A 72,089-nucleotide genomic window follows, 5' to 3' on the forward strand; every position below is an offset into this window, starting at 1 on the left:
TATCAATGTATCATACACTACTGCTAGATCGTGCGATTACTTTGTTCTTCTACAAAATATAGCAAATTCGTTGGAAAAGTAGAATAGTGATCCTTTTAATATGTTGAGAGTTTTTAAGATCAATATGCTAGCTAGATGTTGTTGTCCATTGGAAGTCCCTCTATCAAGCCAGAAAACAAGCAGTCATTCCCACGTTGGAGCCACTCATTGATTATTATTTTTGTGCCGTTCATAATTTGATTTTATTTGTGTCTCCGTAAAATAATTATGGATATTAGGGGAAAAAATATTTGACTAAATTAGTATTTCGACGTAGGGTGTGTGATGCACTCGTTAGTGCACCATGTTCCAGTTCAATCTTAGCCATTTGTTGATGTATATTGGATGATTGAGATTGTTTGATTTCATGACCACTGCGGGGGCGGCAACAAACAACAGCGTCACTACCGAAAATCACATAAGTTGGTGGATCAAGCCACCACCAAGCAGAAGGACTGTCAAAAGCCACGGTGGAGACATCATCTCTACCGGAGATGTTGGTGGAGAATGTATATAGACTCCCAATTGAGAAAATTTAGAGAATCAATATTTTTATTAAAATTTGGTCCGCACTTAATCAGTAAAAGATAAGTGAGTAATTCCATACTTTAGATGAAATCTTACACTATTAAAAATATTAATGATAACTAATTAATAGTTACAAATTACAAAATTTGCTGATTCCTAATACTCCTTCTCTCAATTTTTTAAATTATTTTGTGTGTAATCTTTTAAGGTATTCATGGTCTTCTTTCCCAAATTTTATTTTAGTATTGTTTAAAGAGTCTACGATGAAAAATCACATTTAAATAATTGAAAGAAAAAACAGAAAAAATCCAGTAATAAGTCAGACTTCGAGCTTCGAACATGGAGTTGGCATGGTGTGGACGCTCCCGATTTCGGCTTATGAAGAATGACCACAACCACCAATAGAAACACCAACATCGACAAGAATTGATGATCCATAAAAGGTATATATGATTTGATTTGACTTTCTCATTATCAACTCACAACTCATCACTGGATTATTAGAGTTGTCCTTTACTTCTGGAGCCCAACTACCAACAACCTACACCTCCAATGTGGAATAATGGTTGGTCTTACACTATTCAATGTTGCAGCTATCACTGGACTCTCACCTTCTGGGATCGATATCACTTCAGATATGAAACCATCGAAAAAGTACCAATTAAATTAGGATAGCTCAGCCTATGGAGAATTCATAAAGAACAATATGGGGTAAGGTGATGACCCCATCGCTGAAGAAGAACAAATAACGTTTCTTTGCTTTTGGTTGAATACAATAATTTTCTACTCACGTTGCTTAACTATGCAAAAGCTTTACCAACCCTTGGTCACTCTTATTCATGAAAGTGAATCCGGTTACTACCTATCGAAGCTTCTTCTAGAAAACTTATACGATGAATTAGGCCAGATAGTCAAGAGTCTTTGCAATCGAATGCCTTTAAGTGCAAGAGGCCCATTATGGCTTTTTCAATTATGGTTGATTGCTGTTTTTGAGAAATTCATGAGCATCGATGGAGCCCCACTTGCAACTAAGCAACGTATCGAAGGAATTAGGCTTGCAGCATTAAAACCTGCATTTTCAGGCCCAAAGATAGGTGATTCATGAAACCCTAACCCTTCTCTCTCTCTTTCTTTGTGTGTGCGCACGCGCGCGTGCATGCATGTGTGTCTTCCTCTTTCTTCGATGAACCAGCAATGGCAATTTCTGTCCCTTTCGTGGCACCCTGTGTTTCGTCACATCGCAAGCACTTCGTGACAGTCTCAGAGCTTCCCCTTCTCGGCGTCTGCAGAAGGACTTTGTGAAGTTAGTGGTGGAGGTGTTTTATGGCAACGAATCTCCCATCGCCGATCTTACGCTAGGGGTCGAATCCATTCGTGGAGGACTCAAACTCCTCGTAGGTGAATACCAGAGGGAAAAGGTTGCAATTATTGCGCATATGTTCCTTGTGCTCGTCGCGCCGCTTCTATTTCCTGTGCTCACCGCACTGCCTTCCGCGTCGCCATGCCGCCTTTATGCCCCACTATTCTTCTCTTTTCTATTCTGATTTTGACATATGTTTATGAGATTGTTTTTGGTATTACTGTTGTTGTTGGTAGAATTTCGTATGATGTTATGAGATTGTTATTGTTGTTGAATTTGATTTATGCAATACTGTTGTTGACTTGTTGTTGGTGGCAAAGTTGCGGTAGTGGGATGAGAGGTGGGGGTGGGGTTGGGTTAGGATTCAAGAAAAGGCTTGGAATACTAAATTTTGAATAAGGGGATTTCAAGAACAAAATGTTATTAAAATTTTAATTTTAGAGCAGTGCTAGGGAGCCAATGACCTAAGCGTACAATGTGTAACTCTAATAATCATATCTCTAATACTTTTTAAACTTTCATTGTACACATTGTACGCTTAGGTCATTGGCTCCCTATACTTTCTCTTAATTTTAATCTCCCAAAATTTTAGTACTATCTGTTCCTATTTTTTAAAAATATTGAAGGAATTAAAAGTTTGTGTCCCAGATTAAAATTTTAGTTTTAGTCTTGACCACCAAACATAATATTAAGTCCTAATCTTCCAGTCTCAGTTATCAAACGCTACTTTAACGGCAATGGTTAAAAGGGTTGATGGAAGGACAAACACAATTAATTCTAAATCTTTTAAGCATTATTTGATTAAAAAAAATTATTTGGAGACAAAATTGATGAACGACTAATTTTTTAGACACTAATTTGACTATTAACTCTAATTTTTAAATTGGTTCTTGAAAGATTAAATTTGAAACACAAAATATAAGTCAAGTTGGTCCTTTCGTTAGTTAGATGATGACGTGTCAGGTAAGTGATACATGGCGTGCCATATATTATTTGATATGTTGTAAATTATTTAGAATCAAATTAATCCTTGAAAATACACAATTAAGTCATTTTCATCCCTAAAATTTTAAAAATTAATCAAATTAGTCCTTATATTAATTTTTCTTATTTTTTTCATAATATTAAATTTTTAATATTTTTAATACTAATAATTTTAATATTACTTTTTTAGACCTTAATAAAAAAATTCTATTTACATAAAATAATAGAAATAATTAAATTATTATAAAATTATTTTATCATTTGTATTTTAAAATTTTACATTTTCAAATTTTAGCTTTTTTAGTGAAATTTTTTTATTTGGATAATTTTATCAAACTATTATTAATTATATATTTAAAAATTTAATTTTTGGACCTCACTAAATAAATATAGTAGTTATTTTAAAATTTAAATCGTTTAGTTTTTTTAATTATTAATTTTGTTATTGTTTAATTTATGTGGTAGAACTCAATAATTAAAAAATTGATTTATGAAATCACTCTTTGAATCTTAATATCTTAATGTAATTTTTTAATATTATTACTACTTAGTTATTGTCATTTCTCTGTGTCTTTTCAATTGTCCATTTTTTTTTAAAGTTAATTTGTTAAAAAGAATTTTGAACTAAAACAAATATAAAAAGATGAAATAAAAAACTACTAATAGATTGAACTAAATTTTGGTTGAGATCCAAAAAATTAAAATTTTAAAATAATTACTATATTTATTTAGTGAGATCCAAAAGATTAAAATTTTAGTATATAATTAATAATAATTTGATAAAATTATTTATATTAAAAATTTCACTACAAAAAAAATTATAATTTTAAAATATAAAATCTAAAAATATAAATGAGAAAATCACTTTGTAATAATTTGATTATTTTTTATTTTTCTAAAAAAAATTTATTTATTAAGGTGTAAAAAATAAGAGTAAAACTAATAGAATTAAAAAATATTAAAATTTAATAAAAAATATTTATATAAGGACTAGTTTGATCATTTTTTAAAATTTTAGGGATTAAAATGATCTACACATATTTTCAGAGGCTAATTTGACTCTAAAATAAATTTATGATATGCCAAATAATACATGGTATGCCATGACACGACAACCAATTATCTTATAATACGTGACATTAATTTATCACGTCATCATACCACGTAACATAATACGTCATCATCTAACTAATAAAAGAATTAATTTGACTAATATTTTATCTTTTAAAAATTAATATAATTAATTTAATTCTTTAAAAATTAATTTATAGAATGAGTGATCTTTTAGCAACGAATTTAATTGTTAATTCAGTAAAATAATAAAAAGATAACCTTAGGAAAGCCTTTACCCTTAACAAAACAATTGAGTCACGCCAAATTAATCTAATTCTTAATATATAGGGTAAACCATCAAAATGCATTCGAATAATTTGTTGTTAATAAAATATATTTGAATTTTGTTATCAATAAAAATAGTCTCAAATAACGCTCAAATAAAAAATATATCCAAATAATTTTATCAATAAAAAATGTACCCAAATTTTATTATCAACAAAAATACCCTCAAATAATTTAAAAACGCGACAAGAATATTCAAAAGAATATTATTTTTTTGTAGGTGTCAAATAACTTTTGTATTTGAAAAATCGTTTATGCATTTAATCTAAAATTTTATAAGAATGTTTAGATAAATATTTAAAGAAAATATGCATAAAGAATGGGATAAAAATTTGATCCTTATATTTTATTTTATTTTTTAAAAGTATTATTGGTTGTTGACAAAAAATTACAAAAAAATATATACTTAACGAAAAATCACTAAATTTTAAGGTTAAAAATATCTCATTTTTTTAATTATGATTGCAAAAAATAGCATCAAAATTCAATCTCGGGTAAACCACCAAAAATGCACCCGAATAATTTTTTTGCTGACAAAAATGCATTTGAATTTATCGACAAAAATACCCTCAAATAATTTAAAAATGCGACAAAAATACCCAACATTAAATATGTATTCTCAAAAAATGCTTTAGAGAATGAATTTTAATGCAATTTTTTACAAGCATGATTAGAAAAATGAGATATTTTTATCCTTAAAATTTGATGATTTTTCACTAAATATATATTTTTTTTGTAATTTTTAGTCAACAACAAATAATACTTTTAAAAAGTAAAATAAAAATATAGAGATCAAAATTTTATCCCATTTTTTGTGTGTACTTTTTAAACAATTATCTAAATATTCCTATAAAATTTTGGATCAAATACATAAGCGGTTTATCAAATACAAAAGTCGTTTGTCACTTACAAAAAAAATATTTTTGAAATATTTTTATCGCGTTTTTAAATTATTTGAAAGTATTTTTGCCAATAATAAAATTCGGGTATATTTTTATCAACGTTAAAATTATTTAAATATATTTTTTGTAATTTATCCTTTTTAATAACAAAAAAAATAAATAATTGAACGTTCGGGTTTGATATATCACCTTGATAATCCCAAATTGAAATATTGGTTGGGCTAATAAATTAAACAACTCTTTTGACCCATATTAACCCAATAGTTGGATTCAAAATGGGCTAATTTTCTATAAAATTTTGGATCAAATACATATAAGGAGTTTATCAAATACAAAAGTCGTTTGTTATTTATAAAAAAGTAATATTTTTTGAATATTTTTATCGCGTTTTTATATTGTTTAAGAATTTTTTTGTCAATAATAAAATTTAAATACATTTTCATCAACAAAATTATTTAAGTACATTTTTAGTAGTTTATCCTTCTTGATAACGAGAAAAATAAATAATTAAATGTTCGAATTTAATATATTACCTTGATAATCCCAAATAGAAATATTGGTTGGGCTAATAAATTAAACCATTCTTTTGACCTATATTAACCTAATAGATTTAAAATGGGCTAAGTTGATAGCTTAAATACAATTTTTTTTTTAATTAATAATGACTAAAAAATTGAATTACCGAAAAAAAATGACTAAAAAAATAGCTAACTTAAGTTAATCGAGTAGTTAACTCATTTATTCGCTTAAACAAGTGTCTAGAATTTAAATTTTACCTTGTGCATATAACAGTCCATTGATCAGTAGCAGACCCTTAAAACTCAGATCCGCGACGAATTAGTTCTTAATCTGCATAACTAGAAGATACCGTGGGCAATAATAGCGACTAAAAAATTACCAAAAAAATGACTTAAAAGTAAAAAATGGCCAGATAAAAAACGAGAATAAAAAGGGGCCACGCTTTGCCAGTTTCTTACTCATCTACGTATGAAAATTGAAAAATATTCAGTATTTCATTATTTACGACCACTAGCATGATAGACCAACCAGAATCCGGCAACAACGGTAAAGTCAGACTCTAGCAATGGAAACCCAGGTAGCGGCCAATTTCCAAAGCTTGGATGTGTTTAATAGGTAATTTTCTTTAAATATTTTCCAAATTTATGAATCTTGCTATGTGGGTAAACAATGTTCCTATGCAAAATCAATTGCAGCTAGATTCTATACAACTTAACTAAATTTATCCACACTAATATTTTTTTTTTTGTACAATCATGATACAGGCAATCAGGCATAAAGCAACCTACCTCTAAACACAGATAACAGACAACCAAACTTGGTTCCTCTTTTGGACTCATCGGGTATTACCTTGTACATTATATACTCGTTAAGCAAGCAAAAATATTGGGGGTCCCCGTGTTTACGAAGTACCATGTTTCTCACCTATTTAATTTTCATAAACGTGAATATGCTTTTATCAACCAAGCTCAAATATTAATGGTTGCATCCCACAGCCTTAGAAGCCCATTACGGCCACCACTGCATATCCTTTTCCTCTCCAGATCTGAAGCAATACATCTTACCTGGATGTCACAGTAAGGCCAAAATCAACCCATGTAAACAACGACGAATAAAGAGTGTTGAACATGAATAACATAATACTCTTTAACCACATATATTGCCCTGCTAAATGGCAAAAATATGCACCCTAAAGTATAGCTGAGGCAAATCAAAATAACAGCAATCAATGAGCCATAGTTCTAAAGTAAACATCACCACAAAACAATTTCACAAAGAAAAGAACATCAATATATTTTTTCCTACTTCAGTGCTAGTAACTATCTAAGGAATGCACTTCCTTAGGTAGTTTCCCCCAAAGCAATTATTTGTCTCAAAAGATCAATAAAATTGGCACTGGATTGTAGTTACATGTTAAAAAAGTTTGCGAGCACATCATAATGTTCACTGATCACATTATACCAGAGCCGGACCATATCAAGTGAAAAATCCAAAAGAGAACATACCATAGCAACTGTTTTTTGAGGTGTTCTGTAAACCTGCCAGCCAGCCATTTTGGACCCAGTACCAGAAAAACCACCAAGTCTCTCTTGAGGCCGATGGAAAAGTGACATCGAATTGTCCGCTGCTCCAATGCCTAACCAGTGCTCCCCAGCATTGATAGATAATATGGCAGCATTGTGAATTGTAACATTTTTTGCACACCTTATACCCCCTGTACAGTCAATGAGTAAAAAATTATCAGATGATCTCTATTCTCTACCTTCTAATTTTGTACAGAATAAATACACAGGCACAACACTAGTTCATTCTGTTGTATTATTGCTTCTTAAAATTGCATGTTACAATTTGTTGCAAGATTAAGACACCATTTTGGTGGAGTATAAATAGCATGATAGTATTTTACAGTGAGACACTTTGAAGTTTTAAACTTTAAACAGTCTGCATATTTCACAAATCAAACAAGCTAAACATCAACGAGGAAAATTTCATGGATAAAGAGATTGCCATACCCTCATCATTTTCCCAAAACCGTAGCAGGCCGTCAGTTGACCCTGGAATTGAATTTAACATTTAGCAAGCAATGGAAATAAAAGCACACAGCCAGTGTCTTAATGAAACCCACACACACACACACAGAGCATTGCCAAATTCGGAGATGATGCACCTGTTATAATTCCTCTGTCTAAAGCAGAATATTCGACACATAATATTGGCCCGGCATGGCATGCTAAGACAGCATCGCATATTCCTCGGGAAACAGACCACAATCTTGCTGTCCAATCATCACTACCAGTAATTACAGTATCACCAACCATTCTTATGGACCTGCATTTACCATACTCAATTATATATTTTATTTACTATCGATACAATAGACATAGATAAAGGGTCCCCTCTTGGTGTCCAATTTCTACAATAAATTTTACCCCAAGAAGGGGAAAAAAATATCATCCACTTCTTAAAAATAACCGACAGTAACCACTAATCCAACTATTTCTTCTTACTTCATATCTTTATCATCATGAAAAACTCATCAAACTCACTCCTCACAATAAAGTTTTCTTGTTTCATGCTTCCCATTGTATAAATACCAAAAAATTTAAAAAGATAACTCATGCTTGTTAAACCGCAAGTACGAATAACATAGTAGAGTAGAAATACATGTTCTCTTAACCTTATCCATTGTGTATGTCCTGAAAGTTTATGCATCTGTCTACTAGCACGAATGTCCCATATGCTCGCAACCCTGTAATGCCAGAAACAATCAATGCATGACAAATAGCTGAATTGCACACAGAAAAATCAACATAGAATTTGCATGTGCCCGCGCACACACACACATCTACATTCTTTTAACTTACACATCTCTTCCAGCAGCAGCCAAGAGTCCCACATTGTCATCATATTCCATGCATAAAACAGCACTAGAGCAACGACCAACAGTTGCAACACATCTATCAGTTCTAACATCCCACATCTTCACAGTACCATCATACGATGAAGTTAGGACACGTTCACCGGAGAGCATGCGCACACAGCTGACCTACAAGGTTTGCATTATATTAAGTTTCAACTTTCCAACCTTTATATTTTTCATCACTTATTTACCTACATCTGTTTACTGTAGATCAGCCAGAAATATTTTAGAGTAATACCGGTCCATCATGGCCTTTAAGCTCTTCCAGAAGTTGAGTTGTTTGCTTATCCCACACCAAAACAGACTGATCATCAGATCCTGACACCACTTTCCCCCTATCTGAATTTATGGCACGGATAGTTCTACATTTGAATCCAGAAGCAAGGTTGCCCATAAATGTATATCCAGAGATGTTAAGAACAAAAGATATATATATATATATATATATATATAGGGGAGAGAGAGACAGAGAACCTCGTATGCCCTTTTAGAGTTGCCCTGAGTTCAGAACCACGCAGACTAGGATCCCAGATCTTAACCTGCATGTTTGGAGAAAAGTTATATTCATAACACATTAATTAATTCCTAACATCTTAAGGCAAAAAATGCAACCTGAGCTGCATAATGCCATCCATAGACATTGAAACTTACTGAGCAGTCTGTGCTTCCGCTAATAAAGAAACCAGCATCTTCACGGTCACCCACCAAATCCCACACCTCTCTCTTTGTAACACAATGGAGAGCAGTAATGGCACCATTATGACCCCTAAGTATGCGGACATTTGTTTGAAGCTTTTTCTGCCCACCAGTTGATAGATCATGTTTCCGAGGAGTGCCATTCTCTTGTGCAGCTAAATTTGTAACAATAGAACAAAGTGATACCCTTAGTTTACTCAAGAATCAATACATAGTTGCACTAGCAGATAATGTATTAATTAATACCTGAATTGCCCCCATCAGACGTCCATTTACGACTAAAGCTGGATCTAGATGAAGTATTTCGGGTGAACATACTTTGCACCCAGCTTCTACCAACACCAGTTCCCTCGGCAGGTTGCTGGCCATCATCTTTGGAATCTTTTGAATGTGGGGATGGTAATGCAAGGGATGACATAGACTGTGCCTTAAATGATGTGACTCCCCAATATCCATTGCGTAGTTGCTGGATATGAGACAAGAACCCTCTGATTTTTATCTGCATCAATAACATGGAAAACAATTCAGCAATAATCCATCACATGACATGAGCCAAAATTTTCAGTAGTATTATTTCAAGAGAAATAGATAAAGTAAAGTCAACATTCAAAAGAAAGAGAAACACTGACGTATACCATGAAAGCATAACACAATGGACAACATTACTAGTATGCAAAAAACGATAAGATACAAAACCAATGGTACTAAGAGAAACATTGATGCAGAATCTGTACTTCTTTAGGGTATGGCATTTCAAGTTTACATGGTCAACATTTTGTGATCTTGATTATTAGTTGCATTTATTGTTATTTCAGGTGCCTTAGTTATATAGTTTATTAAGTTTTATGAATGGTGAATTCTATGATGCCTATGGTATGGTGCCTAACTTTTGCCTAATTTACTTGATATGGTAAGTTTTGAATATTTAATAATTTTTTATTTTATACTTTTAAAATTAAATATTGATTTTTAACCTTTTTAAGAAGTTAGGCAAACATTTGTAGGCACCATAGCAATCACCTTTATGAATACTATTGTATTACGTATGCACTTTTGGTTATTAATCCCACATTAGATCATTATGTTTTGAGACCAAGTCTCTAATTGAAGATCAAGGATTCAAATACGCTGAGCATCTAGGTACTGAAAGCTATAGTGCCATAGTTTAATAATTTTGTTCTGTTCTACTTGTGTTGGTTCTTCATCAATTTCTGCAGGACATAAACTACAGTTTATTGTCTTTCCTCATTTTTCTTTCCTTCCAATACTTCTTTGACTCTATATTATATAAGCTGGTAGGCTTCTTTTATTGGTTAGAAAAAGTCCTTTTTCTTTTCTCTCTCTCTCTCCCTTGGGATTAGAAAAAGAATTTTTATTAGAGCAGTAAAGAAGAGTACAAAAGAGGACAACACATCCTCACAAAGATACAAAATAACAACCATATCGTATAAGGATAAACCATGCAACAAAGCAACATATAATACTCACTTGAAAAGCAATTTATGCATTGCTAAAAAGAAATTAACTTACAAATTGCTTGGATCCAATGCTGTTCCTCTCTGCAATTGTTTCAATCATGTACCAAGCATCATTATCAGGAAGTCCCAGCCCAGCCTTCATTACGGCAAAGAAGGCTCAGTATACAAAAGTATAACATGATACAATTTGACTTCAACAGAACTACAGAAGTTAACAGAAGAATTTAAGCACATGAAATAGCCTAGACAATACCATGTGTGATGCCAACACCACAAGCTGTGCTGTCACAAGAGATGCATAGTTTGCTGATCTGGCAAAGAAAAAATTGAAGCTTTATAAACATCTATGGAAAAAAATAGAAGTATCGGTGCATTTAAGTCCAAATTCAATTAAATCTACAATGCTTGGATGGTTGGTTAAGAGGTCAGAAAGAATACACATACATTCACAAATAGTTAGGTTGAAGGTCATAGAACAATAGGATTTATTTTAGTAGTGTTTGTTTGTGCTTGTGAAAACAAGCTGAAGTAGAAAATAATCAGTGTTTTTTTATTATAAAAAAAAACTATAAGCATACAAGGAGCTGCTTCTCCCAAAATAGAGAGAGAGAGAGAGAGAGAGAGTAATCCCTGTACAAAACCACATTCTACATTCTTCTAAAAGAACTAGGAATAGCAGTAACTTCCATCTACTAGCTAGGATGAGAGAGAGAGAGTAATCCCCGTACAAAACAACATTCTACATTCTTTTAAAAGAACTAGGAATAGCAGTAACTACCATCTACTAGCTAGGATGACGGCTGTACTAGCTATAACTAACTTATCAGTGAAAGATCCTAACTCCTAACTACCCTTAGGGTAGCTTCCCCCACAAGCTACCATTCTCTTGTATATAAACAGAGAAGTCACCCAATTGAGGATCTCAGATTCATGATACACAATTCAGACATTTCTCTTCTCGCTTTCTCTCTCTACTTCTCTGTTTCAGTTTTCTATTATCAATGTTGTTTGTTTGTGATTTTCAAAGCAAGCCAAAGTAGAAAATAACAAGTCTTTCTCGAGTTATTTTAACTAGTGTATCAATAGACACTAATTCACTCTTTTATTTATTAAATGTATGTAAAAATAGTGAAAATAGAATTAGTTGAGATGGTGAGTTTATAATTTAACCAAAAAGTCTTGGGCTCAAGTCTTTGATATAACAAAAAAATATACTTTTTATAAATTATATATAACGAATGGTGTTTAAAGAAAAAAAAGTTGGACACCAACCGTTCTCATATTCTCATTATATATAGTATAGATATAGAAGTATAGATATAGAAGTACAGATATAGAAGATATATAATATAGATAAGCATACAAGGAGCTACTTCTCCCAAAATCAAAAGCATGAGAGCATAGCTTTGACAAATTTTAGCAAAAACATACATTCATAGTTAGCAAAACCAAAGTAATTAGAAATTTTTTGTTTTGATACAAGGTACTTTTACAATTACATAGAAATGCAACATAATTTTCTGATTCTGCTTCTACAACTAAAGAATTACTTCTTGTGGAATCTTAACCAAACCAGCCCATTATTTGTATTCAAAACAAAGATGAAGAAACAGAAGACAATCAAAGAAAAATTTTAAATCCTTACTTGTTTGAAGATTGCTCCATTAAATAGTCAAAATATCCTTCCCAAAACCTGCAAGGAAGGTGCATGAACTGTGTCAACACTTAGTTCAAGATAAGACCACTAAAACATCGTGTGAAAACATGAAAAAATAGTTATGGGAAATACAGACCGCAGCTCATCCCAAATAGAAAGAGAAATAAGATGTCGTTGCACATAGTCTGGCACATTGTTATTGTCTTTCTTATACATATCAGATGAAACTTCAAGAGCATCTCTAATGGTTGGCAAGTCATTCCGTGCGGTTGCACGATTTATAGCTGTTTTGAGCTGAAAATGAGCAGATTTGATAGGAACGAGAATTAGACATGAACTCAGTTAGAAGTTAAGGGAGGGGGGAAGGTATATTCTTTTTGCCAACACTTGTGGCAATACTGAAATGAAGTAATTTAGACAAAACTATACTCAGTCCCTCTAGTGTTAAAATGAATTTAGTTTGGTTTCCTTAAACTGCAATTACAACAATCTTTTCCTTCAAAATTTTAATACATTTCGCACTGTTTTTCTGACTGGAACTATGAAGGAGGATGTGTCTCTGATAAGATCCCTCTTTTACAAGCACCTCAATGGAGTCATATCAAAGAGATGGTGGTGTCTCATTATTTACTTGTATTTGATATTAAATGATTGGACTTGTATAAAGCCAGAGGGGCAGACATTGAAATGTTATATCAAGATTAAAACCTCAAATTAGTCCTCAAAAGTGTCATTGCACCAATTTGGCCTCAAGATTTGCAATTTAAACTTCGAAGTATTAAAGTTCATTTCATGTTAGACTAAAGGAATAAAATATCTTACAATAACTTGAAATAAAGAGATGGTGGTGTCTCATTATTTACTTGTATTTGATATTAAATGATTGGACTTGTATAAAGCCAGAGGGGCAGACATTGAAATGTTATATCAAGATTAAAACCTCAAATTAGTCCTCAAAAGTGTCATTGCACCAATTTGGCCTCAAGATTTGCAATTTAAACTTCGAAGTATTAAAGTTCATTTCATGTTAGACTAAAGGAATAAAATATCTTACAATAACTTGAAATGAATTTCATTTTTGGAGACTTAAATTTGTTGAACACATATGAAGGACTGACAAGTTAAACAAAAGGCATAGCATTTGTTTACCAATTCTTTCACTGCAATAAATTGTTCTTCAGTGAGCTGACAGCTCCAACCCTGATAGAAAGAGCTAGCATAAGCTTCATTGCGACAGGGAAAATAACAAAGAAATTAATTATCAGTGTTAGCTAAATAAGAGTAACTGAATGTATATGCTCGCTTATGCATTCAACAAATCCACTACCACCAATCCCCTCTGCATCAGATTCAATCAAAGCTGCAAGGCCAACCACAAAATAACTTATTAGAAAACTCCGCACTCCACTTCTAACATAAATTAATTTTTTAACCTGACAACAAACTGGAAAATTCACATTCCACTAGTATCAAAAAGAAAATTGAGATCAATGATACCAAGTATTGTTCCATATTCAAAGGAGGCGAGAGGATCATCTGTTGCTCCCAATTTGAGAAGCCGCAGCCATAAACCCTGTGTTATGAAGAAAAAAAAGCAATGTAAAAAAGTGATACTGTACCAATTTCAACATATAGTAGTAGTCATTATAGAGAGTAATACAGTCAAATGTATCAGAATCCAGCAACCATGTCAACATCAAAGATTGATCTAAACAAGTGTTTTTCAGTTTTTTTTTTTTTTTATACTGGATGTTTTTGGAGCAGCAATAGGATTCAAAATTAAGTAAGATCCTGGAGGCCTTTATATTAAAGCAAGAGAGATGTGATTCATGATGTAATTTTGTAGGAGAATGGGCATGGGAAATGGCAATGCATGAGAGAAAATGAAGAGAAAGAAGGGAATTTACAAAGAAGAGCGGGTAACTTATTTTAGACAACTAAAGTTGCTGTGGGTCTTCAATGAAACCAAAGAATAAGAACTAGCAGCAGCAGTAAACTAACTTCTACAGTTCTACTACACAATAAACAAGCATCATAAATTTCCAGATTTATATTGAAAATAAGGGGAAAAAAAGTTCACGCAAAATGGATACACCCATGCATGCACACACAAACATACATAGAGGAATGTATAGAGAAAAGACCGATAAACGTACCTGCAGCTTAACCTTAATATCCAGCACCATCCTGTCCCTTTCAGCCTGAAACCACAAAAAGAATAATGTGAGGGACCAACTGCAAAATAAATAGATCAATACACAAGCAGCACTAACAAAATAATCCTGGCCATGTTAACTTACCGCCCTCTCAAGTGGACTGAGACCATCTGCTAACAGATCCTTACTGAAAGAACACAGAAGAACAGTAAGATAGAAAAACAAGAAAAAGGTGGAAAAACAATGGAAGTTAAAATGTAGAAACAACCATGACAATCAGTTTATTCAATAGATAGAACAAGGCAGAATGTACTGCTCACAACAGAAGACATTCTGTTCAGGATACCCAATACAAACAGTTAATGCCTAGAAACTGAAAGCAGCATAGATCAACAGCAACAACGATAACGAATCCTAATTCAAAATTGCTTCCTCTTTGAGTGACAACAATTAGTATTCATGCAAACCATACACTTGAACTTTTAGACTTTTCCTATAAATAGAATTTACTCATATTTGTACCAATGTACAGAATAACATTTCGCACATTGGGAGAGATTCCTTTTAATCAAGAACTGTAATTAAATAACTGAAAAGGACATGTGGGCCAGCTTTTCCAGGCATCAGTATGACAACAAAAGAGTGTCCTGATGTTAGGCATTGGCGCATTGCTTGCATTACCTTGGAGTATGTCTTCCTGAGTACTCATAGGCATTACTAACTGCTGAAAGAATATCCCTCCTATTTTCTTCTTCCTCTTCTGTTCTGCTGATTGCAGGAAATCTATCATAGGTATAATTGGCACCAGATCCTGAAAGGAAAAAAAAGTAGAAAAAGGTAAAAAAATATGCATTCAATTTAGTTTATATTTGCAAGTAATCAATTTAGACACAAAATTGGCTAGAAGTCATGCATTTCACCTGACATTCCAGCATCAAAATCTGATATTGTTAAGATCTCAGGCTCTACCAAAGGTGAAGGAAGAATTGACATAGGGTTTTGACCCCTTCCAATTGCATCCTGTAGCTTATCAAGCAGGTTATTGTTGTTTTCATCAGAACCTACCCCTCTCTCCAAATAATCCAAGAAACCATGAGAATCAAGGAACTGAGCTATCTGTAAAATTCAAATTTGGCATCGGATGAAAGACAAATTATACAGCAATAATAAGAATGGAATTAGCATTTCTTTGATAAAACATTATTTAAACCCAGCCAATGTAATTATCATTAGTACATCCATGAGACTTCTAACCATCATAATCAACAATGAAAATCTAATCATTAGTAGGATCAATTTAGTCATTGGAATTTCCATCGCTGCTAATTGGAGAACACCCCCCATGTTATGAGTAAAAAATTACCATTGGCTCTGGTGGTTGGTTAGTAGCTCGAGACCGTTTCTTCAAGAAAGCTTGAGTATTGAAGACCTGAGTGGAACTATTTTCCTGATGCCAAAATAGGAAAAAAGAAGAAAATGAACAATGAAAGGTCATACCAAAGTTTTCTCATGGAAGATTGAAAACTAAATTCTTGAAACAAGAAATAGAATATTCATACTAGGAAATTCCGATAGCCGCTTAAAAGTGTTGCAAAGAACTTTAAGAATATCATCCTGCACAAGAAACATGGTGACAAATAAGACACATCAGACTGGACACCATTTGTTGTACTACCAACATGTCTGGTTTTTAACATCTGAAACCGATGGATAAGAGAAGGGGGGGGGGGGGAATATTGAATGACTCAAATGTTCAATAATAGTTTTAAAATAGACGGCACAAGTAAATCATCAAATAAAAATTCCATGGATTGGTGGTCATAAAAGTTCTACCACTTTCTAAAATGGCAAAAAAGTTAAACAATAAATTGGACTGTCCACAAGGAACCAAAACAATAAATTGGACGGTCCACAAGGAACCAAGAAACAACATAAATTAGAACTACAATGAGCAAAGCACAAATCATTCTTGGTATAACGGGCAGGCATCAAGTTCATCTATGTGAGAAAATTTCAATATTTTATTACAAATATCAATCAGCAATGTTTAGAATAAAGTGTATCATAATATTTTCCAAGGAACTAAATTAAGAATTCATAAAAATGTTCATCAATCTAGCATCTCATTCACTTTCATATGATTTATTGAGAGACGGTGAACCTAAAAAGAATGGAAAACAATGAATAATCTACCATCGAAGGATCACCTTAACTGAAGGTCATGATCCGCTCCCCATTGCTTAGCCGCAAATTTAGTATAATGCTCAGATACACTATATATTCCAGCCTTCAATTCATCAATTCCAATTACATTGGGGTATAATAACTTGATTATCTCACCACGCAAGAAGCTGTATTCTGGCTCGGGAATAGGTGGAATTTCCTCTGATGTAGTGATACGATTATAATCAAGGTCAACCACCACCACCTACAATAGATTAAAGGATATCAATTAAAATAAATGAAAGCAAAACCTCATTCAAAACAAATAGAACTGCCTCACATGCATGCCAACCTGTAAATCAAGAAAAGCAAACATGATTTTTTTTTTGGGTGGGTTGGGGGGGGGTGTTTCTGGGTGAAGCTTAGAGCTGATATTGATAACTAGTTCAAGAATGCAGAAAAGAATACAATAAATACACACACAGAACTTTACCAGTCCTAAAAACAGCTGTTGCCACAGGTAAAGAAGCAAGGAACAGGACTAGAACAAGTTCATGAATACATTACTTCTACAGTTTTCTTGTTAAAGATACTTGAAAGGTTAAAAACTATGAAGCACGGACACTTTGCTGAATTGCCGTGTCTGCGTGTCGGACACATTTCGGACACGACACTCACCGACACTCGTCCGACACGCGTGTCTGCTGTGTCCAAATCGTGTCTCAATAAAAAATAAAAAGATTCTTCTCCGGACACACTTGGACACACCTAAATACCATTACGTATCAGTGTGTCCAGTCTTATTCTTAATATATATTCTTAAAATAAATTTAGATATAGTATATATTATTATTTATTAAAATAAAAAATATTTTAAATAATTGATATAATTAAAATAAGACATTAAAAATAATTTAAAAATATAATTTATATTTTAAAATCAATAAAATATTAAAATATCATTACGGTTTATCTAAAAAATACTTTATATTTTATATATATGCGTGTCCCCGTGTCATGTAAGATTCTAAAATTCACGTGTCGGCGTGTCCCGTGTCGTGTCGTGTCCCGTGTCCGTGTCAGTGTCTGTGCATCATAGGTTAAAAATAAGTTTTTTTTTTTTTTACTTTTTACATGCATCTCATTTCACCAGCCCATTTTCCAACTCAATTTGACTCAAACAATACACAGCCTTAAGGATAGATGACCTTGAGGCTTAAACTGAGAAGTTCCCCTACCTATGTACAGTAAATCATTAGCTATAACATTATAACTTCAATCAAACTAATTAATGATAAAAGTGCAGCAAAACTAGTAGCCAGCAATTAATCAAATAATGCAAGAATATAGATAAATTAAACACCAAGGGAATGGAATTTCTTTAAATAAGCAGTGGTGTTAAGGAACAAGAGTACTGACTTACACCATCCATGACCTGTGCAGAGGTATCAACACACGAATGGAGGCCCATCATATATGGTGTAGGAGCATCAATATAATCTACTCCTTTGAAGAATAGTGACGGAATGTATACATGCTAAAGAAAGAAAGAAAAAACATCAAGAGAAAAATATTAAAAGCGAGTTAACAAAAGGTACCAACATTTTAGGAATGAGCATCATGAGTTATTATCAAATATGATATACACAACTTTTCAGAGAGACAACCCCAGAAATCAGCCATAACAACAAAAATGATGCTGCCAATCGAGAACAAAAAACACTGGTGTACACAAATAAAGGAAAGACTCGAGATAAAGATTTTCAAATCTAACCTGCCATCGGAATGGGTAGATTAAGTGACAAATGGCCTCAGATGCAAGAGTTAGAAGTGAATACCTGCCAAAAGAAAGTATAGAATAAACATAGATTTAACAAATGAATTAACTAATACTCTAAATGACAAACTTTTAAACAACTAACATAAGTACAACATATCTGCATATATTGGATGAACCCCATGTTCAAATTTCACACAGCAATCAAATGTAACTATCATATCTGCTTTCGTTGAAGTATATATCAAGGGGAATCCAAATCAACGCCAAACAGAAACAGTATTATCAGGACAAGCTAGTACAGTACAAACACAAATACAATTGGGAAACTGTGCAACTTAAAGTCTACTATTTAGCTTTAAAATTTCATCGGTAATCAACATGAAATTTTATGATAGTGTAGATGATAGTTAAAGAACCAGACTGTGGACACTGGAGAGGTCATTGATGAACCAAAATATAACTAGGAACTATGGCCGTAAGGTCTTAAGAAGTATACTTGTTAGCTCGAAGCAAAATCCTCCTTTCAAGCAACACGGCTGTAAAAAGTTGTATTAAGTTGTCAACATCCAAGCACTGCACCAGAGGCTGAAATGATATCTGCTCCAGAAAACCATGGATGGTTGTTAACAAATGAACTAGATGAAAACAGCTAATCAAGTCTAGAAGCCAAGTTTCAGGAGACTGTACATCAGCATGGGGAAGCCCATCAGTTGGTGGAGCCTCGGCAGAAAGCAGACAATTCTCAATAGCAAACAGCACTCGCTCCTTTCCAGGAGTTGGCAAAGGCACATTGGACACCATATGTGCTATGACATCCCATAGTGGCTTACTGAAATTGTTACACAGTGGGAATGGTAAGAGAAACAGAAACAAAAAACCACAGATATTTCATATTTAATCTAAGACAACTTGTGGTCACATTTATAAAGCATAAATAAAAAGAAACTCGTAGTTATGTTCTGATTTTGAAAAAGATGGTCAAACAATCTCAACAGCTAAAAAGCAAAGATTTTGCCACCATTGTAGACTTACCTAGTTCCATTCGGAGAAAAACACAGTGCAAATATCTCCTCCAGAGCACTCCGAAGTAGACGGAAACTTGGCAAGCGTGAAACTAGACAGATGCATTTGTCAGCATATGAATTTGCCTGTATACGGTAAGCCTCTGCGATATCCTCACAAACTGGATCTCGGAAAGAAATGCAGCTAACATAGATTTTAGAACCATCACCCTCTGCATCAAACTTTTAAGTCAATATGATATCAGATATGAAGAAACAAAACCATAAACGCTGAAAGTAATATCAACTGAAAAACCTATTGCAAATCATGGTGAGACGATGAGAGTATCATCATTCATCAGGGAGGATAAATGGGAAAATGCAAATATGAAAGTTAAAAGTATTTAGCAAGGACTCGACATAAAATAGTCACCCCCCAAATCAGAATGTAGAAAGAAAGAATGATTACTTTATTCTGAGGTAGCAATAACAGCAAGAAACTATCAGTGAAAATCACTTATAATCTTCTCTGTTGTGCTCTAATACTTCTATCCCCAATAAAAATTCGATAGTTTCTATCAAACATATCTCTCTATATAAATATGCGCCCAACATGCACCACGGTCCTGATTTGAGTATCGCCATGGCCCCGGTGCAATATATGTTCAATCCCTAATCATGTATCAACAGTTCAGCATATCTAAGTAAACTTCCTAAATCAATATCCAACTTCCTAAGCTACTTCCAAGTCCCACCAAATAAAAGCAAGTAAAAGCTAGCTAAGGTAAACTGGAGAAACCATGCTTGCACAAAAACATACCAGTCAAAACCATCGGATAGCTCCTCGGAAACGTGGAAGGATCGTTGGAATCAAATCCTGATGCATGGAACGCAACACCAGCAGGTAGAACACACTGAAAAGGAACAACGTTCACTGGCATCAGATAAAATTAACACAATAAGGAAATTTAGTAAACGCAACGACGAACACGAACACTTCAGAAAAACGGGAATGCATATGAAAAAGAGGTTCGTTGTGGAAGAAGCAGTTACAGTGGGAAGCTGAGGAGGCGGAGGAGGATAGAGAGTGTGAGTCGGAGGAGGATACTGGTCGAGGAGTGAAGGAGTATACATGCAGCCAGGGCCATGGTAACCTTTGATTCCATCAATGTTTCGAATCTCCGGTCCGATCCCACACACAACGAAGTACTCAAAGATTGGAGGCATTGCCTTTTCTTCTTTAGGAGATTCGTCAATGGCGGAATTGGAGATCTCTTCTCCCCCGTTTCTCCCCTCAGGAACCGGGAGAGAAGAAGAGTGCTCCGAGATCTGGTGTTCTATCTCTTGTTTTTGACGATGATGGAGTTGAGTTAGTCGATAGATCAATTCAGGAGCTTAAGCAATAATCAGTCGTCAGGTGTGAAACTGCATCGGAGTTTCTTTTCTGCGGAGAGGTTGATTCAGGACGGAGAAACGAGAAAAGGAAAACCGTCACTCAGAAACAAAAAATTAAAAAACGAAAAAAAGAAAAAAAAATATAATACAAGGAAGTGAAAAAAATAAATTAAGTAATTAACCATCTATTCTTAAAAAAAAGTTTATTTATTTAATTCATTTTTAAAAAATTTTATCAATAAAATTATTTTTTAAAAATTAGAACTAATTTAATTAATAAAATTTTTTAGAAACAAATTTAAAAAATATTCTATACAAATTTTAAAAATTCAAAAAAATTATCTATTATAAAATAAAAAATTGTTAGAATTTTTATTTAAATTAATTAAATATATTATTTATCAATTTTATGTATTTATTGATATACACGACCTATCATATCGGGTGTTATAACCCAAATTTAATTAAACTCATATTTTAGTACCTGAATGTTTAACATATGATACGATAAAAGTTGAATATATCCGGGACGCATTAAAGATATGACACGTAATTAAAAACGACTACTCAGTACTCGAGATACAGTTGTATTTTAAATGGGATTACAATACTTGAGATTTGAAGATTATATATAGAGGAGTGCTAGAGGACCAGCATTTTTATTAAATTCTGGCCAGTACTTAACCATCAAAAGAAAATTAAATGATTTTACACCATTAGATGTAATCTCACACCATTAAAAACATCATTAATGACTAATTGATGACTAAAAACTATAAAATCTACTAGCCCCTAGAGTTTCTCTTATATATATTCGTTGAATCGAGATATTCCATCATTTATAATATTTTTTAACATTTGATAGCTTTTAAACTTTCAAATCTAGTACTTAAAGTATAAATAGCTCCCCAACAATATGTGTATGATAGAGTAATTAATCAGCTAAATATGATATGGCTCGTAAAGACGTAACTGAATTATTGGATTTCAAAATCAGTTTTTGTCTCTTTTAATTTGTGAAATTAATTAGTTTATATATTTAGAATTTATTAATTAGTTTATATGTTAGAACTTAAGAGAGTATTTTGAATTAATTAATTAAAAGATATATGAGAGTATATTATATTTATTTATGTAATTTATTCAACATGTCAGAATAATTAGATATAAGTAGTTAAATTAAATATTAAGATATTGACATGTAAGATTAGATTTTTTGCTTCAATTACATCAGTACGTGCCATATATTTAATTTTTATCATGTCATATAGAATATTTGTTTAATTAAATTTGGGTCATAGTACTAAAAAATATAACAAGTTGTGTATATTAATAAATATATTGTGTTTTATGTATTTTGATAAATAATTTGTTTAATTAATTTAAATAAAAATTTGAAATTATTATAGATTTGCTAGTGCATTCCGTCGTGCCACGAGTATGCCACCAAGGAATGAAATTATGTTATATATGATATAGAAATACGAACACAATGTTATTAACTTTGAGTTCAGAGTACTTAGAATACAATTGGAATACAATGAGGCTATAGAGACTATATACTGCACTGACATGGTCATGAAATATTTTGGAATACTTTTCTATACACAACATTTATTGTCGAGTTTGACGACAATGATCCAGTATTCTGAATTACCACACGCAAGTCACTCTTTGACGTTATTCTTGATAATGCAACGTATAGTTGACCATGTGTAAATATCAGTCTAGGTAAATACAATCCAACTGTGCTTAAGGTCTGTCCTTGAGATTTGTTAATGGTCATAGCAAATGAGACAATGATCGGGAACTGTCTGCGTTGGAATCTAAATGGCAAAGCTTGGTTATTGGGAATCATATTCATTCGTGGTATCAGAACGACTTGGCCTATTTTGCCTCCTGTTAGCGTCATGCATTCAATTACATGGTTACCTAATCTCTTTACCTGTAATCTTGTTCCGTTACATAACCCGTTCGACTGATCAATGTTACGCAGTAGCATGACCGGAAGACCCACTTTCAGAGTCAATTCATAAGGCGGCAAAACAGAGCAATTAATTGCATTAAGGACATCTGGTGTAAGTGTATCCAATTCAGATTCTATGTTTCCTTCTTCGAGACACAAAGTATCTGAGTTTAAATAATTTTCACATCGGCATCCACACGTTGCATTATAAATGAGTTAACATCGTTGACAACTTCTAGCATTGGGGCCAAGATTGAATGATCTTTGAAGAATGATGTGTTGTTAATATTAACCAACAGGTTGGGATAAACAAAGTCAACCAATTGGTCGAAATCTTGAATTATAATTTCATCGGACATTACCACAATAGACTCACCATCAGTGGAATCTCCAGCAATAGCATCACCTATGTCCAGCAGCCATGAAGCAAATTGAGAAACATCAATGAGTGATGTATAAGTTGCTATAATAGTTAAACGCATGTTAATTGTTAGTCTTAATACATTACAGTGTTGCCATAGGTAAGATGAGTTTATGGCTGCTTGGACAATATCTTGGCGAGACCCATTAGAATTACAGGTAGAATTTGCTTGAAGTCACCATCTAAAACCACAACCTTTCCTCCAAATGGTAGTTCTGGATTATAGTAAGGCTCAAACCTAACAATGTCCCTTAGACATCTGTTGACAGCTTCATAGCATAGCTTATTCAAGATCGGTGCCTCATCCCATATAATACATTTTGCTCTGCAAACTAGTTTAGACAATGAGGTTCCTTGCTTAATGCAACAAGCCGAGTCTTCATTCAAGTCCAAGGGTATCTTAAACCTTGAATGTGCAGTGCGTCCATTTGAAAGAAATAAAGAATCAATACAGCTAGATGCAACATTCAGAACAATTTCCCCTTTGCTCCTTAGAGCCATTGAGAGAGTGTTGTCAAGAAATGTATTACTGGTTCTACCATACCCATAGACGAAAAAAAGCCACCTTGGTTTCCATTTACAGCATTGATAATCACATCGAATGCTTTCCTTTGATCTACATTCATGTTTGTTAAGTTTGTATCCAACTAATTGCGCAGAACATTGACGTCAAAGTTTAGTTCATCCATGATTAACTGATCATCTAACTCTTCAATAGTGCTAAAGCTTGGAAAAGGCATCCCATCAAACTCTCTTAGTGATCTACCATTAGCCTGTAGTTTTTCCTCTATCTTTAAAAGAGTCATATTCATTATCTGGTCTTTGGATAGTTGCAGGTCTATCAAGGATACACAACGACGCACATATTGATTAGATATGAATTACTTGAATTTAATATAAATTAGCACCAGGAACAAAGATGTAATAATTCAATTTACCTACAGACTGCATGGATTTTCTTTGAAAGTAAAGAATGTCTTCAGACAAAACATCATAACATTGCTGACACACATTTTCAGTCTACCCATATTATTTGACAATAAGAGCACCACGAAAAGGTCACGGATGTAGTTTGCAGAAGTCCAGTAACCTGCTTCCAAGATGGTATCAACAAATTCTTTGTCATCTTGCAGAAGGCCCAATGCATAACATGCTTCTTTGAACGTGCTATACATAATGCCTGCAATTGTACATATGTCAACAAAACTTACACACCCCTTTTGAATGTTGAGCAGAAGTCTTAGGTAATATTCTTCACCACTTCCTCGTGGAACATGAGTAAGTCTGCCGATTGAGAAGCCTTGTTTCCTTGGCATCCACAAAGAAATGTCTTCTTTCCACACGAACTTATTTGAAAACTGGCTATATGTAAGAGTACGACCAAATGGAAATAACCTATTTGCAAGCATCCAAGCTAGCATCTTTGTAGGCTTGCCGTCCATCCTGTTAATGACGTCAACTATATTTTCATAGTCTCTAAAAACCACCGGATGTTCGTCTGGCAAGTGAAAAGGTAATCTAATTACTGAAGATTTTTTTTGTTGTATGTCGTACCCAAATATTTTCCAAACAGCTTTGCAGGCTAATATGTACCTACAATCATAATAATTCCTGATCTTATCAATAACCTTTTCAAGTTGCCCTTCTTCGTTGCTCTGCTAGAAAGAAGCAATGACATGATCATTTCCTTTGTGAACATATTTTAAAAAATATTTTATTGCCAATATTTGACATGTATGCTCAACGTTGATGTGGCAACAATACTTTAGCAACAACGATCGGTTGTATGGGACAATGTATGAGTTATCGAGAACTATGTTTTTCTTCATGATTGTTCTGCCATTGTCTCTTCTTTTATACTTGGGGAAGCCTACCTCATCAATTACAGTCCTTAATCTAAATTGTTTTGGAAAAAATTTGGAGCAACGACCATTGGACATGCATGGGCTGGTATTGTTATGCCTGCCACATGGACCATGGATCATGAACTTCTCAACTGCTGCATATAGTTTAGGCCTGCTATGCTTGTCAGGGATCTCTGCTAATATATGTTTGTCTATATTCTCAAGTGTTTTCAGTTTAAATAGAGGATGCATGAACAATAGTATATGAGCGTGTGGTAAACTCCACTTATGGAATTTAACTGTGCACACGTCTACAAATAAGACGAGCAATTAAAAAAATGAGGCAACATGTAATTAAACATAACATTATCTATACTTACAGCAAGATATTTTGCCAAAGAACTTTCCTTGCTTGAAGTATGCAATCAATTGACTCAGCTTGATATTAAAAATCCTTGAAACTATGTTAGGCCAGTCTTCTGCTTTGAATCCTATATCTTTCAAAAGACGCTTAATCTCATCCCACTCAGGGTTGCATGTTATAGTGATAAAGTAACTTAGGTAACCCGCATACTTGCAAATTACAAAGGCATCTTTACAAAGGCATCTTTACAATTATTAAACATGTATTTAGGTCCTCTAATGAAGTTGCTAGGAAGGATTATCCTCTACCCAGTTGACACAGCATTTGCCTCTCCCCGAACCAAAGACTTATGTAGTGCATTATACTTTTCAACCCTTAGTTTTGGTTGATTATGTCTAATGAAGCTAAGTCGTTCTGCCTTGATCATAGTATATGCATCAACTAAGAATTGCTGAAATAATCTCCTTGATTGTAAAAGTATTGGTGATTCATTGCATCAAATTTGTATTCGGTATGCAAAAAGCTCCCTCATGCTGATAGTCTTCCTTTTCTTATTAGCATCAAGTCCATAATGAATGGATGTCTTGATGCCAACCCTAAAACCATCTTCTCCGTAAGGGAATAATAACGGATATTGAAGAGCCAAGTACAACGGATGTAGAACATCAATCCTTTGCAACCTGTTTGACATGAATTGTACTATAATATCCCTCTCAAAAATTGAGTCATCAATGTCCCCTACAACTAAAATTGCAACCTCAGACATAGTTGGTGAGTTATATACTCTTCCATCCTTATTCCACTTTCTGATTAGCTTTAATTTGATTTTTGGGTTTGAACCCTCTGCAAATCTATCTCTAGCAAACCGAAAGGTCTTTGCAAGAGGATTGTGCACATCTAACATCTCTTTAAGAGTAGTCACAATCTGATAGTTAACAATATTTGATGCTTCTGTAGAGCTAAAATTAGAACAAACATATTGTACAATGTATTACGTACACGTAGAGATGAACAATTATAGTGCATTTTTAAGTTATGTGGATAATAAATTATTTTAGATGTAGATTTATAACAATAAACAGGAATTACCTCACGGTAGTTACCCTGTTTTGCACTTCATTCTTAGTGTCATATATATATAGTTGAGCAAACATTGGCCTATTATTGTCAGAAGGAATTAAGCTTCCAATGGAATGGTAGTTTTGACCACTCAATAAAAAAATTTTGGGGTGCTGACCCGTTATTGATAGCATGATTAACTTTTCCAGCCATTGATGTAAATGAAAACATGGAGTTAAATTTTCTTATATTTTTTTGGAAGTACTTGGCTTTGTCATTATCTATACTGTGTAGGTCCTGCAGGGTGATGAACGGATAATTTATACGCTTTTTGACATTATTTTTAGTATGTTTTTAGTAGGATCTAGTTACTTTTAGGGATGTTTTCATTAGTTTTTATGTTAAATTCACATTTCTGGACTTTACTATGAGTTTGTGTGTTTTTCTGTGATTTCATGTATTTTCTGGCTGAAATTGAGGGACTTGAGCAGAAATCAGACTCAGAGGTTGAAGAGGGACTGCTGATGCTGTTGGATTCTGACCTCCCTGCACTCAAAGTGGATTTTCTGGAGCTACAGAACTCGAAATGGCGCGCTTCTAATTGCGTTGGAAAGTAGACATACAGGGCTTTCCAGCAATATATAATAGTCCATACTTTGGCCAAGAATTGACGACGTAAACTGGCGTTCAACGCAAGCCTTCTGCCCAAATCTGGCGTCCAGCGCCAGAAAAGGATCCAAAACCAGAGTTGAACGCCCAAACTGGCACAGAAACTGGCGTTCAACTCCACAAATGGCCTCTGCACGTGCTACACTTAAGCTCAGCCCAAACGCACACCAAGTGGGCCCAGGAAGTGGATTTATGCATCAATTACTTACTCATGTAAACCCTAGTAGCTAGTTTATTATAAATAGGACCTTTTACTAGTCTTTTTGACCATCTTTGGTCTCAGTTTTAATCTTTTGATCATCTTAGGATCTTAGGATCATCTTTGAACGCATTGTTCTTAGACCATAGGGGCTGGCCACACGGCCATGCCTGGACCTTTCACTTATGTATTTTCAACGGTAGAGCTTCTACACTCCATAGATTAAGGTGTGGAGCTCTGCTGTTCCTCAAAGATTAATGCAAAGTACTACTATTTTCTATTCAATTCTTCTTATTTCGCTTCTAAGATATCCATTCGCACCCAAGAACGTGATGAAGGTGATGATTATGTGTGACGCTCATCACCATTCTCCCCTATGAACGCGTGCCTGACAAACACTTCTGTTCTACATGAATTAAGCTAGAATGAGTATCTCTTAGATCTCCTAACCAGAATCTTTGTGGCGTAAGCTAGAATGATGGCGGCATTCAAGAGAATCCGGAAGGTCTAAACCTTGTCTGTGGTATTCTGAGTAGGATTCAATGATTGAATGACTGTGACGAGCTTCAAACTCGCGATTGTTGGGCGTTAGTGACAGACGCAAAAGGAGGGTGAATCCTATTCCAGCATGATCGAGAACCGATAGATGAATAGCCGTGCCGTGACAGGGTGCGTGAGCATATTATTCACTGAGAGGAGGGGATGTAGCCACTGACAACGGTGATGCCCTTGCATAAAGCCAGCCATGGAAAGGAGTAAGAATGATTGGATGAAGGTAGCAGGAAAGCAGAGGTTCAGAGGAACGAAAAGCATCTCCATTCGCTTATCTGAAATTCCTACCAATGATTTACATAAGTATCTCTATCCCTATTTCATTATATAATATTCGAAAACACCATTATCACTTTATATCTGCCAGACTGAGATTTACAAGGTGACCATAGCTTGCTTCATACCAACAATCTCCGTGGGATTCGACCCTTACTCACGTAAGGTATTACTTGGACGACCCAGTGCACTTGCTGGTTAGTTGTATCGAAGTTGTGACAATTATGAATTAAGATCAAAGCACCAAGCTTTGGAGCCATTACCAGGGATTGTTCGAGCCTGGACATCACAATTTCGTGCACCAAGTTTTTGGCGCCGTTGCCGGGGATTGTTTGAGTTTTCGGCAAGCTTTTGGTCCGGTAACATCAGTGCCAGATTCCCTTTTGATCCGGCAACAGCACCGAGTTGCTCACGTTGCCAGGGATTGTTTGAGCCTGGACATCACAATTTCGTGCACCAAGTTTTTGGCGCCGTTGCCGGGGATTGTTCGAGTTTGGACAACTGACGGTTCATCTTGTTGCTCAGATTAGGTAATTTTCTTTTTGTTTTCTTTTCAAAAATTTTTCAAAAATATTTTCAAAAATCTCTCATCTGTTTTCGAAAAAAAAATAATAAAAATGTTTTCAAAAATTTGATTCAAAATTTTTAAGAATGAATTCTAGTGTTTCATGAAGCATGTGAAGCCTGGCTGGCTGTAAAGCCATGTCTATTCCTTTGGGAATGAGTATGTCAGGCATGTCATATCTAAATTACATGCTGAAGCTTGGCTGGCCATTGGCCATGTCTAGTGTTTTGGACCGGAGCTTTCATTGAAAGCTTGGCTGGCTAGTGAGCCATGTCTAATTCCTGGACTGAAGCTTTAGACTAAGAATGCAAGATTCCTGGAATTCATATTAAAAATTTTGGAATCCTTATTTTCCTTTTTCAATTAATTTTCGAAAATTCAAAAAAAAATTAGAAAATCATAAAAATCAAAAATATTTTTGTGTTTCTTGTTTGAGTCTTGAGTCATATCATAAGTTTGGTGTCACTTGCATATGCATCTTGCATTTTTCGAAAGTATCATGCATTCATAGTGTTCTTCATGATCTTCAAGTTGTTCTTAGTAAGTCTTCTTGTATGATCTTGATAATTTTTTGTTTTGTGTCTTTTCATGTTTATCATATGCATTCTTGAATTCTTAGTGCCTAAGCATTAAAGAATTCTAAGTTTGGTGTCTTGCATGTTTTCTTTGCATTAAAAATTTTTCAAAAATATATTCTTGATGTTCATCATGACATTCAAAGTGTTCTTGGTGTTCATCTTGACATTCATAGCATTCTTGCATGCATCACATGTTTTGATCTAAAAAGTTCAGGCATTGCATAATTTTCATGTTTTTCATAAAAATTTCAAAAATCAAAAAAATATCTTTCCCTTTTTCTCTCCTCAAATTCGAAAATTTGGATTGACTTTTTCAAAAATATTTAAAATCAAGTTGTTTCTTATGAGTCAAATCAAATTTTCAATTTGAAAATCTTATCTTTTTCAAAATCCTTTTTCAAAAATCAAATCTTTTTCAAAATTCTTAGTTATTTTCGAAAATTCCAAAAATATTTTTTAAAAATCTTTTTCTTATTTTTATACCAAATTTTCGAAAATAACATAATCAATTAATGTTTTGATTCAAAAATTTGAAGTTTGTTACTTGCTTGTTAAGAAAGATTCAAACTTTAAGTTCTAGAATCATATCTTGTGATTTTTTTATGAATCAAGTCATTAATTGAGATTTAAAAAAAAAATCAAATCTTTTTCAAAAACTAATTTCTATCATATCTTTTTCAAAAATATCTTCTCATCTTATCTTTTTCAAAAATATCTTTTCTAACTTCCTAACTTCTTATCTTTTCAAATTTGTTTCAACTAACTAACTAACTTTTTGGTTGTCTCTTAACTTTTTTCAAAACTACCTAACTAACTCTCTCTCTCTCTAATTTTCGAAAATATCTTCCCTCTTTTTCAAAAATTTCTTTTTTATTAACTAATTATTTTTATTTTTTTAAATTTTAAAAATTTTTCGAAAATTTCTAACATTTTTCAAAAACCATTTTTCAAAAATCACTAACTCTTTTTCAAAATATTTTTCGAAAATTATACCTCCCCCATCCTATTCTATTTATTCATTCATATCCTAACATCTCATCTCACATCTCTTCCATCCGTACAGTTGTGTTTCTTCCTTTACATCACATTTTTTGTCTCCTCCTCTTTTCTTCCACTCACAAAGGGATCCCTATACTGTGGTATAAAGAATCTCTATTATTATTATTATTATTTTTCTGTGCCTTCTTCTTTGTCATATGAGCAAGAGCAAGGATAAGAACATTCTTGGGGAAGCAGACCCAGAACCTGAAAGGACTCTGAAGAGAAAATTAAGAGAAGCTAAAATACAACAATCCAAAGATAACCTTTCAGAAATTTTCGAACAGGAAGAGGAGATGGCAGCCGAAAATAATAATAATGTAAGGAAGATGCTTGGTGACTTTACTGCACCTAATTCCAATTTACATGGAAGAAGCATCTCCATTCCTGCCATTGGAGCAAACAACTTTGAGCTGAAACCTCAGTTAGTTTCTCTGATGCAGCAGAACTGCAAGTTTCATGGACTTCCATCTGAAGATCCTTTTCAGTTCTTAACTGAATGCTTGCAGATATGTGATACTGTTAAGACTAATGGAGTAGATCCTGAAGTCTACAGGCTCATGCTTTTCCCTTTTGCTGTAAGAGACAGAGCTAGATTATGGTTGGATTCTCAACCCAAAGACAGCCTGAACTCTTGGGATAAGCTGGTCACGGCTTTCTTAGCCAAGTACTTTCCTCCTCAAAAGCTGAGCAAGCTTAGAGCTGATGTTCAAACCTTCAGACAGAAAGAAGGTGAATCTCTCTATGAAGCTTGGGAAAGATACAAACAGTTGACCAAAAAGTGTCCTTCTGACATGCTTTCAGAATGGACCATCCTGGATATATTCTATGATGGTTTATCTGAGCTATCAAAGATGTCACTGGACACTTCTGCAGGTGGATCCATTCACCTAAAGAAAACGCCTGCAGAAGCTCAAGAACTCATTGACATGGTTGCTAATAACCAGTTCATGTACACTTCTGAAAGGAATCCTGTAAGCAATGGGACGCCTATGAAGAAGGGAGTTCTTGAAGTTGATACTCTGAATGCCATATTGGCTCAAAATAAAATATTGACTCAGCAAGTCAATATGATCTCTCAGAGTCTGCATGGAATGCAAGCTGCATCCAACAGTACTCAAGAGGCTTCTCCTGAAGAAGAAGCTTATGATCCTGAGAACCCTACAATAGCAGAGGTAAATTACTTAGGTGAACCTTATGGAAACACCTATAACTCAACATGGAGAAATCATCCAAATTTCTCATGGAAGGATCAAAAGCCCCAACAAGGCTTTAATAATGGTGGAAGAAACAGGTTTAGCAATAGCAAGCCTTTTCCATCATCAACTCAGCAACAGACAGAGAACTCTGAACAAAATGCTTCTAATTTAGCAAATCTAGTCTCTGATCTATCTAAGGCCACTGTAAGTTTCATGAATGAAACAAGGTCTTCCATTAGAAATCTGGAAGCACAAGTGGGCCAGCTGAGTAAAAGGATCACTGGAATCCCTCCTAGTACTCTCCCAAGCAATACAGAAGAGAACCCAAAAGGAGAGTGCAAGGCCATTGACATAAGCGCCATGGCCGAACCTGTGAGGAGAGGAGAGGACGTGAATCCCAAGGAGGAAGACCCCCTGGGACGTCCAGTGGTCAATAAGGAGCTTCCCTCTGAGGAACCAAAGGAATATGAGACTCTTCTAGAGACCATAGAGATTCCATTGAACCTCCTTATGCCCTTCATGAGCTCTGATGAGTATTCCTCTTCTGAAGAGAATGAGGATGTTACTGAAGAGCAAACTGCCAAGTTTCTTGGTGCAATCATGAAGCTGAATGCCAAATTATTTGGCATTGATACTTGGGAAGTTGAACCTCCCTTGTTCATCAATGAACTAAGTGATCTGGATCAACTGACATTGCCTCAGAAGAGACAGGATCCTGGAAAGTTCATATTACCTTGTACCATAGGCACCATGATCTTTAAAGCTCTGTGTGACCTTGGTTCAGGTATAAACCTCATGCCCCTCTCTGTAATAGAGAAACTGGGAATCTATGGGGTGCAAGCTGCTAAAATCTCACTAGAGATGGCAGACAGCTCAAGAAGACAGGCTTATGGACAAGTAGAAGATGTATTAGTAAAGGTTGAGGGCCTTTACATACCTACTGATTTCATAGTCCTGGATACTGGAAAGGAAGAGGATGAATCTATCATCCTAGGAAGACCTTTCCTGGCCACAGCAAGAGCTGTGATTGATGTTGACAGAGGTGAAATAGTCCTTCAATGGAATGAGGACTCCCTTGTGTTTAAAACTCAAGGATCTCCCTCTACAACTATGGAGAGGAAGCAGAAAAAGCTTCTCTCCAAGCAGAGTCAACCAGAGCCCCCACAGTCAAACTCTAAGTTTGGTGTTGGGAGGCCACAACCAAACTCTAAGTTTGGTATTGAACTCCCATATCCAAACTCTAAGTTTGGTGTTGGAGAGTTTCAACAAAGCTCTGCACATCTGTGAGGCTCCATGAGAGCCCACTGTCAAGCTATTGACATTAAAGAAGCGCTTGTTGGGAGGCAACCCAATGTTTATCGAATTCTTATTTTTATTGTTTTTCATGTTTTCTTAGGTTCATGATCATGTGGAGTCACAAAATAAATAGAAAAATTGAAAACGGAATCAAAAACAGCAGAAGAAAAATCACACCCTGGAGGAGCATCTGTCTGGCGTTCAGCGCCAGAACAGAGCATGGTTCTGGCGCTGAACGCCCAAAATGGGCAGCTTCTGGGCGCTGAACGCCAGAACAGGCATGGTTCTGGCGTTCAACGCCAGAAATGGCACACAAATGGGCGTTGAACGCCCAAAATGGCCACCAACCTGGCGCTGAACGCCCAGAGTTGTGTACAAAGGCATTTTTACATGCCTAATGGGTGCAGGGATGTAAATCCTTGAACACCTCAGGATCTGTGGACCCCACAGGATCCACTCAGGATCTGTGGACCCCACAGGATCCCCACCTACCTCCACTCACTTCTTCTCACCCCTCTTTCACACAACCCCATAAACACTCTTCCCCAAAAACCCTTCACCAATCACCTCAATCTCTCTTCTCCATCACCTCTTCACCACTCATATCCATCCACTCTTCCCCATAAACCTACCTCATAAACTCCACCTACCTTCAAAAATTCAAAACCAATTTCCCACCCAAACCCACCCATATGGCCGAACCTTAACCCCCCTCCCTTCCCTATATAAAGACCTCCATTCTTCATCAAATTCACACAACACACCCCTCTACACTCTCCTTGGCCGAAACCACATCTCCCTCTCCCTCTCCATATTTCTTCTTCTTCTTCTATTCTTTTGTTTATTGCTCGAGGGCGAGCAATATTCTAAGTTTGGTGTGGTAAAAGCATAGCTTTTTTGTTTTTCCATTACCATTGATGGCACCCAAGACCGGAGAATCCTCTAGAAGAGGGAAAGGGAAGACAAAAGCTTCCACATCCGAGTCATGGGAGATGGAAAGATTCATCTCCAAAGCCCATCAAGACCACTTCTATGATGTTGTGGCCAAGAAGAAGGTGATCCCTGAGGTCCCTTTTAAACTCAAAAGAAATGAGTATCCGGAGATCCGACATGAAATTCAAAGAAGAGGTTGGGAAGTTCTAACAAATCCCATCCAACAAGTCGGCATCCTAATGGTTCAAGAGTTCTATGCCAATGCATGGATCACCAAGAACCATGATCAAAGTAAGAACCCGGATCCAAAGAACTATGTTACAATGGTTCGGGGGAAATACTTAGATTTTAGTCCGGAGAATGTGAGGTTGGCGTTCAACTTGCCATACATGGAAGAGAATGCACGCCCCTACACAAGGAGAGTCAACTTTGATCAAAGGTTGGACCAAGTCCTTATGGACATATGTGTAGAAGGAGCTCAATGGAAGATTGACTCCAAAGGCAAGCCGGTTCAACTAAGAAGATTGGACCTCAAGCCTATAGCTAGAGGATGGTTGGAGTTTATTCAATGCTCAATCATTCCCACTAGCAACCGGTCTGAAGTCACTATAGACCGGGCCATCATGATCCATAGCATCATGATTGGAGAAGAGGTGGAAGTTCATGAGATTATACCTCAAGAACTCTACAAGGTGGCTGACAAGTCCTCCACTATGGCAAGGTTAGCCTTTCCTCACCTCATTTGCCACCTATGCAATTCAGCTGGGATTGACATAGAGGGAGATATCCTCATCAAAGAGGACAAGCCCATCACTAAGAAAAAGATGGAGCAAGCAAGAGAGCCCAATCATGGAGCTCAAGAGGCGCAAGAAGCTCATCACCATGAGATTCGGGAAATGCCTCAAATGCACTTTCCTCCACAAAACTATTGGGAGCACATCAACACCTCCCTAGAAGAATTGAGTTCCAATATGGGACAACTAAGGGTGGAACATCAAGAGCACTCCATCATGCTTCATGAAATAAGAGAAGATCAAAAAGCAATGAGGGAGGAGCAACAAAGACAAGGAAGAGACATAGAAGAGCTCAAGGACATCATTGGTTCCTCAAGAAGGAAACGCCACCATCACTAAGGTGGATTCATTCCTTGTTCTTATTTCTTCTGTTTTTCATTTTCTATGTTATGTGCTTATCTATGTTTGTGTCTTCATTACATGATCATTAGTAGTTAGTAACTTTGCCTTAAAGTTATGAATGTCCTATGAATCCATCACCTCTCTTAAATGAAAAATGTTTTAATTCAAAAGAACAAGAAGTACATGAGTTTCGAATTTATCCTTGAACTTAGCTTAATTATATTGAAGTGGTGGCAATGCTTCTTGTTTTCTGAATGAATGCCTGAACAGTGCATATGTCTTTTGAAGTTGTTGTTTAAGAATGTTAAATATGTTGGCTCTTGAAAGAATGATGACTAGGAGACATGTTATTTGATAATCTGAAAAATCATAAAAATGATTCTTGAAGCAAGAAAAAGCAGCAAAGAACAAAGCTTGCAGAAAAAAAAAAAGAAGAAAAAAAAATAGGCGAAAAAAAAAATTAGAAAGAAAAAGGAAAAAAGCAAGCAGAAAAAGCCAATAACCCTTAAAACCAAAAGGCAAGGGCAAATAAAAAGGATCCCAAGGCTTTGAGCATCAGTGGATAGGAGGGCCTAAAGGAATAAAATCCTGGTCTAAGCGGCTAAACCAAGCTGTCCCTAACCATGTGCTTGTGGCGTGTAGGTGTCAAGTGAAAACTTGAGACTGAGCGGTTAAAGTCAAGGTCCAAAGCAAAAACAAAGAGTGTGCTTAAGAACCCTGGACACCTCTAATTGGGGACTTTAGCAAAGCTGAGTCACAATCTGAAAAGGTTCACCCAATTATGTGTCTGTGGCATTTATGTATCCGGTGGTAATACTGGAAAACAAAGTGCTTAGGGCCACGGCCAAGACTCATAAAGAAGCTGTGTTCAAGAATCATCATACTGAACTAGGAGAGTCAATAACACTATTCGAAATCTGAAGTTCCTATAGGTGCCAATCATTCTGAACCTCAATAGATAAAGTGAGATGCCAAAACTATTCAAGAGGCAAAAAGCTATAAGTCCCGCTCATATGATTGAAGCTCTGCTTCATTGATAGTTTGGAATTTATAGTATATTCTCTTCTTTTTATCCTATTTGATTTTCAGTTGCTTGGGGACAAGCAACAATTTAAGTTTGGTGTTGTGATGAGCGGATAATTTATACGCTTTTTGACATTGTTTTTAGTATGTTTTTAGTAGGATCTAGTTACTTTTAGGGATGTTTTCATTAGTTTTTATGTTAAATTCACATTTTTGGACTTTACTATGAGTTTGTATATTTTTCTGTGATTTCATGTATTTTCTGGCTGAAATTGAGGGACTTGAGCAGAAATCAGATTCAGAGGTTGAAGAGGGACTGCTGATGCTGTTGGGTTCTGACCTCCCTGCACTCAAAGTGGATTTTCTGGAGCTACAAAACTCGAAATGGCGCGCTTCCAATTGCGTTGGAAAGTAGACATCCAGGGCTTTCCAGCAATATATAATAGTTCATACTTTGGCCAAGAATTGATGACGTAAACTGGCGTTCAACGCCAGCCTTCTGCCCAAATCTGGCGTCCAGCGCCAGAAAAGGATCCAAAACCAGAGTTGAACGCCCAAACTGGCACAGAAACTGGCGTTCAACTCCACAAATGGCCTCTGCACGTGCTACACTTAAGCTCAGCCCAAACGCACACCAAGTGGGCCCAGGAAGTGGATTTATGCATCAATTACTTACTCATGTAAACCCTAGTAGCTAGTTTATTATAAATAGGACATTTGACTAATCTTTTTGACCATCTTTGGTCTCAGTTTTAATCTTTTGATCATCTTAGGATCTTAGGATCATCTTTGAACGCATTGTTCTTAGACCATAGGGGCTGGCCACACGGCCATGCCTGGACCTTTCACTTATGTATTTTCAACGGTAGAGCTTCTACACTCCATAGATTAAGGTGTGGAGCTCTGCTGTTCCTCAAAGATTAATGCAAAGTACTACTATTTTCTATTCAATTCTTCTTATTTCGCTTCTAAGATATCCATTCGCACCCAAGAACGTGATGAAGGTGATGATTATGTGTGACGCTCATCACCATTCTCCCCTATGAACGCGTGCATGACAAACACTTCTGTTCTACATGAATTAAGCTAGAATGAGTATCTCTTAGATCTCCTAACCAGAATCTTCGTGGCGTAAGCTAGAATGATGGCGGCATTCAAGAGAATCCGGAAGGTCTAAACCTTGTCTGTGGTATTCTGAGTAGGATTCAATGATTGAATGACTGTGACGAGCTTCAAACTCGCGATTGTTGGGCGTTAGTGACAGACGCAAAAGGAGGGTGAATCCTATTCCAGCATGACCGAGAACCGACAGATGAATAGCCGTGCCGTGACAGGGTGCGTGAGCATATTATTCACTGAGAGGAGGGGATGTAGCCACTGACAACGGTGATGCCCTTGCATAAAGCCAGCCATGGAAAGGAGTAAGAATGATTGGATGAAGATAGCAGGAAAGCAGAGGTTCAGAGGAACGAAAAGCATCTCCATTCGCTTATCTGAAATTCCTACCAATGATTTACATAAGTATCTCTATCCCTATTTCATTATATAATATTCGAAAACACCATTATCACTTTATATCTGCCTGACTGAGATTTACAAGGTGACCATAGCTTGCTTCATACCAACAATCTCCGTGGGATTCGACCCTTACTCACGTAAGGTATTACTTGGACGACCCAGTGCACTTGCTGGTTAGTTGTATCGAAGTTGTGACAATTATGAATTAAGATCAAAGCACCAAGCTTTGGAGCCATTACCAGGGATTGTTCGAGCCTGGACATCACAATTTCGTGCACCAAGTTTTTGGCGCCGTTGCCGGGGATTGTTTGAGTTTTCGGCAAGCTTTTGGTCCGGTAACATCAGTGCCAGATTCCCTTTTGATCCGGCAACAGCACCGAGTTGCTCACGTTGCCAGGGATTGTTTGAGCCTGGACATCACAATTTCGTGCACCACAGGGTTTGTGATACTATTTTAGTATTGGTAGTTCTACTTTACCATCCATGCAACATAGTCCAAATTTCGGTACAATATTTTTCCTAGTTTTCGATAGTCTCTTGCCTTCCTACATTGATGCATTACAGTACAAACAACGGTGCACTAGATCACCTGCATCCCAAGCATCTGAAATTTAAAATGGCATGTCACATGATGATGAATTCCATATCTAAGTTTCATGTGTCAATATAAGCAAATTATACACTAATACCTCAGGTGAGTGAAGGTCGAATCCCACAGAGATTGTTGGATTGAGCAACCAATGGCTATCTTGTAGATCTTAGTCAGGCGATTAGAAAAGATGGTTGTTTGGTTAAAAGTATAAACAAAATAATAAAGAATGAAATACCAGCTTGGTGTAAGAATAGTGATAGAGATTCAGTTAAGGCTTCGGAGATGCGTATTCTTTCCGGATTAACTTTTCTTACTGTTTACTTCAATAACGAATGATTCATTCAATGACAGCCGTAATTGACTAACTCATGTAGCATCCTCATCAAGTTAGCCTCTTCTAAACCATAGCAGTCCACCATATCCAAGCAACTCATGTCCTCTCATCAAGTCAACTCATGGCTTCCCACTATAGCCGAAGGTGAAGACCTAAGCAATCCACTCCCCTTCGCAATCCTACTCAAAATGCCACAGACAAGGTCGAATTTTTCAGATCAGGAAATGCTACTTCTCTGACTCTAGCCTTAACGCCACAGAGACCTCAGTAACCCACAGTCAACGGAATTTTATGTCACTTATCCAAAGTCACCCAAGCACTCTCTTAGAATCTGCAATGCATTCTCTAGCTGTGATTCAATGCTATCCGGGTCAGGACTCACACAGAACCCATGTAGAACGAGGATGAATGTCACAGTTCATCCTTAATTCATGAGATGAAGACCAAAAATGCACAAGAGAATAGAATCAAACGTGTATTGAAATAGAAACAGTAATATTTTTAATCCATGAGAATCAGTAGAGCTCCTAACTATAACTTAGGAGGTTTAGTAGCTCATAGCTTACAGAAAGTAATGTGAATTCGAAAGTGGTGGAAGAAGATCCTAAACAAGAGTGATATTCTCCTATATATAATAACCTAATAACTAAGAAGTACAAAAGTATGATAGACTATACTAAATGTGTGAAAGTCCATTCTTGGGCCTACTTTGGTTGAGTACTTGGGCTAAGCTTGGCGTCCAACCTGAGGGATGGGCGTTGAACGCACATCAGGGGGTTGATCCACGCTGTCTTGTGCTTCTTGGTGGGTGTTGAACGCCCTAAAGGGGGTGATTGGGCGTTCAACGTTGGCTTGGGCTCCTTTGAGGGCGTTGAACGCTAGAAAAGGGGTAGTCCTTGGCGTTCAACGCCCAATATGGGCAGGCCCCTTCGAAGAAAAGTATAGATTATTATATATTTCTGGAAAGCTCTAGAAGTTAGCTTTCCAACACCGTTGAGAACGCATCATGTGAACCTCTGTAGCTCCAGAAATGCTCGTTTGAGTGCAGGGAGGTCAAAATCTGACAACATCTGCTACACTTTCCTTACCTCTGAATCGGACTTTGCCAAAACTCTTCAATTTCAGCTAGAAATTACTTGAAATTATTAGAAAATATAACTCAAAGTAGAATCCAAAAATATGAATTTTGTACTAAAACCTATGAAAATGTAATGAAACTTAAACAAAACATAACCAAAACAATACAAAAATGATGCCAAAAAGCGTATAAAATATCCGCTCATCACTCTGCAGCAATTTGGGATAGTTGGTTTACACGTGGAACCCTGGCCATGATGACGCTTAAATTTTTTACATTGTACATGAATTTCGTTAATCTGTTTTAGTGTATGAGTCTTAAATTGATTCAAACGACATGGTTAGATGTATTACCTCTTGCAAAATCCTAAACCTCTTGGAAGTCTGTATTGATGTAGAGAATTGAATTATGATTGGTATTTGATATGCCCATTGCACTTGTGCCAATTAAGGTATATAGAAATAACTACACAATGACAGAATCAAAGCATGCTCATTGTCCAATTTTCAAAGCAATTATATGAAGTGCAAATGTCCTACACTACTAAGAGCAACTGAATTGCAAACCTTTAAAGAGGTTGAACTTAGCGAACTGTACAATGGGGATGTACTCTGATGTTGGCTACTCTTCAATGCGCTTGACCAACTTAGTTGCAAAATCCTCCCAAAGTGTACACCTAATCTTGCCTTTTCCCCTGTTTTAAAAGTATGAAGGGAGGATACGTAAAACACACATGAATAAAACAAATCCCACATGAGATGCACTTAGCCCGTGAGTAATGATGTGAGTAACAATTTTACTAAGAAAATATATAACACTAACTGCATCTCATCAAGCTTGAGAACAATGTAGTTGCACTTCTTGCCATTCTTAGTAAATTCAATTATGTCACCTTTGGCAGTAAGTAGACCAATAATATCTGAAACAAAATAATATATAATGACTAATCACTAAGTAATAAACATTGATGGATATATGATTCAGCTTTGATTAAGCTAAATGGAAGGTTGGGACTGATTTTCGTCATACCTATAAGATGCGATTGAGCATTTGTGTGGTTTAGTATTAGATCATTAAGAATAAAACGAAACACATTTTCTGGAAATGATGGATCATGTACCATCTGAAGTTGAGTATCCCTCTTGAAGTATATCCTACATGCATGATTAGTGGCCTTGTATTTCTGGTCATTCAAGGAGGTTGAGAAGTTACATACGATATAGATTTATCCCTCCGATAACTCATCTTCAAAGAGCCTCCTCTGAGCATTCCTAATAGTGCACTGGATTCGATTGCCCTGGAAACAAAGCTTGGTATTAAATTGGTATCAAACTCATATAGGAAAAAAATTATATGCCTAACAAACTGATCAGGAAAATTAATGCTAGCTCATAGTTGTTAGCTTACCACGTGATCCATGACCACCAACTCTAAAGTTGGCTTCACGTATTTTTGCTCAGCAGGAGACAATAACCATATTTTCACGACCCTCACCTTAATCCTCAATATTAAGTGGTTAGAAGATGCCTCAATATCCTTGAGGTGGTTGTACGTGGTTGCCATTTGTAACCAATATATGTGGAGCTACAAAGAATTTTTACTTGAACTCTCACTGAAGTGATGCTGGAGTATTCCTATGGGTGATGAATTTATAGCAACATGTAGCCCAATGTGGTGGTGGGAAGTGCCTGATGTTGTAGATACTAGTGATATGGTGGTTGTTCATGTATAGCGAAATAGTAACCTTTCAAAAAGTAACTACATTGACCACAATGCATGAGGCCACGAACAACAGTACAATCTCCTCAGTTATATTTTCAGAACACCATTTTGTTGGCCCGAAACATATAGGACACATGATATGGTTCAGACTTAAGGAAATTATAAACAGTGTTATTAACTATTAATTTCAAAAATTGTGAATATAAAATCAATAGTTGCACCAAGATATATACGTGATTGTCGTTGCTATAAACAAATAAACAAATATACTAAATACATATCATGTATATTGTATATATTGTATATAGTGTATATAACTAATTTAATATAAATCTAAATCTATATCTAATATCTACATTATATAATATCAGTAGTTGCAGTAAATTAGCTCCTTTGTAATTATAGACATAATTATGAAAATCCTAATTACTATTATAATTATATTTATTATGGTAATATTGTACATTATATATAATTGAGCTAATTTAATCTAAATGTATACAATATCAGTAGTTATAGTAAATTATCTCTATTGTAATTATATATATAGTAATATAGTACAATATAATATATAATATATAATATAATAATTAAAATCCTAATTATTATTATAATTGTAATTATTATCATAATATAGTAATAGTAAGGGTTAAGTATTTTTTTGTCTTTAAGGTCTGAGACCAAAATCAAAATCATCTCCAACATTTTTTTGTTATTAAAATCATCCTCAACATTACAAAACGTTATAAAATTATCTTTTTGTCCATAAACAATATTTTTTGGACAATTTTACCCTTAAACAAAAATAATAAAAAAATCTCCACACCCTCATCATTAACTTCACATCATTATCATTGCTTCGCATCTCCTCCCTCTCCCTTTTCTCACCACCATCACCACTGCCACCATAACCATGACCACTGCCATCATAACCAACAAACCTTCTTTATCTCTATTACCCGTTCATCATTCTAAATTATTACACCCACTCATTACTCCCAACACTTTTCTTTCAACAACAACAACAGTCCCAAAATAAATCAACAGCAACATCCACAAAATAAATCAACAAAAATTTTAGATTAAACAATAATTCAATAATCGTCAACAATAATTTCAAATCCAAAATCAGCAACAACAAAAATTAAAAAATTAAAAAGAAAAAGATGATGTTTATGTTCTTCAAAAATTAAAAAAAAAAATAAAAAGAAAGGAAGAACGAAGATAGAAATAGAGAACTCAAAAGAGGGGTGGTGTTGCTGTCATCTGTTGTCGTCGCAGTTGAGGGAAAGAGGAGGAACAATGTGTGGGAAGCTACTACTACTGGCACTGTCGCAGCTGTGGCTAAGGAAAGAAACGACAGTGATGGAGAACGACGTGATGGCAGCGGCCAGAGCTGGAACCACTGGAGTAAGAAACCCAAATCGGTGGCCAAAGCTGAAACGATGCCGTTGAGGTCGATGCCAATATGGTTGTCGTTGGTGGGTGGCTGAGGAAGGTGAGGCCAATACCAATGGAGGAAGGGTTGATGTTGGTGATGGACAGGAAGAAGAAGGTGGAGAAGGAGGCAAGGGCGGAGATAGTAGGGCAGCAGAAAGGGAGATAAGAAGAATTGGGGTTGGGATTGGGGTTTGGGGGTTTCGAATATAGGGGTATGAGGAAGGGGATGGGGAGAGAAGAAAGGGAAGAGATATGGGAGTGGGGGTGCAGGTGGGGGGTTTGTTTTTATTTTTTAATATTATTTTTATTATTTATATTAATTATTAAGAGTAATTTGGTAAAAAAATAAAATTAAATTAGAAAATGACGATTTTATAACATTTTGTAATGCTGAGGATGATTTTAATAATAAAAAAAAGTCAGGAACGATTTTGATTTTGGCCTCAGACCTTAGGGACGAAAAAAGTACTTCACCCTAATAGTAACTACGTATATCTACATCTATCGACATCTAGATGTACATGTATATAATAATATAATCTATAGGTTTAATTACTCTATTGATCCCTATAGTTTCGTGAAATTTTCAATTAAGTCCTTATACTTTTTTTCCTTTTAATTGGGTCCCTGAACTAATTTTTTTTTAATTAGGTCCCTCTTGGTAGTAATTGGTTTAATTGTATAAGGACCCAATTAAAAAAATTGATGCAGTGACTCAAATAAAAGGAAGAAAAAGTGTAGAGACTCAATTAAAAAAATTTGGTGCAAGGACTTAATTAAAAGGAAAAAAAAAGTATATGGACCTAATTAAAAATTTCGTGAAACTATAGAGACCAATAGAATAATTAAACATAATCTATATAATATAATAGCAGTATTGGCGGTAACTGAACCACATTACTACTGCCAATATAATAATAATAATCAAATAATAATTCAATAATGACAGAAACAGTTCAGAAAATGCAGCAGAGCATCCACACCCAAAATTTGCCTAATATCAATTCATCAATTAATAATAATAATCAAATAATCAAATAATAATTCAATAAGAACACAAAACATTCAATACTCATTGAATAATTTCTGAACAGAGCATAAAAAAACTAAAAAAAACTGAGCACCTGTGTAACGGAGAATTATGGGCAAAGTATAAAACTGAGAGGGTTAAGCGCGCAGACGATGGGGACCAAACGGCAGCGGAGGTCATGAAGGCTAGCTGGGGTTTTGACTCCATTCCAAAGGAAAAAAGAGAAAGGGGCTGTGAGAACATGGAATGAAGGAATGTGATTGCTTTTTTGGATTTTTTTTTATACAAACATAAAACTACAACGTTGGCTCCAAAGGGGCCCGGGTCGGGTTTCCGGTTATAATCTATTAATATAATCGTTGTAGTTTTAATAATGAAGCAAAGAGAATGTGAAAGCAGGGTTACCTTTATATTTATAACCACATATCATCAATAGCATCGTTACACTCGGCATTAACAACGATGACAACAGAACACACAATCACGTCTGATAGACATTAATAACTGAGCCATAACTGAGCTATTAAGAGTTGGTATGCTAGAGATCATGTGCTTTTTATTGTTCTTGCAAATATAAGCCATAGATAAGCATTATCATTGTTCAAGTTTTAACTTACATTTTATGTTTTGGAACTATTTGTAACACAAATAACTACATTCATTTTAGTTGCTGGTGAGGTGTTTAATAAAATTAAAATACTAATTATATTTTCTTAATAATAATTGGTATATTAAAGGTGTATGAATGTCTTATAGCGGATAATTTAACAGTTCTAATTGGTTAGATTGGCCCTTGTCTCAATTGGCTCAAACATAAACTAATCATAAGTCGAGCCAAAAAAATTCTAATTCATTTAAGTTATAGATAGATGGAACTTGGTACAACTAATGATATTAATACCACATTACACATGGTTGAGACACTGCAATACTGCATGCCCCTGCAGAGGCATTGCTAAAATAAAAAACATTACCAATTAAACATCTTAGATATGTAATATAGAAACAAATATAGTAGTTTCATCATTAATGGGGATGCAGAAACAAACTACACTTCCACACTTTAGGCCATGGTCGACTGAAAATTTTCTCCTACCCCTGGTAAGAAAGGCTTCTGATGACATGAGGCTCCTCCATCGAAGCTTCACGATGATTGGTGGCTTGTGTAACTCTCTAACGCGAATGAAATCAGGCCTCGAAAGAAACGCAAGCAAAGAGAAAGCAGATGGAAGTAGCTGCCAAATGAAAGTGGCATAAAATGGTGGGCTATTAGATATTTAGATACGAGAAAATTGACTTCATTCAATATAAGCAAGCATAATATTTATGAATTGCAGAGACATACCATAGAATAGTATTTTGACTGGTACTCAAATATCACCCTGACAATCGAATAAAAGCCTTGCATGATGGGGGAACGCGGTGGTGAAAGGCCATTGTTAGGATTCGGTGGTGGAGGGCTCTGACCATTTGAAAATCCTGCATTCTCAGTTGAAACAAACTCAGTACTAATGTTACAATTATCACCTGTTTTCTTGGCCACTGCAGAGGATATATTTTTCGTCTGTAGGACATCTAAAAATGGAGATGCCGGAAATGTAGGAAGTGAAATTAATGGTCTTGTTGGATCCAATTGGTCATGTTGATCCTCGTTGTTGACACTGGATTCCAGCTTATTAAAGTAAGGTTCAAGACCATAATATGTGGAAGGGTCAATGCAGGTTAACAGATTCAACACAGATTCTGGAAGATGCTGGAGTTGGTCAGTGGCATCATCCCACTTGGAATTATCCATAGCTGCATCAGGTTGTTAGTATACTATATGTGAAACTTGGACAGATTCAGAAGTTTCAATCGGCAGACTTGCATTAGTATCATTGTCAGATAGTTCTATGATTCCCAAAACAGGAATTGATGGTTTGATGTCCATACTCAGCTTCAATGGTGGGTAGCATAGCTCTTTGGTTCTCATGTTGTGGTCCTTCACTTCAAAAATGAGGAATCTATCTCGGCCAACGTAACAGACACTTAACCAACCTCCATCTTTGAGGCCATAAATCACGGCAAGGTTATTGTAGCTGGTAACAATTTTAGCAGTTCGATGACACTTCTCAATGACCACATCAACTTCATTGCCAACTGAATCATAAAATGTCATCAAGTTTGGTAGTGCATCCTTAAATCTCCTATAGAATGTTGAAGAAATTTCACCCATCTCCTTCAATAGAGAAGGTATCAAGCGTTAAATGTATGATACAATATGATGCTAGTCAAAATAAGCTTGATATAGAAAATAAAAATTTTGTCTATTCACTGAGGTAGCTACATACTAAGTTGGAGTTGACCTCCATATAAAAGTATCATCCTTGATAGTAAGAGTTGAGGCTATCCATGTTGCCTGAAACTCAATGTATGGTATGGTCAACAAATAAAATTCAAATAACTGATTGGTTGTCACCACAATAAAAGAAGAGTTTAAAATCAAAAGAACATTAAATATAAATTAGCTTAAAAGAATATAAGAAATGTTTGAAAAAAAGTTATATTATCATCAATGTTAATAATTACCTGGAAAAGAAAGACCAGAGAAGGAAACCTTATTAGAAGGAAGCCAATCCAAAAAGAAAGTCCTTCGGAGTGATATTTCAGAAGTGAGATGGATATCGAAATATTCACAAACTTGGGTGATCTCTTATCTCTTTTATGTTGTATATGTAGCTACTTATAGCTACTTGCGATATATAGTACGATGATATCATGATGAATTGTACTGATGGTGATGCTACGATGAAAGGTTACATGGCCAAGCTTTATATAAATGAATAGTAATCAATATTAATAAGTTTGTATCTTAAAGTACTGATAACTTGTTATTTTTATTTTTTTTACATAACTTTCATTGCATACACTAACACAAATCGAACTTTTAATTAGAAACTTGAGAAGCCTAATTACATACCAACTCTATGCTAGGTTTAGATAAGAACTTTAGTAATTAGTTCTGATCTAGTTTCTTAATCTTATCCCTACCAAATTATTAAATTCCACCTATATAACTTAAATAATGGGACAAAATTAACACTTGAATTAGGCTCAAATTCTGTCTAATAAGCTAATAAGCTAATGGGTCAACATAAGCATAGAATTAATCATTATTATTGTGCATTTGGTTTCACATCATCATCATCATTTGTATATTATTATTATTATTATTATTATTATTATTATTATTATTATTATGATAAAGACTCACCGATTTTCGAATTTGAAATGACCACACGTAGATTACAATGAGTATGTCAGAAGATTGTTTGTCTCGATATATATGTGTGATAGCAAGTCAAACAATATGCACTAATGTGTGTACATGTAATATAAGGTAAGCTGAAAAAAGGATGATAAGAAAGTGACTAGTGAGATACAACAGGGATGTTCTTGTAATAAGGCACACATGAAAAATTTGGATGAGCCTAAGAGCTATCACATGGAAAATCCACTACTGAATGAACCTTCTTTTAAAGGATTGTTATATGATAGTTGATTTTTTTACGTACTTACGTACACTAACCCAACTATTGTTGGGAATCAATCCTGGATGTGAATTTTTACGAGGCAAAAATCCAAAAACAAAAGAATATGTTGAGCTAAATAAAAAAAAGTCGAAAAGTGTAATTATGTATCCTTGAACTTGTGTAAATTCAATTATGACTTACGAGCCCATTCTTTAAAGAGTTTAATTTTTATACACTGATAGGATAAAGTATTTTACACAGTCGTATAATTACATTCATTTTTTTGAATGACTATACACACGATTAATGTAAAAAATAATTATTTTTACTAATGTGGCATTATATAATTAGATACACATGTAAAATTATTTTACACTGACAATACATCAAAATTAAATTCTTTAATCCTAAACCTTTTATAAATACTTAGTATCCAAGTCTAAAAAAAAAATACTTAGCATCTACTTTAAGCAATTATGCCCAATAAATATGCCACGTTGAGAAATGTTAAAACACCATCAAAATTTATTACTTTTTATTATTATTTAGCCATCAACTTTTAAAAGTATGAGATAAAGTGTGTTGTTGAATTACTAAACTAAAAAAACTAGACTAAAAGAATTTAATTAATAACTAAGTAATGACCGAAAACAATAAATTCTTACTACTCCCTAACATTTTTCATGTCACGTTTGTTGGAATAAATTATTTTATTAATCCAGATCATCCATATTGAATCACAAAAAATATATCATAATGCGGAAGCATACCTTTACTCATAGAAATTAAAAATTAGAAATTAGAAATTGATGAAAGGGTTGTCTCAGTCTTCCTCAACCAAAACCTTCTATATCCCTAATAGGGTAGCTGAATTGCAACTTCTCTGATGGAGAAAGAGTTGCTGAGGCGGCTTTGGTATATTGGGGATCAAAACCCTGAAGAACTATTTATATTTGAGTATGGCACCCATTAAATCCTAAAATCTAAATAAAAATAGTATCTAAAGTCCAAAAGATAATATATCTAAAATCCAAAAAATAATATATCCAAAGTCCAAAAGATAATATCTGGTTTTATTCTCATTTAATTCCAAATCAAAAGTAATTATGACTTATTCAATTTAGCATTTATAACAATAAATGAGATCACCATTATATAAGTCATTTAATTTGAAATAGCATAATTTGTGATTATAATTAATATATGTATTGCCCACAAACAAATTAGGAAATTAAATAATTTCCTAACAATCTCCCACTTGGGCTATACATATATTCTTTCTTGACATAATCACATCTTATAAACTTTATGCGTGCATTTGAATGCTATTTCCCTTATTAATTTAATAATCTGATTCATCTCATATATTAGATATGGAATCACCGCATCTTTTAACACACATTAATGTCGTGACTGAACCACAACAATCACCATCGTAATATACTTAACGACATAGATTAAATTTAGATGAGTAATATGAAAATTACATGCCAAGTGATCTCATGCAGGTCTATTTCCAACTGGTTCAACTTTAAAACTTTATTGAGATCAAACACAAAACAGATATTGCAAAATGAATATTTCACCATTACAAGAAATAAACCATCAACTTAATTCTGCAGAAAATAATTCAATATTTGTCATAGGACATATAGCAATATAGCATAAAATAAACTCCCACTAAACTAAGGCATCACAAATATTGACACCCATTCGAGCAGTGTACTCATGAAAGACTTTAGGGATCAATTCATTGGTTAATGGGTTTGCTAGCATATACTCTATTCCTATATGTTCTATGAAAATTTATTTTTCTTGAATTTTCTCCTTGACAACTAAGAACTTGATGTCTATATGCTTCGATTTTGTCAAAATCTTATTGTTGTTAGAGTATAATACTACTGACTTGTTGTCATGGAATATCTTCAATGGATTTTTAATGTCATCTAATATACGAAACTCAGTGACAAAGTTTCGCAACCATATCCATGTTTGGATGCCTCAAAGCAAGCAACATATTCTGCCTCCATTATTGAGGAAGCTATAAGAGTCTGTTTGTTAGACTTCCATGCAATAGCTGCTCCAGCCAAAATGAATATACAACTTGAAGTAGAGCGTTTACTATCTTGGCATCCCGCAAAATCGGAATCAGAGTATCCAATGATCTCCAAATTTTTTGATCTCCGATAAGTAAGCATGTAATCCTTTGTTCTCTTCAAATAACGCATTACACGTTTGACAACTATCTAATGATCCATGCCCGAATTGCTCAAGTATCAACCAAATACTCCCACTATGAATGATATATCGGGACGTGTGCAAACTTGAGCATATATTAAACTCTCTAGTGTTGATGCATAAGGTTTATCATACATTGCTGTCCTTTCAAGATCATTTTTGGGGCATTGCTTGAGACTGAACTTGTCTCCTTTAGCTACAGGTGTGTCCATTGGTCTACAACTTTTCATGCCATATCTACTTAAAATCTTTTCGATATGGTTATTTTGTGATAATCCAAAAATACCTTGAGAGTAATCTCTCAGTATCTCAGTTTCTAATACAAAAGAGGCATCATCAACATCTTTCATTTCGAATTTGTTCGATAGAAATTTCTTAGTTTCATGCAACAAGTATTTATCATTACTGGCAAGTAGAATGTCATCAACAAATAAGACCAAAATGATGCATTTACTCCTATTGAACTTGTGGTATACACAATCATCTATGATATTTACCTCAAAACCATATGAGGTAATGACTTGATGAAACTTGTGATACCATTGACGGAAGCTTATTTGAGACCATAGATGAATTTCTTTAACTTACAAACCATAAATTTTGAATCGCCTGATACAAAATTTTCTAGTTGTACCATATACATTGTTTTATCAATATCACCATTGAGAAACGCTGTCTTTACATCCATCTGATGTAGCTCCAAGTCAACATTAGCTACTAGTGCCATTATGGTTCTAAAAGAGTCTTTTGATGATATTGGAGAGAAAGTCTCTTTATAGTCTATGCCTTTCTTTTTTGTAAAGCCTTTAGCGACTAGACGAGCTTTATATCTCTTTACATTACCCTTAGAATCCCTTTTGGTTTTAAATATCCATTTACAACCAATTGGTTTCACACCTTCAGGTAATTCTATGAGATCCAAAACATCTTTGTCTTTCATAGACTTCATCTCTTCTTTCATGGCATCGATCCACTTTTCAGAGTTAGAACTTTGCACGGCTTGAAGAAAATTGATTGAGTCATTTTTTGTCAAACCAATGTCATCCTCATGTTCTTGGAGATAGACTACATATTCATTTGAAATTGCACTTCTCCTTTCTCTGTTGGATCTCCTTAATGGCACTTCTTGAGGTTGTTAAACTTGCTGTATGGGTTGGGATTGAAGAGGATTCTTATTATTTTCCTATGCTATAGCAGTATTTTGAGCAACTACGATATTTTCATTGTTCTCTTGTACTGTAACTGGATCTACAATAGGATTCTTATTGTGCTTTTGTACTATAATTGTATCTTGAAAAATAATAGGTACAAAGACCTGATCATTATCAGTTACAGAATCCTCATCAAAAGAAACATTCCTAATATTTCCTTTCCCTTGATGAGCGGATAATTTATACGCTTTTTGGCATTGTTTTTACATAGTTTTTAGTATGATTGATGAGCGGATAATTTATACGCTTTTGGCATTATTTTTAGTATGTTTTTAGTAGAATCTAGTTACTTTTAGGGATGTTTTCATTAGTTTTTATGTTAAATTCACATTTCTGGACTTTACTATGAGTTTGTGTGTTTTTCTGTGATTTCAGGTATTTTCTGGCTGAAATTGAGGGACTTGAGCAAAAATCAGATTCAGAGGTAGAAGAAGGACTGCTGATGCTGTTGGATTCTGACCTCTCTGCACTCAAAGTAGATTTTCTGGAGCTACAAAACTCAACATGGCACGCTTTCAATTGCGTTGGAAAGTAGACATCTAGAGCTTTCCAGAAATGTATAATAGTCCATACTTTGACCGAGTTTAGACGATTTAAAAGGGCGCTGAACGCCAGTTCTACGCTGTTGTCTAGAGTTAAACGCCAGAAACAAGTCACAAACCAGAGTTGAACGCCAGAAATACGTTACAACCTGGCGTTCAACTCCAGAAAGAGCCTCTACATGTGTAACATTCAAGCTCAGCCCAAGCACACACCAAGTGGGCCCCGAAAGTGGATTTATGCATCAATCACTTACTTCTGTAAACCCTAGTAGCTAGTTTATTATAAATAGGACTTTTTACTATTGTATTAGACATCTTTGGACGCCTAGTTCTTAGATCATGGGGGCTGGCCATTCGGCCATGCCTGGACCTTTCACTTATGTATTTTCATACGGTAGAGTTTCTGCACTCCATAGATTAAGGTGTGGAGCTCTGCTGTTCCTCAAAGATTAATGCAAAGTACTACTGTTTTTCTATTCAATTCAACTTATTCCGCTTCTAAGATATTCATTCGCACTTCAACATGAATGTGATGAACGTGACAATCATCATCATTCCCTATGAACGCGTGCCTGACAACCACTTCCGTTCTACCTTCGATTGAATGATTATCTCTTGGATCTCTTAATTAGAATTTTCGTGGTATAAGCTAGATTGATGGCGGCATTCATGAGAGTCCGAAAAGTCTAAACCTTGTCTGTGGTATTCCGAGTAGGACTCTGAGATTGAATGACTGTGACGAACTTCAAACTCGCGAGTGTTGGGCGTAGTGACAGACGCAAAAGGAGGGTGAATCCTATTCCAGTATGATGAGAACCTCAGATGATTAGCCGTGCTGTGACAGAGCATTTGGACCATTTTCACAAGAGGATAGGATGCAGCCATTGACAAGGGTGATGCCTCCAGACGATTAGCCATGCAGTGACAGCGCATTGGACCATTTTCCAGAGAGGATTAAAAGTAGCCATTGACAACGGTGATGTCCTTACATAAAGCCAGCCATGGAAAGGAGTAAGATTGATTGGATGAAGACAGTAGGAAAGCAGAGGTTCAGAGGAACGAATGCATCTCTATACGCTTATCTGAAATTCTCACCAATGAATTACATAAGTATTTCTATCCTTATTTTCTATCTATTTATTATTAATTTTCGAAAACTCCATACCCTTTTGATATCCGCCTGACTGAGATTTACAAGGTGACCATAGCTTGCTTCATACCAACAATCTCCGTGGGATCGACCCTTACTCACGTAAGGTTTATTACTTGGACGACCCAGTGCACTTGCTGGTTAGTTGTATCGAAGTTGTGAATGAAAAACGATTTATTAAGACGTGCGTATAGAATTTCTAGCGCCGTTGCCTGAGATCACAATTTCGTGCACCAAGTTTTTGGCGCCGTTGCCGGGGATTGTTCGAGTTTGGACAACTGACGGTTTATCTTGTTGCTCAGATTACGTAATTTTCTTTTTGTTTTATTTTCAAAAATTTTAAAAAAAAAAATCTTTCAAAAATTTCTCCTTTGTTTTCGAAAAAAATTTTAAAATAAAAATGTTTTCAAAAAAATATTTTTCTTCAGAATTTTTAAGAATGAATTCTAGTGTTTCATGAAGCATGTTGAAGCCTGGCTGGCTGTAAAGCCATGTCCAATTCTTCTGGATAGGGAATGTCAGGCGTGTCATGTCTGAGTTACATACTAAAGGTTGGCTGGCTATTAAGCCATGCTTGACCCTTTGATTGAAGCTTTAGACTAAAGAGCATAAAATTCCTGGAATTCATATTAAAAATTTTGGAATCCTTATTTTTCTTTTTCAAAATGATTTTCGAAATTTTTTTTTAAAGAAAATACAAAAAAATTATAAAATCATAAAAAAAATATTTCATGTTTCTTGTTTGAGTCTTGAGTCAAGTTGAAAGTTTGGTGTCAATTGCATATTCATCTTGCATTTTTCGAAAAATTCATGCATTCATAGTGTTCTTCATGATGTTCAAGTTGTTCTTGGTAAGTCTTCTTGTTTGATCTTGATGTTTTCATGATTTGTGTCTTTTCTTGTTTTTCATATGCATTCTTACATCCATAGTGTCTATACATGAAAAATTTTTAAGTTTGGTGTCTTGCATGTTTTCTTTGCATATAAAATTTTCAAAAATATGTTCTTGATGTTCATCATGATCTTCATAGTGTTCTTGGTGTTCATCTTGACATTTATAGCATTCTTGCATGCATTCATTGTTTTGATCCAAAATTTTCATGCATTGCATTATTTTCATGTTTTTCCCTCACATCATTAAAAATTCAAAAATAAAAAAAAATTTTCCCTTTTTCTCTCATCAAATTTGAAAATTTGAGTTGACTTTTTCAAAAAATTTTAAAATTCAGTTGTTTTTATGAGTCAAATCAAATTTTCAATTTAAAAATCTTATCTTTTTCAAAATCTTTTTCAAAAATCAAATCTTTTTTATTTTTCTTATTTATTTTCGAAAATTATAAAAATATTTTTCAAAAATCTTTTTCTTAATTTTATCTCCTAATTTTCGAAAATAACATCATCAATTAATGTTTTGATTCAAAAAATTTCAAATTTGTTACTTACTTGTTAAGAAAGATTCAAACTTTAAGTTCTAGAATCATATCTTGTGATTTCTTGTGAATCAAGTCATTAATTGTGATTTTAAAAATCAAATCTTTTTCAAAACTAATTTCAATCATATCTTTTCAAAAATATCTTCTTATCTTATCTTTTTCAAAAATTTGATTTTAAAATATCTTTTCTAACTTCCTATCTTCTTATCTTTTCAAAATTGATTTTCAAATTTGTTTCAACTAACTAACTAACTTTTTGTTTGTTTCTTATCTTTTTCAAAAACTACCTAACTAACTCTCTCTATCTAATTTTCAAAAATATCTTCCCCCTTTTTCAAAAAAAAAATTCTTTTTAATTAACTAATTATTTTAATTTTTGATTTTCGAAAATCACTAACTCTTTTTCAAAAAAATTATTTTTGAAAATCCTCTTTCTCTCTCATCTCATTCTATTTAATTATTCATCTACTAACATCTCTTCCTCACTCACCTAAGGAAACCTCTATGCTTGGGCAAAAAGGATCTCTATTATTATTATTTTTCTGTCCCCTCTTTTTCATATGAGCAGGAGCAAGGACAAGAATATTCTTGTTGAAGCAGATCCAGAACCTGAAAAGACTCTAAAAAGGAAACTAAGAGAAGCTAAATTACAATTATCCAGCAAGCACCTGTCAGAAATTTTCGAACAGGAAGAGGAGATGGCAGCCGAAAATAATAATAATGCAAGGAGGATGCTTGGTGACTTTACTGCACCTAATTCCAATTTACATGGAAGAAGCATCTCCATCCCTACCATTGGAGCAAACAATTTTGAGCTGAAACCTCAGCTAGTTTCTCTGATGCAGCAGAACTGCAAGTTTCATGGACTTCCATCTGAAGATCCTTTTCAGTTCTTAACTGAATTCTTGCAAATATGTGATACTGTTAAGACTAATGGAGTAGATCCTGAAGTCTACAGGCTCATGCTTTTCCCTTTTGCTGTAAGAGACAGAGCTAGAGTATGGTTGGACTCTCAACCTAAGGATAGCCTGAACTCTTGGGATAAGCTGGTCAAGGCTTTCTTAGCCAAGTTCTTTCCTCCTCAAAAGCTGAGCAAGCTTAGAGTGGATGTTCAAACCTTCAGACAGAAAGAAGGTGAATCCCTCTATGAAGCTTGGGAGAGATACAAAGGACTGACCAAAAAGTGTCCTTCTAACATGCTTTCAGAATGGACCATCCTGGATATATTCTATGATGGTCTGTCTGAGTTATCTAAGATGTCATTAGATACTTCTGTAGGTGGATCCATTCACCTAAAGAAAATGCCTGCAAAAGCTCAAGAACTCATTGACATGGTTGCTAATAATCAGTTCATGTACACTTCTGAGAGGAATCCTGTGAGTAATGGGACACCTCAGAAGAAGGGAGTTCTTGAAATTGATACTCTGAATGCCATATTGGCTCAGAATAAAATATTGACTCAGCAAGTCAATATGATTTCTCAGAGTCTGAATGGAATGCAAGCTGCATCCAACAGTACTCAAGAGGCGCCTTCTGAAGAAGAGGCCTATGATCCTGAGAACCCTGCAATAGCAGAGGTAAATTACTTAGGTGAACCTTATGGAAACACCTATAACTCATCATGGAGAAATCATCCAAATTTCTCATGGAAAGATCAACAAAAGCCTCAACAAGGCTTTAATAATGGTGGAAGAAATAGGTTTAACAACAGTAAACCTTTTCCATCATCCACTCAGCAACAGACAGAGAATTCTGAACAAAATACATCTAATTTAGCAAACTTAGTCTCTGATATGTCCAAGGCCACTATGAGTTTCATGAATGAAACAAGGTCCTCCATTAGAAATTTGGAAGCACAAGTGGGCCAGCTGAGTAAAAGGATCACTGAAATCCCTCCTAGTACTCTCCCAAGCAATACAGAAGAAAATCCAAAAGGAGAGTGCAAGGCCATTGAATTGATCACCATGGCTAAACCTGTAAGGGAAGGAGAGGACGTGAATCCCAATGAGGAAGACCTCCTGGGACGTCCAGTGATCAATAAGGAGTTTTCCTCTGAGGAACCAAAGGAATCTGAGGCTCATTTAGAGACCATAGAGATTCCATTAAACCTCCTTATGCCATTCATGAGCTCTGATGAGTATTCCTCTTCTGAAGAGAATGAGGATGTTACTGAAGAGCAAGTTACCAAGTACCTTGGTGCAATCATGAAGCTGAATGCTAAATTATTTGGTATTGAGACTTGGGAAGATGAACCTCCCTTGTTCACCAATGAACTAAGTGATCTGGATCAACTGACATTGCCTAAGAAGAAACAGGATCCTGGAAAGTTCGTAATACCTTGTACCATAGGCAACATGATCTTTGAAAAGGCTCTGTGTGACCTTGGTTCAGGGATAAACCTCATGCCCCTCTCTGTAATAGAGAAACTGGGAATCTATGGGGTGCAAGCTGCTAAAATCTCATTAGAGATGGCAGACAATTCAAGAAAACAGACTTATAGATAAGTAGAGGACGTGTTAGTAAAGGTTGAAGGCCTTTACATCCCTGCTGATTTCATAGTCCTGGATACTGGGAGGGATGAGGATGAATCCATCATCCTTGGAAGACCCTTCCTAACCATAGCAAGAGCTGTGATTGATGTTGACAGAGGTGAACTAGTCCTTCAATTGAATGAGGACTCCCTTGTGTTTACAACTCAAGGTTACCCTTCTGTAAACATGGAGAGGAAGCATAAAGAGCTTCTCTCAAAACAGAGTCAACCAGAGCCCCCACAGTCAAACTCTAAGTTTGGTGTTGGGAGGCCACAACCAAACTCTAAGTTTGGTGTTAAACTCCCATATCCAAACTCTAAGTTTGGTGTTGGGAAGTCTCAACAATGCTCTGAACATCTGTGAGGCTCCATGAGAGCTCACTGTCAAGCTATTGACATTAAAGAAGCGCTTGTTGGGAGACAACCCAATTTTTATCTAATTTTTATTTTCATTGTTTTTCATGTTTTATTAGGTTCATGATCATGTGGAGTCACAAAATAAATATAAAAGTTGAAAACGGAATCAAAAACAGCAGAAGAAAAATCACACCCTGGAGGAAGACCTTACTGGCGTTTAAACGCCAGTAAGAAGCATCTGGCTGGCGTTCAACGCCAGAACAGAGCATGGTTCTGGCACTGAACGCCCAAAATGGGCAGCATCTGGGCGTTTGAACGCCAGAATTGCACCCTGGAGAAGAGCTGGCGCTGAACGCCCAGAACAAGCATGGTTCTGGCGTTCAACGCCAGAAATGGGCAACAAATGGGCGTTCAACGCCCAGAACAAGCACCAATCTGGCACTGAACGCCCAGATTTGTGTGCAAGGGCATTTTGCATGTCCAATTTGGTGCAAGGTTGTAAATCCTTGAACACCTCAGGATCTGTGGACCCCACAGGATCACCTCAGGATCTGTGGACCCCACAGAATCCCCACCTACCTCCACTCACTTCTTCTCACCCCTCTTTCACATAATCCCATAAACACTCTTCCCCAAAACTCTTCACCAATCACCTCAATCTCTCTTCCCTATCACCACTTTACCACTCACATCCATCCACTCTTCCCCATAAACCTACTTCATAAACTCCACCTACCTTCAAAATTCAAAATCAATTTCCCACCCAAACCCACCCTATATGGCCGAACCTTACCCCCTCCTTTCCCTATATATAGCCCTCTATTCTTCCTCATTTTCACACAACACAACCCTCTCTTCCCCTCCTTGGCCGAAACACATCTCTCTCTCCCTCTTCTCTATTTTCTTCTTCTTCTTCATCTATTCTTTCTTCTCTTGCTCGAGGGCGAGCAAAATTCTAAGTTTGGTGTGGTAAAAGCATAAGCTTTTTGTTTTTCCATTACCATTGATGGCACCTAAGACCGGAGAATCCTCTAGAAAAGGGAAAGGGAAGACAAAAGCTTCCACCTCCGAGTCATGGGAGATGGAAAGATTCATCTTCAAAGCTCATCAAGACCACTTCTATGATGTTGTGGCCAAGAAGAAGGTGATCCCGGAGGTCTCTTTTAAACTCAAGAGAAATGAGTATCCGGAGATCCGACATGAAATCCAAAGAAGAGGTTGGGAAGTTCTAACAAACCCCATCCAACAAGTCGGCATCCTAATGGTTCAAGAGTTCTATGCCAATGCATGGATCACTAGGAACCATGATCAAAGTAAGAACCCAAACCCAAAGAATTATATTACAATGGTTCGGGGGAAATACTTAGATTTTAGTCCGGAAAATGTGAGGTTGGCATTTAACTTGCCTATGATGCAAGGAGATGCACGCCCCTACACTAGAAGGGTCAACTTTAATCAAAGGTTGGACCAAGTCCTCATGGACATATGTGTGGAAAGAGCTCAATGGAAGATTGACTCCAAAGGCAAGCCGGTTCAATTAAGAAGACTGGACCTCAAGCCTGTGGCTAGAGGATGGTTGGAGTTCATCCAACGCTCCATCATCCCCACTAGCAACCGATCTGAAGTTACTGTGGATCGGGCCATCATGATTCATAGCATCATGATTAGAGAGGAAGTAGAAGTTCATGAAGTCATCTCCCTTGAACTCTACAAAATAGCCGAAAAGTCCTCCCCCATGGCAAGGCTAGCTTTTCCTCATCTTATTTGCCATCTATGTTACTCAGCTGGAGCTTTCATAGAAGGAGACATTTCCATTGAGGAAGAGAAGCCCATCACTAAGAAAAGGATGGAGCAAGCAAGAGAGCCCATTCATGGATCTCAAGAGACGCATGAAGCTCATCACCATGAGATCCCGGAGATGCCTCATATGCATTTTCCTCCACAAAACTATTGGGAGCAAATCAACACCTCCCTAGGAGAATTAAGTTCCAACATGGGACAATTAAGGGTGGAACATCAAGAGCACTCCATCATCCTTCATGAAATAAGAGAAGATCAAAAAGCAATGAGGGAGGAGCAACAAAGACAAGGAAGAGACATAGAAGAGCTCAAGGACATCATTGGTTCCTCAAGAAGGAAATGCCACCATTACTAAGGTGGACTCATTCCTTGTTCTTACATTCTCTGTTTTGCGTTTTCTCTATGTTAAGTGCTTATCTATGTTTGTGTCTCATTACATGATCATTAGTAGTTAGTAACATTGTCTTAAAGTTATGAATGTCCTATGAATCCATCACCTCTCTTAAATGAAAAATGTTTTAATTCAAAAGAACAAGAAGTACACGAGTTTCGAATTTATCCTTGAACTTAGTTTAATTATATTAATGTGGTGACAATGCTTCTTGTTTTCTGAATGAATGCTTGAACAGTGCATATGTCTTTTGAAGTTGTTGTTTAAGAATGTTAAATATGTTGGCTCTTGAAAGAATGATGACTAGGAGACATGTTATTTGATAATATAAAAAATCATAAAAATAATTCTTGAAGCAAGAAAAAGCAGCAAAGAACAAAGCTTGCAGAAAAAAATAGGCAAAAAAAAATAGAAAAAGAAAAAGCAAGCAGAAAAAGCCAAAAGCTCTTAAAACCAAGAGGCAAGAGCAAAAAGCCAGTAACCCTTAAAACCAAAAGGCAAGGGTAAATAAAAAGGATCCCAAGGCTTTGAGCATCAGTGGATAGGAGGGCCTAAAGGAATAAAATCCTGGCCTAAGCGGCTAAACCAAGCTGTCCCTAACCATGTGCTTGTGGCGTGAAGGTGTCAAGTGAAAACTTGAGACTGGGCGGTTAAAGTCAAGGTCCAAAGCAAAAAAAGAGTGTGCTTAAGAACCCTGGACACCTCTAATTGGGGACTTTAGCAAAGCTGAGTCACAATCTGAAAATGTTCACCCAGTTATGTGTCTGTGGCATTTATGTATCCGGTGGTAATACTGGAAAACAAAGTGCTTAGGGCCACGGCCAAGACTCATAAAGTAGTTGTGTTCAAGAATCAACATACTGAACTAGGAGAATCAATAACCTTATCTGAACTCTGAGTTCCTATAGATGCCAATCATTCTGAACCTCAATGGATAAAGTGAGATGCCAAAACTATTCAAGAGGCAAAAAGCTACAAGTCCCGCTCATCTGATTGGAGCTATGTTTCATTGATAGTTTGGAATTTATAGTATATTCTCTTATTTTTATCCTATTTGATTTTCAGTTGCTTGGGGACAAGCAACAATTTAAGTTTGGTGTTGTGATGAGCGGATAATTTATACGCTTTTTGGCATTATTTTTAGTATATTTTTAGTAGAATCTAGTTACTTTTAGGGATGTTTTCATTAGTTTTTATGTTAAATTCACATTTCTGAACTTTACTATAAGTTTGTGTATTTTTCTGTGATTTCAGGTATTTTCTGGCTGAAATTGAGGGACTTGAGCAAAAATCAGATTCAGAGGTAGAAGAAGGACTGCTGATGCTGTTGGATTCTGACCTCCCTGCACTCAAAGTAGATTTTCTGGAGCTACAGAACTCAAAATGGCGCGCTTCCAATTGTGTTGGAAAGTAGACATCCAGAGCTTTCCAGAAATGTATAATAGTCCATACTTTGACCGAGTTTAGTCGATGTAAAAGGGGGTTGAACGCCAGTTCTACGCTGCTGTCTGGAGTTAAACGCCAGAAACAAGTCACAAACCAGAGTTGAAAGCCAGAAATACGTTACAACCTGGCGTTCAACTCCAGAAAGAGCCTCTACATGTGTAACATTCAAGCTCAGCCCAAGCACACACCAAGTGGGCCCCGAAAGTGGATTTATGCATCAATCACTTACTTCTGTAAACCCTAGTAGCTAGTTTATTATAAATAGGACTTTTTACTATTGTATTAGACATCTTTGGACGCCTAGTTCTTAGATCATGGGGCCTGGCCATTCGGCCATGCCTGGACCTTTCACTTATGTATTTTCATACGGTAGAGTTTCTGCACTCCATAGATTAAGGTGTGGAGCTCTGCTGTTCCTCAAAGATTAATGCAAAGTACTACTGTTTTTCTATTCAATTCAACTTATTCCGCTTCTAAGATATTCATTCGCACTTCAACATGAATGTGATGAACGTGACAATCATCATCATTCCCTATGAACGCGTGCCTGACAACCACTTCCGTTCTACCTTCGATTGAATGATTATCTCTTGGATCTCTTAATCAGAATCTTCGTGGTATAAGCTAGATTGATGGCGGTATTCATGAGAGTCCGGAAAGTCTAAACCTTGTCTGTGGTATTCCGAGTAGGACTCTGGGTTTGAATGACTGTGACGAACTTCAAACTCGCGAGTGCTGGGCGTAGTGACAGACGCAAAAGGAGGGTGAATCCTATTCCAGTATGATCGAGAACCTCAGATGATTAGCCGTGCTGTGACAGAGCATTTGGACCATTTTCACAAGAGGATAGGATGCAGTCATTGACAAGGGTGATGCCTCCAGACGATTATCTATGCAGTGACAGCGCATCGGACCATTTTCCAGAGAGGATTAAAAGTAGCCATTGACAACGGTGATGTCCTTACATAAAGCCAGCCATGGAAAGGAGTAAGATTGATTGGATGAAGACAGTAGGAAAGCAGAGGTTCAGAGGAACGAATGCATCTCTATACGCTTATCTGAAATTCTCACCAATGAATTACATAAGTATTTCTATCCTTATTTTCTATCTATTTATTATTAATTTTCGAAAACTCCATACCCTTTTGATATCCACCTGACTGAGATTTACAAGGTGGCCATAGCTTGCTTCATACCAACAATCTCTGTGGGATCGACCCTTACTCACGTAAGGTTTATTACGTGGACGACCCAGTGCACTTGCTGGTTAGTTGTATCGAAGTTGTGAATGAAAAACGATTTATTAAGATGTGCGTACAGAGTTTCTAGCGCCGTTGCCCGAGATCACAATTTCGTGCACCAATGATTTAGTTAGTTTTTAGTATACTTTTATTAGTTTTTAAATAAAAATCACATTTCTGGACTTCACTATGAGTTTGTGTATTTTTTTGTGATTTCAGGTAATTTTTGGCTGAAATTGAGGGACTTGAGCAAAAATCTGATTCAGAGGCTGAAGAAGGACTGCAGATATTGTTCGATTCTGACCTCCCTGCACTCGAAATAGATTTTCTGGAGCTACAAAAACCCAATTGGTGCGCTCTCAATTGCGTTGGAAAGTAGACATCCAGAGCTTTCCAGAAATATATAATAGTTCATACTTTGATCGAGTTTTGATGATGCAAACTGGCGTTCAAACGCCAACTTCCTACCCTATTCTGGAGTTAAATGCCAGAAACAGGTTGCAAATCAGAGTTAAACGCCAAAAACAGGCTACAACCTAGCGTTTAACTCCAAAAGAGTCTCTACACATGAATTCTCAATGCTCAGCCCAAGCACACACCAAGTGGGCCCGGAAGTAGATTTCTACATCATTTACTTATCTTATGTAACCCTAGCTACTAGTTTAGTATAAAAACTACTTTTAGTGATTTATTTCACATCTTTTGGATAGTTTTATGTTCAGAGATCACGTTTAGGGGGCTGGCCATTCGGCCATGCCTGGACCACTTTCACTTATATATTTTTTAACGGTGGAGTTTCTACACCCCAAAGATTAAGGTGTGGAGCTCTGCTGTTCCTCATGAATTAATGCAAAGTACTATTGTTTTTCTTTTCAATTCAAGCTTATTCTTATTCCAAGATATTCACTCGTACTTCAACCTGATGAATGTGATGATCCGTGACACTCATCATCATTCTAGCCTATGAACGCGTGCCTGACAACCACTTCCGTTTTATCTGCAATAGCTTGAGCGTTTATCTCTTGGGCTCCTGGTTCAGATCAGAGTCTTCGTGGTATAAGCTAGAATTATTGGCAATTATTCTTGAGATCCGGAAAGTCTAAACCTTGTCTGTGGTATTCCGAGTAGGATCCAGAATGGGATGACTGTGACAAGCGTCAAACTCACGAGTGCTGGGCGTAGTGACAGACGCAAAGGATCAACGGATCCTATTCCAACATGAGTGAGAATCGACAGATGATTAGCCGTGCGGTGACAGCGCAGTTGGACCATTTTCACTGAGAGGATGGGAGGTAGCCATTGACGACGGTGATGCCCAACATACAGCTTGCCATGGAAACACTACAAGAAAACAGCTCTATTGCCACGCTCTTAAAGTGTGGCGAAAAGCTGAAAAAAGCGTGGCGATAGTTTTTCGCCACGCTTTTTGAGCTACCCCATGCTTTTGAAAGGGTGGCCTCTACAAGCGTGGCGGTTGCTCTATCGTCACGCTTTTGGTAACCTATCACCACGTTTTTCTTTTGCCATGCTTTTTACAAATGGCAACCCGTTAAAGCGTGGCCGTATGTGGGAGATATGGCCACGCTTTTGAAGCGTGGCGATAGAGAGAAATATGGCCACGCTTTTGAAGCGTGGCGATAGCGAGATACAGCCACACTTTAAAAGTGTGGCAATAGCCTTATAAAATTAAAAAAAAAAATCATTTTTCTGATTTTTACCTTCATCAATACAAAATATAAATTTTTCAGTTCTTTTTTGTTACCAAACTTATAAATATAGTATACAATTTTTAATACAAGACAAATCAAATAATAATTAGTGACATATAATTTTGCTATAATTGTTTTATACATTAAAAAACTAATACTCAAATACAAAATAAATCTAGAGTTCAAATTCCAAAACTAAAAACTAAAGAAAAATACAAAAACAATACAACTTAAATCCTAAGTCCTTTGCTGTTTCTCCTTCCTCTAGCCCTCTCAAACTTCCTTCCCTTAGATCATACATAATTGTTTCGGAAATATTTGTGAACTTTTTTACCTGCAAAAGATGGAAAAAATAGATACAAATGTTTAAGTTAGTTAAGTTTGTTATAAGCTACCATCTCTCCTATGTTCTCTATTATTTTTATATATGGCTTCAACAGGTGTAGGTTCAGAATTATCAATCAATAAGACAAAGTATATATCAATTGGACAGTGTCTAATTAGTACAAACTAAGCATGCAGAACAGTTCGACAAATACTTTAACCCAAAGGCCAATTCTATGATGTCTATTACTTGGTGCCTAATTAGTGCCTAGCTTACCTTTTATGGCAAACTTTAAATATTTAGAAATTATTTACTTTTATACTTTTTAAATTAAATATTGATTTTTAACTTATTTTGGCAAGTTAGGCATTACCTTTTAGGCACCATAGCAATCACCTAATCCAAAACTATCAAAGTGAGTAAGTGCATAAATGTTCCAGTTGCTCAAACCTGTTAATTTGACACTAAGCACAAGTTTCTTTCAGCAAATTATCATATAGAACGTTTTTAACCTAAATAGCCTTGGAACAATATTTTTTAGTATTATTACCACTTGTAAAGATAAAAAAGCTAATAAAAGTTTAGAAGAGCTTATATTAGGTCCAACAAAGTATTAGCCTAAATCAATAGATTAAGATATCATTTTTTAATTTCTTCAGACTGCTTTACCAGAAAAATGGATGCAGCTTGCCACTATATATCTTATGTAACCCTAGCTACTAGTTTAGTATAAAAACTATTTTTAGTGATTTATTTCACATCTTTTGGATAATTTTATGTTCAGAGATCACGTTTAGGGGGCTGGCCATTCGGCCATGCCTGGACCACTTTCACTTATGTATTTTTCAACGGTGGAGTTTCTACACCCTATAGATTAAGGTGTGGAGCTCTGCTGTTCCTCATGAATTAATGCAAAGTACTATTGTTTTTCTATTTAATTCAAGCTTATTCTTATTCCAAGATATTCACTCGTACTTCAACCTAATGAATGTGATGATCCGTGACACTCATCATCATTCTCACCTATGAACACGTGCCTGACAACCACTTCCGTTCTATCTGCAATAGCTTGAGCGTTTATCTCTTGGGCTCCTGGTTCAGATCAGAGTCTTCGTGGTATAAGCTAGAATTATTGGAAGTCATTCTTGAGATCCGGAAAGTCTAAACCTTGTCTGTGGTATTCTGAGTAGGATCCGGGATGGGATGACTGTGACGAGCTTCAAACTCATGAGTGCTGGGCGTAGTGACACACGCAAAAGGATCAACGGATCCTATTCCAACATGAGTGAGAACCGACAGATGATTAGCCGTGCGGTGACAGCGCATTTGGACCATTTTCACTGAGAGGACGGGAGGTAGCCATTGACGACGGTGATGCCCAACATACAGCTTGCCATGGAAAGGAGTGTGAATGATTGGATGAAGACAATAGGAAAGCAGAAGTTTAGGAGGAACAAAGCATCTCCATACGCTTATCTGAAATTCCTACCAATGAATTGCATAAGTATCTCTATCCTATTTTATATTTTATTTATATTTTAATTATCAAAATCCCATAACCATTTGAATCCGCCTGACTGAGATTTACAAGGATGACCATAGCTTGCTTCAAACCGACAATCTCCGTGGGATCGACCCTTACTCACGTAAGGTTTATTACTTGGACGACCCAGTGCACTTGCTGGTTAGTTGTGCAAAGTTGTGAAAAAGAATTGAGATTATGAACGTGCGTACCAAGTTGTTGGCGCCGTTGCCGGGGAACAAACAATCCCCGCGCAACCAAGTTTTTGGCGCCGTTGCCGGGGATTGTTCGAGTTTGGACAACTGACGGTTCATCTTGTTGCTCAAATTAGGTAATTTTATTTTATTTTAATTTTAAGCTTTTTGTTTTTATTATTTTTATTTTTGAAAACAAATTTTCAAAATAAAAATAAATTATTCTATGGCTTCAGAATTTTTAAGAATGAATTCTAGAGTTTCATGATGATCTGTTGAAGTCTGGCTGGCTGTGAAGCCATGTTTAATCTTTTGGACCGAGGTTTCAACTCATCATCACAAGAGCTTTTTGATTCTCATCAATTCAGCTTTTGTATGCCTGATTTGTATGCTAAAGCTTGGCTGGCCATTGGCCATGTCTAGTGTTTTGGACCGAAGCTTTCACTGAAAGCTTGGCTGGCTAGTAAGTCATGTCTAATTCTTGGACCAGAGTTTTAAGCTAACATTGCATGATTCCTGGAATTCTTATTAAAAATTTTGAAATCCTTATTTTCTTTTTTTCCAATTAATTTTCGAAAAACACCCAAAAAAAGAAAAAAATTTAATTTAATAAAATCATAAAAACCAAAAATTTGATGTTTCTTGTTTGAGTCTAGTGTCAAATTGTAAGTTTGGTGTCAATTGCATCTTTTTAACTTTTCTTTAAATTTTCGAAGAACACCTGCATGAAACTGTTCTTCATGATCTTCAAGTTGTTCTTGACGATCTTCTTTGTTTGATATTTGCAATTTTATGTTTTGTGTCTTTCCTTGTTTTTCATATGCATTTTCAATTTATTAGTGTCTCAACATTAAAAATTTCTAAGTTTAGTATCTTGCATGTCTTTCTTTTCTTAAAAATTTTTAAAAATAAGTTCTTGGCGTTCATCTTGACATTCAAAGTGTTCTTGGTGTTCATCTTGACATTCAAAGTGTTCTTACATACATTTTTTTATTTTGATCTTAAATTCTCATGTTTTGCATCATTTTTATGTTTTTCTCTCTCCTTATTAAAAATTCAAAAATAAAAAATATCTTTTCCTTTTTTTTTCACTCATAAATTTCAAAAAATTGAGTTGACTTAGTCAAAAATTTTTAAAATTTAATTGTTTCTTATGAATCAAGTCAAATTTTCAATTTCAAAATTCTATCTTTTCAAAACTTTTTCAAAAATCAAATCTTTTTCAATTTTCTTCTTAATATTTTCGAAATTTTCAAAATGATTTTCAAAATCTTTTTTCTTATCTTTTTTCAAATTCTTTACTAACAATTAATGAGATTGATTCAAAAATTTTAAAGTTTGTTACTTGCCTATTAAGAAAGGTTCAATCTTTAAATTTTAGAATCATATCTTTTAGTTTCTTGTTAGTCAAGTAATCAACTTTAATTTTTCAAAACTCAAATCTTTTTAATTTCCTTTTCAAATCTTTTTTTTCAAATTTCAAATCACATCTTTTTCAAAATCAACTTAAAAATCTTTTCTAACTTTTTATCTTTTCAAAATTGATTTTCAAATCTTTTTCAACTAATCTCATCTTTTTGTTTGATTCTTATCTTTTTCAAAACTACCTAACTAATTTTCTCTCTCTGATTTTCAAAAACTCCTCATCCTTTTTTTTCAAAATTCTTTTTAATTAACTAATTGTTTTAATTTTTAATTTTAATTTTATTTCTCCTTTTAAATTTCGAATTATAACTAATATTTGAAATAAAAACAAAAATATTTTCCTTTTATTTTAAATTAAATTTGAATTCTCTTCCCCTCTCACATCTCCTTCTATTTATTTATCTACTAACACTTCTCTCCCACTCAAAATTCGAATCCTATCTTCTTCTCTGTGTTCGAATTTTTCTCTTCTCCTTCTTCTATTCTTCTCTTCTTATACTCACATAAGGAATCTCTATACTGTGACATAGAGGATTCCATATTTTCTTTACTGTTCTCTTCTTTTTCATATGAGCAGGAACAAGGATAAGAATATTCTTGTTGAAGTTGATCCTGAACCTGAAAGGACTCTGAAAAGGAAGCTAAGGGAAGCTAAAGCGCAACTCTCTGGAGAAAACCTGACAGAAATTTTCGAAAAAGATGGAGACATGGCCGAACCTAATAACAATGGTGGAGATGCAAGGAAGATGCTTGGTGACTTTATTGCACCATCTTCTAACTTCTATGGAAGAAGCATCTCACTTCCTGCAATTGGAGCAAATAATTTTGAGCTTAAGCCTCAATTGGTTTCTCTAATGCAGCAGAATTGCAAGTTTCATGGACTTCCAATGGAGGATCCTCATCAGTTTTTAGCTGAATTCTTGCAAATCTGTGACACTGTCAAGACCAATGGAGTTGATTCCGAGGTCTACAGGCTTATGCTTTTCCCTTTTGCTGTAAGAGACAGAGCTAGAACATGGTTGGATTCACAACCTAAGGATAGCCTAAACTCTTGGGATAAGTTGGTCAGTGCTTTTCTGGCCAAATTCTTTCCACCTCAAAAGATGAGCAAGCTTAGAGTGAAAATCCAAACCTTCAGACAGAAGGAAGGAGAATCCCTCTATGAAGCTTGGGAAAGATATAAGCAACTGATCAAAAGGTGTCCTACTGACATGCTTCCAGAATGGAGCATCATAAGTATATTCTATGATGGTCTGTCTGAGTTGTCAAAAATGTCATTGGACCATTCTGCAGGAGGATCTCTTCATCTGAAAACCCCTGCAGAAGCTCAGGAACTCATTGAAATGGTTGCAAATAACCAGTTTATGTACACCTCTGAGAGGAATCCTATGAACAATGGGACACCTCAGAAGAAGGGAGATCTTGAAATTGATACTCTGAATGCCATATTGGCTCAGAACAAAATATTGACTCAGCAAGTCAATATGATTTCTCAGAGTCTGAATGGATTGCAAGCTGCATCCAACAGTACTAAAGAAGCATCTTCTGAAGAAGAAACTTATGATCCTGAGAATCCTGCAATGGCAGAGGTAAATTACATGGGAGAACCCTATGGAAACACCTATAATCCTTCATGGAGAAATCATCCAAATTTCTCAAGGAAGGACCAACAGAAGCCTCAACAAGGCTTCAATAATAATGGTGGAAGAAATAGGTTTAGCAATAGCGAGCCTTTTCCATCATCTTCTCAGCAACAGACAGAGAATTCTGAACAGAGCCATTCTGGCCTGACAACCATAGTCTCTGATCTATCCAAGACCACACTAAGTTTCATGAATGAAACAAGGTCCTCCATTAGAAATTTGGAGGCACATGTGGGTTACCTGAGTAAGAATATTACTGAAACTCTTCCCAATACTCTCCCAAGCAATACAGAAGAAAACCCCAAGAGAGAATGCAAGGCCATAACCATGACCAATATGGCCAAACCTGGAGGGAGTGAGGAGGACGTAAGTCCCAGTGAGAAAAGCCTCATGGGATGTCCTCTGGACAGAAAGAAATTCCCCTTTGAGGAACCAAAGGAATCTGAGGCTCAAACAGAGACCATAGAGATTCCATTAAACTTCCTTCTGTCATTCATGAGCTCTGATGAATATTCTTCCTCTGAAGAGGATGAAGACATCATTGAAGAGTAAGTTGCTAAGTATCTAGGAGCAATCATGAAGCTGAATGCCAAGTTATTTGGTAATGAGACTTGGGAGGATGAACCCCCCTTGTTCACCAATGAACTGAATGCATTAATGAGGCAGACATTACCTCAGAAGAAACTAGATCCTGAAAAATTCTTCATACCTTGTACCATAGGCACCATGACCTTTGAGAAGGCTCTGTGTGACCTGGGGTCAGGGATAAACCTCATGCCACTCTCTGTAATGGAGAAACTGGGAATCTTTGAGGTACAAGCTGCAAGAATCTCACTAGAGATGGCAGACAAATCAATGAAACATGCTTATGGACTAGTAGAGGACGTGCTAGTAAAGGTTGAAGGCCTTTACATCCCTGCTGATTTTATAATCCTAGACACTGGGAAGGATGAGGATGAATCCATCATCCTTGGTAGACCCTTCCTAGCCACAGCAAAAGCTGTGATTGATGTTGACAGAGGAGAGTTGGTCCTTCAGTTGAATGAGGACTACCTTGTATTTAAGACTCAAGGGTCTCCTTCTGTAATCATGGAGAGGAAGCATGAAAAGCTTCTCTCAATACAGAGTCAAACAAAACCCTTACATTCAAACTCTAAGTTTGGTGTTGGGAGGCCACAACCAAACTCCAAGTTTGGTGTTGAGAGGCCCCAACCCTGCTCTGATTATCTGTGAGGCTCCATGAGAGCTCACTATCAAGCTATTGACATTAAAGAAGCGCTTGTTGGGAGGCAACCCAATGCTATTTAATTATATCTATTTATTTTCTATTGCTATTTTATGTTTTCTTTAGGTTGATGATCATGTGAAGTCACAAAAACAACTGAAAAATAAAAAACAAAATGAAAAACAGAATGAAAAATAGCTCACCCTGGAGGAAGAGCTTACTGGCATTTAAACGCCAGTAAGAGTAGCAGAATGGGCGTTAAACGCCCAGTCTGGCACCATTCTGGGCATTTAACGCCAGAAACAGGCACCAGACTTGCGTTTAACGCCAGAACAAAGCATCTAATTGGTGTTTAACGCCAAGAATGGGAGAAAGGCTGGCGTTTAACGCCAAAAACAGGCACTAGACTGGCGTTTAACGCCAGATACAAGCAGCAACCTGGCGTTTAACGCCAGAAGTGCACTCTAAGGACATTTTGCATGCCTAAATGGAACAGGGATGTTAAGTCCTTGACCCCTCAGGATCTGTGGACTCCACAGGATCCCCACCTACCCCACCTCTTCTTCTCTCCTATTCACACCCTTTCATAACACTCTTCCCCAAATACCCTTCACTAATCACCTCCATATCTCTTCCCCAAATACTCTTCACCACTCACATCCATCCACTCTTTCCCAAAAACCCTACCTACCTCCAAATTCAAAATCCTTTCCCTCCCAAATCCAACCCTAATACACGAAACCTAACCGTTTCCCCACCCTATATAAACCCCTCAACACTACCTCATTTTCACACATTACAAACACTTCTTCCCCCCACTTGGCCGAATACACTCTTCCCCTCCATCTCCTCCATTTTCTTCTTCTTCTACTATTTTCCTTCTTCTTTTGCTCAAGGACGAGCAAACATTTTAAGTTTGGTGTGGTAAAAGCGTTGCTTTTTGTTTTTCCATAACCATTAATGGCACCTAAGGCCAGAGAAACTTCAAGAAATAGGAAAGGGAAGGCAATTGCTTCCACCTCTGAGTCATGAGAGATGGAGAGATTCATCTCAAAGGTCCATCAAGACCACTTCTATGAAGTTGTGGCCAAAAAAAGGTGATCCCTGAGGTCCCTTTTAAGCTCAAAAAGGGAGAATATCTAGAGATCCGACAAGAAATTAGAAGAAGAGGATGGGAAGTACTCTCCAATCCTATTCAACAAGTCAGAATCCTAATGGTTCAAGAGTTCTATGTAAACGCATGGATCACTAGGAACCATGATCAAAGTATGAACCCAAATCCAAAAAATTGGCTTACAATGGTTTGGGGGAAATACTTAGATTTCAGTCCGAAAAATGTAAGGTTCGCGTTCAACTTGCCAATGATGCAAGAAAACGTACGCCCCTACACTAGAAGGGTCAACTTTGATCAAAGGTTGGACCAAGTCCTCATGGACATATGTGTGGAAGGAGCTCAATGGAAAGTTGACTCAAGAGGCAAGCCGGTTCAATTGAGAAGACCGGACCTTAAGCCTGTAGCTAGAGGATGGTTGGAGTTCATCCAACGCTCTATCATTCCTACTAGCAACCGATCCAAAGTAACTGTGGATCGGGCCATCATGATCCATAGTATCATGATTGGGGAGGAAGTGGAAGTTCATGAGATTATACCTCAAGAACTCTACAAGGTGGCTGACAAGGCCTCCACTTTGGCAAGGTTAGCCTTTCCTCACCTCATTTGTCACTTCTGCAATTCAGCTGGAATTGACATAGAGGGAGACATCCTCATTGATGAGGACAAGCCCATCACTAAGAAAAGGATGGAGCAAACAAGAGAGCCCACTCATGGACCTCAACAAGAGCATGAGAAAATTCCTCATCATGAAATCCTTGAGATGCCTCAAGGGATGCACTTTCCTCCACAAAACTATTGGGAGCAAATCAACACCTCCCTAGGAGAATTAAGTTCCAACATGGGACAACTAAGGATGGAGCACCAAGAGCACTCTATCATTCTCCATGAGATTAGAGAAGATCAAAGAGCTATGAGGGAGGAGCAACAAAGGCAAGGAAGAGACATAGAAGAGCTCAAGAACACCATTGGTTCTTCAAGAGGAAGAAGACGCCACCCTCACTAAGGTGGACCCGTTCCTTAATCTCCTTGTCTAGTTAATTTTTCTGTTTTCGTTCTCTATGCTTTATTTTTATTTATGTTTGTGTTTTATTACATGATCATTAGTGTCTAGTGTCTATGCCTTAAAGCTATGAATGTCCTATGAATCCATCACCTTTCTTAAATAAAAAATGTTCTAAGAATAAAAGAACAAGAAGTACATGATTTCGAATTCATCCTTGAGCTTAGTTTAATTATTTTTGATGTGGTGGCAATACTTTTTGTTCTCTGAATG

The 72,089-nt window shown here is 35.8% G+C and overlaps 2 protein-coding genes, 1 long non-coding RNA gene and 2 other non-coding genes across 9 annotated transcripts; all 5 read right to left on the reverse strand.

Annotated features, from left to right (window-relative positions):
• Positions 1 to 6,335: 6,335 nt before the first annotated feature.
• Positions 6,336 to 21,125, reverse strand: LOC112738139 (DENN domain and WD repeat-containing protein SCD1). 2 transcript variants are annotated; one of them, XM_025788453.2, is made up of 31 exons: positions 20,635 to 21,125; positions 20,402 to 20,495; positions 19,613 to 19,814; positions 19,268 to 19,409; positions 19,077 to 19,177; positions 18,575 to 18,638; positions 18,224 to 18,337; positions 16,845 to 17,065; positions 16,197 to 16,251; positions 16,001 to 16,084; positions 15,558 to 15,753; positions 15,319 to 15,448; positions 14,782 to 14,824; positions 14,638 to 14,682; positions 13,979 to 14,054; positions 13,768 to 13,841; positions 13,631 to 13,681; positions 12,618 to 12,775; positions 12,470 to 12,517; positions 11,078 to 11,135; positions 10,877 to 10,960; positions 9,593 to 9,845; positions 9,302 to 9,501; positions 9,125 to 9,189; positions 8,889 to 9,012; positions 8,595 to 8,776; positions 8,408 to 8,479; positions 7,898 to 8,058; positions 7,743 to 7,784; positions 7,236 to 7,444; positions 6,336 to 6,794 (listed from the first exon to the last, which is right to left on the reverse strand). In XM_025788453.2, the coding sequence occupies exons 1-31, from the start codon at positions 20,806 to 20,808 to the stop codon at positions 6,699 to 6,701; spliced, it is 3,618 nt and encodes a 1,205-aa protein (XP_025644238.1). In that variant the 5' UTR covers positions 20,809 to 21,125; the 3' UTR covers positions 6,336 to 6,698. The 2 variants fall into 2 exon arrangements, with proteins under 2 accessions (XP_025644238.1, XP_072067896.1); XM_072211795.1 differs by having other exon boundaries at positions 19,613 to 19,824; positions 20,635 to 21,115.
• A 10,074-nt stretch (positions 21,126 to 31,199) lies between these two features.
• Positions 31,200 to 31,307, reverse strand: LOC112739518 (small nucleolar RNA R71). The gene has a single exon (XR_003170453.1). It is a non-coding gene; the product is annotated as a small nucleolar RNA R71 (small nucleolar RNA).
• Positions 31,308 to 38,988: 7,681 nt separating this feature from the next.
• On the reverse strand, positions 38,989 to 44,070 carry LOC112738140 (uncharacterized). 4 transcript variants are annotated; one of them, XR_003169267.3, is made up of 7 exons: positions 43,903 to 44,070; positions 41,024 to 41,374; positions 40,646 to 40,913; positions 40,439 to 40,535; positions 40,183 to 40,310; positions 39,970 to 40,081; positions 38,989 to 39,663 (listed from the first exon to the last, which is right to left on the reverse strand). It is a non-coding gene; the product is annotated as an uncharacterized lncRNA (long non-coding RNA). The 4 variants fall into 4 exon arrangements; XR_003169268.3 differs by having other exon boundaries at positions 41,024 to 41,304; positions 43,903 to 44,066; XR_003169269.3 differs by lacking the exon at positions 43,903 to 44,070 and having other exon boundaries at positions 38,989 to 39,651; positions 41,024 to 42,556.
• Positions 44,071 to 44,763: 693 nt separating this feature from the next.
• LOC140178135 (uncharacterized) lies at positions 44,764 to 46,603 on the reverse strand. The gene is made up of 4 exons (XM_072213385.1): positions 46,377 to 46,603; positions 46,139 to 46,206; positions 45,154 to 46,026; positions 44,764 to 45,043 (listed from the first exon to the last, which is right to left on the reverse strand). The coding sequence occupies exons 3-4, from the start codon at positions 45,601 to 45,603 to the stop codon at positions 44,795 to 44,797; spliced, it is 699 nt and encodes a 232-aa protein (XP_072069486.1). The 5' UTR covers positions 45,604 to 46,026; positions 46,139 to 46,206; positions 46,377 to 46,603; the 3' UTR covers positions 44,764 to 44,794.
• An 8,385-nt stretch (positions 46,604 to 54,988) lies between these two features.
• LOC112739767 (small nucleolar RNA R71) lies at positions 54,989 to 55,096 on the reverse strand. The gene has a single exon (XR_003170706.1). It is a non-coding gene; the product is annotated as a small nucleolar RNA R71 (small nucleolar RNA).
• Between the last annotated feature and the right edge of the window lie 16,993 nt (positions 55,097 to 72,089).

Source organism: Arachis hypogaea, chromosome 13, assembly GCF_003086295.3.
Source record: "Arachis hypogaea cultivar Tifrunner chromosome 13, arahy.Tifrunner.gnm2.J5K5, whole genome shotgun sequence".
NCBI classification, from domain to species: domain Eukaryota; kingdom Viridiplantae; phylum Streptophyta; class Magnoliopsida; order Fabales; family Fabaceae; genus Arachis; species Arachis hypogaea.

Coding starts and splice junctions, on each gene's coding strand:
- LOC112738139 (XM_025788453.2), bottom strand. CDS start 20,808: ATGCCTCCAATCTTTGAGTACTTCGTTGTGTGTGGGATCGGACCGGAG. Junction 16,252..16,844: donor GATCATGACCTTCAGTTAAG/GTGATCCTTCGA, acceptor TTTCTTGTGCAG/GATGATATTCTTAAAGTTCT. Junction 15,754..16,000: donor ACCAACCACCAGAGCCAATG/GTAATTTTTTAC, acceptor TGAATTTTACAG/ATAGCTCAGTTCCTTGATTC.
- LOC140178135 (XM_072213385.1), bottom strand. CDS start 45,603: ATGGATAATTCCAAGTGGGATGATGCCACTGACCAACTCCAGCATCTT. Junction 45,044..45,153: donor AGTCAAAATACTATTCTATG/GTATGTCTCTGC, acceptor TTCATTTGGCAG/CTACTTCCATCTGCTTTCTC.